Raw genomic sequence first — 72,089 nt, forward strand, 5'->3', positions numbered from 1 at the left:
AACCACTTATGAGTGAGTACATGTGATAATTGTCTTTCTGGGTCTGGATTACCTCACTCAAAATAATGTTTTCTAGCTCCAACCATTTTTCTGCAAAATTCAAGATGTCGTTATTTTTTCTGCTGTGTAGTACTCCATTGTGTAAATGTACCACAGTTTCCTTATCCATTCTTCGATCAAGGGGCATTTAGGTTGTTTCCAGATTCTGGCTATGACAAACAAAGCTGCTATAAACATAGTTGAGCACATGTCCTTGTGGCACAATTGAGCATCCTTTGGATATATACCCAAAAGTGGGATTACTGGGTCTTGAGGAAGGTTGTTTCCTAATTTTCTGAGAAATTGCCACACTGACATCCAAAGGGGTTGTACCAGCTTTCATTCCCACCAGCAATACAGACGTATTCCCTTTTCCCTACAACCTCTCCAGCATAAGTTGTCATCAGTGTTTTTGATCTTGGCCATTCTTACAGGTGTAAGATGGAATCTCAGAGTTGTTTTGATTTGCATTTCTCTGATGACTAAGGATGTTGAACATTTCCTTAAGTGTCTCTCAGCCATTTTAGATTCCTCTGTTGAGAGTTCTCTGCTTAGGTCCGTGCTCCATCTCTTTTAGTTAAGAAATGACGTCTTATCCTTAACTCTGTAGCTGAAATGACAGTGTTTATTTCCCACTATTATTCTAATAAGATCCTACATAGGAAGTTTTTGTAATATAACCTCTTTTTTGAGACAGGTTTATACTTTGTAGCCCTGGCCATCCTATAGCTTGCTGTGTAAGCCAGATGGCCTCTGATCCACAGAGAACACCTGCCTCTGCTTCCTGAGTGCTGAAATTAAAGGTGTGCACCACCACGCTTGGTTTTAAATAATAAATTTTAGGGTCTGTCATTTTCTAGTCAATAAAATCAATGAATTTGCCCTCATTTATGCTCACTGGAGTTTTTTCTATCCTTAGGTAAATCTCTTATCCTTAGGTATGAGGAATGTGTCTGTCTCAGTGGAGTCTAACCTGTTAGCAAGGACTATTCTGCATATGCGGACATGTAGCAACACTGGCCTAGGGGGAAGAGCATAGAGGCTGGCGTCGGGTGTTAGTCTAAGGCCTATAAATGGAACCAACTGATTCATTCTTCACGGAGGAGTCTTATCAGTAACCCCACTTTTCAGGCCAGGACATTAAATGATTTGTAACTGTCTGTAAGTTTGGAAGTAGCACTTTTGTATCTTTAATCAATTCTACAACTGACCAGCTTCCTCAAATAAGTCTCATATTCTCCATATGCAGGCTCTCAAAATGAAATAATAATAAGGCAAAAAATGAGAACTAAATCCTTATTATTGACTATCGAGACTTTCCAATCACCATACTATCCCTTTAGCAAGTGGATGTCATAATATGGAGAATTAATTCTTCTATGGAATTAGAAAAACCAAAGCACCAGACAGTGGTGACACACACGCCTTTAATCCCAGCACTCGGGAGGCAGAGGCTGAGGCCCTTGAGTTCCAGGACAGCCTGGCCTACAAAGCAAGTTCCAGGACAGCCAGGGCTACACAGAGAAACCTCGTCTTGAAAAGCCAAAAAAGAAAAAAAAGCCAAAACCCCTGTAACCTGTAGTTATGAACAATTCAATCTTGAAAGGGAATCCCAATCTGAGTAAAAAACCAAAATAAAAATTAGCCATAACCTCATCATTCAAAAACCACTGTTTAACACATTGGCATATTTCCCTGTTTTCTTCTCTACTTAAAAAAAAAAAAACATATTAAATAGAGTCTGTTTGAAAACTGTTTTTATTTGGACCACTGGCAGGGAGGCAGGGAAGGGACCCTAATGTCTTCCCATTCTCCTGCCATGTACTCCTAGCCTTCAAAGGCAGTCAAATCATTAACAGAGAAACCAAAGGAAGCATTATCCAGCCTCCTGTGGTTTTTAACTGGAAGATACATCCTCTAATCGAAACTGTAGACTAGCAAAGCCCTGCTACACTAGCTCTTGTCCTCTCTGTCCAGTGACTTAACTCTGCTCAGCTACTAGTTCTTCCCAATGTGTTCGCTATGAAGGGGTGGCTCTCGGACTTCCCTAAAGCCCTTCTCTGCATCTCAGTTAAGTCTAGCCTTGGATATTTGTTTAATGATCAAGAGAAGTTTCTGGCCCTGCCACCGAGTTTTTCAGTAGAATAACCAAGTCAATGTTTAACCACATTCTTTAGTTCTGGAATGGCAAAGTAGAAGTTGGAGGGAAGTCTCCATGGAAACTAGCCTCCCAGGAAGTGGCCAGAGACGTTAGTGTCGGGGGACAGAACTGGAAGGATGTCATGAAGGAAACACCTGTTTTGGTAAGCTGAGGTAATCTCCTGAAAATACTGAACTAAATCAAGCTCCATATGGACCCCCAAGCCCACCCCTCATGGTTTTCTTCTGAATATCTTCAAGAGAAATGGGCCTGGGCCACTCCAAGCATCAGCCTCGGGTGATCAAAGTCACACCTTTACAAAGCCAAGAGGCGGAGACTCCCTCAACTGGCCCTGTGTTCTATGCATTAAATCGGAACCCGGAAGAGAAGAACCCATACCCATTCTCGAGACTGCAGCACGAAAATCCAGCTCTGGAAAGACAGCTACCACCTCTCCGAGAAACCTGGTATGGAAGACATCCTGCAGGTACACTAAACCAAACATGACATTTGCATGTCTGGGACTCAGGAGAACTGTGGGTACTCTTACCTGACGGTAGCTGTGACCTCAGAAAGTCTAGATTTTGAGATGCAGAGGAATGCTTTCCAGTGAGGGCTGAATGTTTGTCAGCTGACTGTCTTCTAGTACATTCTAATGCTTGTGTCGATTCTGGATAAGGGACTTTTCACCCCTTTATATAAGAAGGGAAGAAGGGTGGTCTCACTCAGTCTGCAGTGATACCAAAGCTTGTGCCTACCTCCATCAGATCGCTGAGACGGCACAGATGTTATTGGTGGTGGCAATAATGCTCCAGCTGGGTTCTAAATCTGTCCTTGTCTCCAGAGAGATTTAATGCATCGGGCTTTGTGGTTTCGAGAGCAGCACTTCAGGAGTAAGCCTCTCCAATGTGGATTTGAAACCAACCCAAATAGAATCACTTTACTACATGAAGAAAGCAGATGAAGTCACGGTTCCCTAACCCCATGCCCTTCACGAGCGTCACTCGTGAATTAAAGGAATTTTCCCCACTGGGGGGGGGGAGGGGAGTTCTGACCTGAGATGGCTCAAATTGTTCGTGTATTCTTTTCTGAAGGCCATAGTGATAATTAAACAGATTACTAACTTGGGATGAGAAATTCATGCTTATGAGTGTCATCTGGCACACATTCCGTATATTTGAATCATCTTTTCTCTTCTTCACACCCCACATCAGTAACAAAACCGGGCTCTCCTTCCAGGACGACTCTGTCTGAACACCTTGTATGTCTCCAACTGCCAGATCTACCCAGGGTGGTTTCCGTGGTTCCTTTCTGTTCAAGGAAAATACTGAGGAGTTGACTCACACAGCTCCTCTAATGTTCTTCGTTGTGGATGAGAATTTCTTCCTATGGCACTGCTTCATTTCTCTGCTTGCTTTGGTTTTGTGCTTGTCAGTGTCTCACTGTATAGCCGTGGGCTGGCCTTGAACTCTCCATGTAGCCTAGACTGGCTTAGAACTCTGAGTCCTGCCTGCCTTTGCCTCACAAGTTGCTAGGATTAAAGGCATGTGGTTTTATCCTCTTCCGAGTTCTAAGGTTTTGGTAGCTACATGACAAAAGCTGATTTGGGTACATTGGAGTCCCAGCTGAAAAACTGTATTTGAAAAACAAAAGTCACATTCGTTATAAATAATAACAAGTAGAGAACATTCTCTACAAATACTGACTGTACCAAAGGCATTCTGGGTGCTGGTTTTAAGGGCCCATGTTCTAACCCCAGCCCTACTAAATACATCATACAACCTTAGACTAGTTACTTAGCAGTTTTGTTTACTTGTGGTCAGGAGCAGAAGAGCATGTCTGGTACAGCTTTCACCATATGGGACCGTCCAACTAAAACACAAGATATCATCACTCACATCAGAGAAAGGTGATGAGTCCCGAAGTTTCTGGGGGAAATGCTTTCAATAATTTAGATTTTAAAACCCAGTGTGATGGTGGTAATGTTTCTATCCCGCTCAAAGTATGGCTGAATCTGAAAGAAAGAGAAAGAAAGTCAGAGTTTCCATTCTTCAAAGCTGGAGACAGCAAAGCTTTACCGGGGCCGCACAAATGGTTTAAGGATAGGGATCCATAGCTACTTGTCTGTTTTATTTATTTTTTATTTAAAGTGTAGAGCATGAGTACAGGCTACTCTCAACAACAGCCTCCATGTCAGAATGCGTTCTGATTGCTCTAAGAGAAGATCAGTGACTCCATGCAGCTTGGTCATGGCAGCGCTCTTGAGTGGCCCAGTTAATCAAGCCAAACACAGCAAGTGTAGTGTGAATCTCAGCAGAGCAATTCTGTAGCAATTCTGTATCCCTGGCTTACTGTATGGGGAAGGACAGTAACATGTTGTATCCTAGCGTAAACTTGGGGACTGTCCCCTGGTAACTTCCTATTTACTCTGAGAAGGTATTTTCATTTCTTTTAAGTATTTTTTTTCTGATTCCCTTTATTTGGGAGACGGTTTCATGGTATTTAACTAGTGAGCTGGAGACAGAGCTCAAAGATAGAGCATTAATCTCGTATATGTGAGACCCTGGGCTTGATCTCCAGTAGAGGGGGTGTGGGGGAGTCATAAGACTAATCAGTAAGTTTCTATTTTCCAGGCTAAATTATGTGTTTGAGTAACACCTGTGATCAGCAGTGACTTTTCTAACTGCTTTTTTTGTTGTTGTTTTCAATTAACTTGGTGGGAGGGTCAGAAAAAAAGAAAACAGACTAAAGTGTTCACTTGCATTCATGTGAGGACCCTTCTTTGTGTATCCGTTGTGGAATATGGTACACTGTGTGGAAATGAATTGTTGTGATTGGTGTAATAAAAAGCTGAGCAGCCAATAGCCAGGCAGGAGATATGGGCGGAACTTTTGGGCAGAGAGAGAACTCTGGGAAGAAGGCAGAGTCACCAGTCAGACATGGAGAGGAGACAGGAGGTGTAAGATAGAGCAGAGGTAATGCCTAATGGCAGAACATAGCTTTAAACTATGGGCTAATTTAAGGTATAAGAGCTAGTTGAGACAAACCTAAACTAAAGGTCAAGCTTTCATAATTAATAATAAGTCTCTGAATCATTATGTACAGACCGGCAGTCCAAAGACAGTCCAACCAGAAAGCTTGCCACGTGTCTTATTTGTACGTTCACCCAGTGAGACAGGCATGTATAACTGAAGATGCAAAATTGTGTAGATGAGCCGGGCGGTGGTGGCGCACGCCTTTAATCCCAGCACTCGGGAGGCAGAGGCAGGCGGATCTCTGAGTTCGAGGCCAGCCTGGTCTACAAGAGCTAGTTCCAGGACAGGCTCTAGAAACTACAGGGAGACCCTGTCTCGAAAAAACAAAAAAAAAAAAACAAAAAAAAAATTGTGTAGATGAGGACTATTAAGCAGTGATCAGCCTAGATGTTTAGTTTAACAATAAATTGATTTTAATGCTTTATTATTGCCCCCATCCTTCAAGTATCCAGGTCCATGTATCTTGACATCCCACTGAAACATGAAGAATCAAGCATTATCAAAAGACATCCACCCCGAAGAATTCAAGTAAGATGAATTTAAAAGTCCTTCTTAAGGAATATCTTTGCTTTAATGCTAAAATCTCCTTTCATCTATAGTCATCAAAAAACCTTAAATACTTTGTAAATGAAAACGCTGTTACAGAGAATGTTGACAATTGCAAAGACCATAGTATTATAATTTCCTTTAGCAGTGATGTCACTTTTGAGGCTCATAACCCAAAGAAAGTACGCTAACAAGGACTCAGCTAGAGAGTTAAAGGACTCAAGTCTAGCACTTAGTTGAATGAGGAGTCAAAAATCACAGCAACTACCACTTCAATTCAAGGCAAACACCACACCAGTCAACTCGATCTTTGTCATTCATGTAGTCCTTTAGCCCAATATAAAAAAGAAAATGTCATCTTTGTTTTCTACACATAGTTCAGAGTGAAGTAACTTGCCAATAGACACTGGAGCTGTTAGCCAGGCCTCTGATTCTTCCAACCATCAGTGTACGTTATCTCTATTTCCCGTTAATTCCATCCTTTAATCATCCGAGATGCTACAAGCAGCTGTTGAAGTTGGGGAGACTGGAGCCGGATATGGTGGTGCACACCTTTAATCCTGGTACTCAGGAGGCATATGCAAGCAGATTTCTGTGAATTCAAGGCCAGCCAGGGTCGCATCATGAGATCCTGTCTAAAAGAGAAGAAATGGGGAGCAAGGAGGGGGAGAGTGGGAACATCAGAGCAAGAATTTTTTATGCATAGTATAAATTCTAATAAGACATCTCATTCTTATGAAATGAGTGGGAAAGAGGTTAGAGTAGGTTCTTGGGAATGAGCATCAGCTAACAGAAGGCATGGGACTCTCTATGGGCAGAGAAAAAGGAGCCACACAAACCCTACCTGCCCCACAACTCAACTAGATGCCCAGACCAGTTCCAGAGCTAATGGAAATCTCTGTTGAAGATTGTTTCCGTTTTAGTCTGGAAACTTCTCTTCTTTGGAAGCTCAAAATTACTACTTGAATTGATTGTTACCTTTAGTTCCAAAAGAGCATTGCTTCCAAAAATGTTAGAAAATGCAAAAATATTACTTAGCTCAAGAAAAGTAAAGGGTCCATGTAATAAAGCAATGTCTAATATAAAATTGTGAGCACATCTCTAGCTTAGCTGAGCAACCCTAAAGCTGCATTTATTCTTAAACTAAATATTAAATACTCTTTCAAAGGAGTATTTAATATATGCCTCTGTGAGACCCTGACACTAGCTAGCCAGCTCAAAAGAAGAAATCACTACAAGCAGAGAAATATATTCATGCTGTACTCTCTAGTTCACAGAATAATTTTAAGATTTATCAGTCCTAAATAAGTTAAGGTTAGGCTTTGATTTCCCCAAATTCAAAAAGAGGAGCTGGCTATTTCAGAGTCTGGCACTATACCCCACACACCAGCGAAGCTCCCTAAGAATGAAGAATCAAGTTGCAGAATATGATTGCAAAGTCTAGGTAGGCTTTACCTGATCTTACATCTTCAGTCACTGGTGACATGTGCGACACTAAAGTCTAGGAATGAATGAGTGAAGAGAGGCTCCTTCCAGCTGGAGGGAAAGCACGCCAGTGTACAGGTGGCAGTGTGCTTAATTACAGAGATGTTTTGTTGATCCCAAGAGCTGAGATACACTAGACTTAGCAAAGTTCTGAAAGGCAGAGAAGTCTATGCAGCTTACCTGAGCTCTCCTCTATGCTTAATTTCCCCCCAAAGATCTCTGCTCCTCAGGGCCAACCTAAACTTGAATCTTAAATATCCAATCAAACGGACAAGATGGCCTGACCAAGGCTGAGATTCCAGTTCCTGTGGGAAAGATCTTATTGGCTCAGCGTTTCTGATTCTAGCTCTGATCCAATGAGCTGGGAGCAGAAGACTTGCTTGTGCTGTAGAAACGTGGGCAGAGGAGCCGCCCTGTAGGTTCTGGAGTCAGCTACCAGAGAAAAGGGAAATCGCTAGGAACTTGGCAGACAATCCCAAAGATATCATCTATAATTATCTGCACAAATGAGGCTCGGCACATTTTCTACCACAAATGGGTTTTTGAGAGAATAATAAATGCTGGGTTCCCATGACATGCTAATTAATAGCTTGATCTCTGCCAAAGAAAATTCTAAAAGTATTTTTAATTATTAAACCAAGCCTAATTGCATCCTAAGTAATTTGGGTTGCGTACTTGGCGCTCCCCAGTTCCTGAACATCTCCACTCCTCAAGCAGAGAGCACCTCTTCCTGGAGGTCAGAACTGAGCCTCTGCCCAGAGCTCTTCATCAACAGGACTCCCCGACCCCCACTGTGTAGATGAGTTGATCAGCAGCGCCCCCTCTGGCCTGCCCACCTTCCCCTTTCACCCTGCAGTCAAATAGGAATGCCTTCCAACCAACTCCCCACCACACACACACACACACACACTCACGCATACGTGCACACACACGCACGCATGCACACACACACACATGCACACATACACACACGCACACCAGTATTGACCCAAGTAATTCAGCTGGATAATTCTGAGTGCCAGAGAATGTTAAAATTTCAGCATCTCTGTAAGGCTCACGCTGAACAACCTATTAACCACTGAGAACCACCTCAGCAGTCCTGATTCCCTCAGCCCCTCTCTCTATGTGCCCACTATTTTCCTCTAAAGATATTGGGAATCCCTAATTTTAACTTGGGAAATCCAAAATCCAGTTTTATCTAAACAACACTGGCATTACTACAGGAGAAAAATCTTACACCTGATCTCGTGTGCTGGTTTGTTGCCCAAATAGTAGAAACACTACGTAAAATTACCTTCAGCTAGTGCACGTAGCCAACGCATGAAACAAGCTGTATCGAACTTGGGTCCCATTCCCAAGACATCTTATGACACACATGCAAATATCTGAAAACCTAAAATAAAACCCCAAGTTTGAAACACTACTGGTCCCAAGAATTTCAAGTAAGGGATACTTAGCATAGATAACATTTGCAGGAGGATTTTGACAAGTGCTGCCAACGTCCCCAAAGGAAACAGGTGGCACACTGAAATCATAGCAGTTCAGGGACATTTTCTTTGTAACTATCCATGCACAGAAGTTTGGTTAAGAGGAACAGCCAAAGATAAAGCAGTCAGCATTAGAGGTGGCTGAAGGGTAACCAGCTCCAGGCCAAGGCAAGGGGAGAGATTTCTGGAGCCTGAAAGAAAAAGGCCAGATAGAGAAAGCTGTGTTGCAAATAACAGTGACCCTCCACTGAGGGACACAGTCACCCCGTACCACCTTGTGAAGAGTCAGAAGTCCAAAGACCTGACTTCATCATCATCCCCTTCCTATTGGCTACACCCAATAGGAAGCCAGAGGCAAGGAGTTGCTGCATGGGTACAGGCAGAGAACAAGTGGCCAGTGGGTGAGCAGATTTGGAGACCAACGGAACATACCTGGTACCATGGCATTCAATTTCAGGCATTTCCTTCATGCTAAGACTTTCTTACTGCTGAATGTTACATTTTATTGATTTTTGTCCTCATCTATTAAAACAATCACATAAACCCACACACATGATGTGCCGGCCCACACAAAAATAAAAAAAAAGTGGGTTTTCTTTTTGATACAATGTAGTTGATACAGTGTAGATTTTATAATGCTGAACCATGCTTGCATTTCTGTCATTAATCTGACCTGGTCATAAATATCTAAGTGCACGCTTTGCTGAGCTGGATTTCCTAAGGTTTTGTGTATCCGCTTTAATGAGTGAGACAGAGCTATGCTTTTCTAATACACTTTTACACCAGCTTTGCCACCAAGACTTAGTCTTATAAAATGAAGAGACTTCCTATCCCTCTTTCCCAAAGCATTTGTTATAACACAGGAATTCTCTATTCTTCAACCAGTTAGTAGACCTGTCTCCAGTACTCTTCTTAGACTCTTGGACGTGTAAGGGAAGTGATCATTTTTTCCTACCTGCTTGACATCTTTACAATTCTGAGTTGACTTGGGTATTTTATTCTTGCCAATTGTTTCTTGGAAATTATCCAGTTAACACAAAACTTTTGAATTTATTGCCATGAAGTCTTATCTTCTTCATATACTATCTTTTGATAAGTCTTATGAAATGACTCTTCCAGCTTACAGTGTGAAGCCTGTGTGCAGTGAGGTGGAGCGGTGGGCTGTGTCCCACCGCCCAACTTGCTTACACCCTGGCTGGCAGGCTGATTGTTGTCCCAGCCACCCAGCTAGCTTATGCCCAAAATAATCACACGGAGATCTGTATTAATTAAATTGCTGCCTGGACCATTAGCTTTAGCCTCTTATTGGCTAACTCTCACATCTTGATTCAACCCGTTTCTAATAATCTGTATGTCACCACGAGGCCATGGCTTACCGGGAAAGATTCAGCATGTCTGACCTGGCAGCTTCATGGCAGGTGGCTCTCTCTGCCTTCTTCCTCCCAGCAGCCAGTCCTGTTTTCCCTGCCTATCTAAGTTCCGCCCTATCAAAGGGTCAAGGCGGTTTTTTTATTTGACCAATGAAAGCAACACATAGAAAGAAGGTCCTCCTACATCACCTGTGTGTGTGCGTGCACGTGTGTGTACATGTGTGTGTGTACATACATGAGAGTGTGTTTGTGTATGTGTTGACTAGAGATTGAGGTGGGGGTTCTCCTTTAATCACCCTCCACTTTATTTATTGACATGAAGTCTCTCACTGAACCTAGAGTTCACCAATCCAGAGTTCAATTTGTCCTAAGAATCCATTTTCATCTCCCAAGTGCCAGGTCTAACACTCTACTGGTGAGCATTTTATCCTCTGAGCCATCCCCCCAGCCCCAGACACCTTATTTCATTCTTACAGTGCTATGAATTGAACCCATGGCCTCATACATGCTAAAAGAGCATGCCGTACTACTCAGTTCCACCCAGCCCTCCAGCTCTCTCATAATAAGTAACATGGTGGATAACTCAGCCCTGATTTTAAGTTGTGAACCTAGATCTTCTATGGAATGTTTCCTGATCCCCTTTATCTACTATAAATAGCTCACAGACTTCACCTGCCCGTCAGCTCCCCACAAATATTTGCCCTTCTGTTCTGTTTTCTGATCTATGGAAATATTTGACTTGGGCTGAAGCCAAGTCATGTACGTTGACTGTATTGTTTCCTCTTCCATGGACAATTGTTGGAAACAAGGAACGCCACTGACATGTAACTACGTCGCAAGGACTTGATCAGAAATTCTTTCTGGGTCTTAAGTGGTCACCCACATAAAATAAAGCTGTCATAGAACACTTTCTCGACTTCCCAGAATCTGAAGTCACTGTGCCAGACAAATGCTACATTTTCTGTGAGCTGCTCTGACCCTCCTTCCTTTTCTGACTCATAAATGAAAACTAGGCTCTTTCAGGTTAGTGTTTATCACCAAGTGCAGCTATCTGTGCTGTATGGATGCCTTGTTTCCCATTACCAAAGCCCTAGCACATACTCCAGCTGACGATATTCATCACGGTTGTACAGTGAATTAATTCAGACATCTTCAAACAAATAAGATCTTTCCTGGTATTGAAAATGAAAAGTTCCATGCTACCCCTTCTCTGAGCACTTCCTTCCAGCATGTTTCCTCTGCAAGGGACGAAGCCAGGAATCTTCCTTCCCCTGCAGGGCAAGCGATGAGCACGTGAACCCAGGATTCTCAAGCAATGTCACTTGGCTGGCATTTTTAAGTGAAGCCAATTTTCCCAACCATTTTTTTTCTGTACAGTTTCTCAGGCTGAAAAATTCTATGAGGATGGAAATCTGTTTGCAGTGTCTGTCGCTTGCTGCCATCTAGTGGCTTTGCAAAGGGGATGTGTGGTTATGTTCTTTTTTTTTTTCAGAAAGTTGCCCGGAAAGTTCTTAAAGATATCTACCATTTAACCTTTATCCGAAATGTGAATCTAAATAGAAGACCGAGAACAAAGGAGAGGAGCCTGTTGTGACTCAGACATTCATGCTGTCAAATCAAAAATGACTTAAGGATCTTGGCTTCTTCAGACTCGGTGTTCCAACTGCACACAAAAGTCTTCTGTAGTCCACTCTCCACACGTTTCTTTTGTTTATTTGTGACAATGTGGGACCACTCTCAACCCCATCAGAGAGTGTCTCTGGAGGAGTTTTGCAGGCTATCTATTCCCAAGATGGACCCCGAACCTGGGCAGTCTGCAGCTGCAGCGAAAGGCTGCAGGGTTTCACTTCACAGTGTGAGGGCATCTGAGGGTCAAGCATTTGCAGGGCAAACAATAAGGTGAAGGGCCTGGCTTAAAACTGGGTACACATCTGAGATGAATCCTAGTGACGCCACTTCCCAGTTGGGCAAACTTGGACAGGCCTTAGTCTTTCTAAAATGAGGATCCTCGTCATTCAAACACAGGGCTCACCTGAGAATAATGTGCGATGGTCAGTTTATTCATGGCCCTAGTATGGAATAATGGCTACACAGCCATGCAGGCTCACACACAAATCCGGGAGACTCACCCGTGCAGAGGAGACACAGACCCTTCTGTTTTTCCTTTCCCCACGAGTGTCTGGAGGGCTCCCTCTTTTTGGGACTCTCCCTCCAGGATCCTGACACAAACAACTGCTACTCCTAAACTAGCGTCTTCCTGCCCCCAGAAAACTGTGAGCAAGGGGAACAAACAAGCTCCTCTTCCCATCTCACCTGTCATTGCTTCTTTGCTGGACTGAGATACAGGGCCAGACCTCGTGGGAATGATCTCATAGTCACCATTGATCACTGCTGAGGACTCTGAGGGTGCTCCTCTGGTGAGACTGGGCTAGAGAGCCAGCTCTTGCCTCAAACATAGACTGCCCGGATGGGAAGAACTCAGCTGTCTGAGTGAACAGACTCTGCAGGGCGCGCGCACACACACACACACACACACTACAGGTCAATGTGAGGGGACCAGTTTTGTCTCCTATGCTCAGCTTGTAGAGTCCATTGTCCCATCTTCTGAGATGGAGGAAGGCCAGGCAGTGGGCCGTGGCCATGGCTCAGTGGTAAAGCATTTATTGTGTAGGGATGAGGGCCAGACTTTGAGAACCCAACACCCACAAAATAGCTACAACTCCAAGTCTGGAAGTATCCGGTTATGACAGTGCACATCCGAAACCACTGGGATGGGAGGAGCTTCGTGTAAAGACAGATGGTGTCCAGGGGCTTGGTGGCCAGCCACCTAGTGGAAACCATTCACTACACGGGACATCAACCCTTGGTCTCTACATGTACACACATATATGTGCAACAGAGAAAGAGAAAGAGGTAGGTTAGGCAAACCCACGGATATACCTCTGCTCAGTCTTAGTGAGCCTTTTACGCTCCAATAAAATGTCTCCCATGAAGCCTAGCCCTTGCTAGACAAAGGTGACGGCCTTTTGTCAGCACTTCCTGTTAAGTGTGTCTTGTCACCCATGGTTATAGAGGGAGCTTCTCTAGAGACTTCTAAAATATGTCACTTTCTAAGCCCTGGGGCCGTTCAGTTGGTGGTCAAGGGAAGGTCAGGTGTGTCTCCGGTGTCCCCTTCATCTCTGCTAGCCTAAAACCCCAGCTGTTTGGTAGCTCTGAACATGGTCCATCAGTCCAGCAGGAAATCGCTCGATTCTCTGACCACGATTTTGATTAATAACTCACTGGAAACGGTGTGATAGAACAATAAAGAACCCCAGGGGTCAAAAAGCCTTTCTCACAGATAACTCTGATACTGTGAGCATCACCTTCTCTGCGCATGCCCAGGAGGAAGTTCTGCTTCCACAGAGCGCTCAGGGAGTTTAACATCTCTCCTTTTGTGTTTCATCCTCTCGTGCTTGTGGGATGCTGAATACTCTAAACACTGGACCTCTAGAAGCTTGACCCCATTGACCTGCCACAAGTAATTACCTCTGAGCGACTCCTGCGCCAGCGAGAAGCCAGAACAGGACACAAAGCAGAGGTGAGCTGTGGCAGTCGCTGACTGGGGGAAGCGGGTGTGACTGGGGCAACCGCTCTTTTCATGCCTCCCCGTTCACACAGGAGTTGAAAGCCAAGCAGACAGTGCAGTCCTTGTCAGGCAGGATGTTTGAAGCTGTAGCGCTTGCCCATGCCTGCCTCCAACTGGCGAGCGCTCTTCTCTCTTGGATGAGACCAGGCTATGTTTGCTTTGTGGAGGGCTATGCAGATGAAAGGGGGATTCTACATGGAAAGGGGCGATTCTAGAACTTTTAAATCCGCGGTGAGGGAAAGCCAGCAAGGCTCTTCCCTTCACCCCTCCTGAGTGGAAAACTAGCCCTCTATGCCCCCTCCAGGGAAGATCTTATCCAGAAGTCCTTGGCTTCTGGACAACAGCCCTGAGAGGTCTTCTCTCAGCTCTGTCCTGCTGAGAGAAAATGAATGGTGTTAGTAGAAGGGTCACTTTCCTGCCCTGTTCTGACTGACACTGGACCCAGCCAGACCCTGCCGTGGGGCTGGGTAAGAGGCACCTGATTGCCACAGGTCCTCAAAGTCACGCTTAAGGCGCTGACAGCGAGGACAGCCTCCCCCTAGACTTCTGCACCGTTTGACACATTGTCCACAGAGCAGCAGAATCATCAGCTCTCTCATTCACCTCTGGACAACAGCAAGTGACCAATGAAACTGTGTGCGCCTCTGCTTGCCCTCAAGAGCCACCTTCACTGTGCCACTGAATTTCATGACAAACTGAGGGGAGACCACCAGACTTACCAGCAGTCGCTTCAAATCCTCATCAACGGCCATGCTCTCTCGGGTTTCTATTCGAATATGAAAGTATGGTGTAGGGAAATAGGTTCCAACCCAGAGTGTCTCCTCTCATTGCACAGTCAAGCCATCAATGGTAGAGGACATCGGAAGAGAAAGGAAGGCCGCATCAGACCAGGACACTTTTCTAGAGAGCTAGTAAAAGAATCTGTTGGCCAGGAAAACGGTATGCTGTCAAAGTGAGATTATCAAAATGAAATCGTCAAAACCCTCACATTCGAGGCTTGCGAAACCCTGCCAGAACCTTTAAACCAGTCTTAGACGCACAGACCACTGCTACTTAGTTCTGTGACAGCTGGACAAAGGACATGTGAGGGACACAGCGGCAGGACACCTTTATCATGACAGGAGATCGGCTACAGATTATGAAGGATTAGGATCTACTGCTCCAGGAAGGGTTGAAGGCGGTGGAGTTACAATCCCCCATACTAATAAACCCGTCATCTTTCACAGCAGGAACCTGAGAAGAAAATGCAGCTCCCAATGTACACCTCTGGGAAGAGACAGTATTTACATAAGATGCAAATGCTGGAGCGGAACCAGAGAAGGCAGGAGGTAAAGAGAAGATGGTCACCTTTACCAGATTTGGAGGGCATTGTCACTGTCCTGCTGAGCCAGTCAGTTCTCAGCAGCCCAGCAGAAGCCGCCACTGCCTGAGCTGGGAAAAACAGGAAGATGACCTTTTGCTCCCAGTCTTGATGAGTCCTTACTTTTTCTTTTTTTCTTCCTGCAAGGTTAGATGTGTGTTTCAAGCATCCCTTTCCTTTTTTTTTCCTTTTTTTTATTTACTTCTTTATTTCGTGAGGGCAGAGAGCACACTCATGTGCCGTGGAACGCATCTGGAGGACAGCGACTCATTTTTGGTAGTAGGTTTTTTTCCCTCCATCATATGGGTTCTGGTCATCAAACTCAGATTGTCAGGCCTGGCAGCAAGCTCCCTTAGTCACTGAGTCATCTCACTGGTCCCTCAAGTGTCCCTTTCTCTTTTCTCTTTGCTTTGTTTTTGAGAAAGGGTCTCATTCTATAACCCTGGCTGGCCTAGAACTTACTGTGTGGGCCAAGATGGCCTCCTTTCTCCTGAGAGTTGGGGTTAAAGATGTGCAAAAGCCTAGTCTGTGCCTCTTTTAAAAAGCTGCCCTCTTTGCTCTCTTGCTGTAGCCGGGAAATAGGGTAAATCATATTCTTTTCTTGGCTTAGTAAGAGAGGGAATGGAAGTCAGTTGTTATTCTGAGATAGAGGCCTCTCCCTAGAATCCATGCCATATAATTTACTAGTGAGGAGCATCTTCTGCCAGGATGCTTATACCCCATGTTTGGGAGGCTAGAGAGGAGGACTGCCACAGGATCTAGGCCAGTCTGGGTTACACAGAAAGTTTCAGGACAGCCGAGCTATGGAGTGAAACCCTGTTTCCAAAAGAAGAAACAAGCAAGGCTTTTGCCTTGCTCTATTTCTGCTTCTTTAAGACAATACCAAAGACACGGTAATTAATGAAGAGGATGTCTTCGTCAGGGTTTCTATTGCTGTGAAGAGACACCATGACCACGGCAATTTTTATAAAGGAAAACATTTCACTGGAGTGGCTGCTTCCATTTAAGAGGTCCAGTCCATTACCATCCTGGTGGGACATGGCTGCATGCAGGCAGACATGGTGCTGGAGAAGGAGCCAAGTGTCCTACATCTTGACTTACAGGCAACAAAACATCGTCTCAGACACTGGGCGGTATCTTGAGCGTGTATGAGACCTCAAAGCCCAACTCCATAGTGACACACTTCCTCTCACAAGACCACACCCACTCCAACAAGGACACGCCTCCTAACCGCGCCACTCCCATTCGGGGCCATTTTCTTTCAGACCACCACAGATGGTAACTCTATTGAGGTGAGGAAGTCTAAGGCTGAGATACTGGCAGTTGATGCGGCACAGCACAGAGGAGGACATGGCGGGTGACACTGTCAGGGAGAGTGAGGGGTCAGGAGCAACGAGGGCAGCCTTTGTAACCTTCCAGGGAGAGCTGGCCTCCTCCTGTGGTGATAGTTTTACTCTCCACCCAATCATCTCTTAAATTAGCAGAAGAATTGGGGAGGGGTATGTTTCCAACCTGTGAATTTGGGAGGACACACTGGTACATTTTCTGCGGTAAAGCTCTGCAAATGACTTACCCTGAACACCCCCCACACACACACACACACACACTCTAAGGATCTAAGGAACTGGTCTGTAGTTATGTCCGTAATTCCAAAGGACCACCTACAGACAAGGGCTAATAGGCAGGCTCCTTTCATAGATGCACGCCTCTGTGAGCCAGCGAGCATGCTCGCCTTTCTCCAAACAAGCCTGAGAATGAAAGTTGTCACAGAAGGTGATGGGAACAGAAGCATTCTGATGTGGTCATGGGGGACCAGGTCTGTGAAATGTCTACACTTTGATGTTGCCGAATCTGTTCTGGAGAAGACAGTTTGGGAGAATATTAACCACTTCTAGTTTATTATTTCAGGCCCAGATGGAGTTGATGAAGAGCCTTCAGAGTGCAGCAAGACTTGATATGCAAAAGGAGAAAGACCATAATGGCAATAAAATCACCCAAAGCTTGCCAAGGAGCAATAGCTATGACGTTATCACCATACTGCCTGACGAAACCATAAACAGAGACCCAGGTGAGGACTGTCATTCCTTCAGTAGAACATTTCACATTCTGGTTTAGTTTGGTTTGGTTTGGTTTGGTTGTTGTTTTAAGACAGACTTTCATGTAGCTCAGGGTAGCCTCAGACTCACTACGTAGTCAAAGATGACCTTGAACTTCTGATCCTCCTGCAGCCACCTCCCAAGCGCTGCATTGCACCATTATGCCCGGTTTGCTTATGCCATGCTGGATAGCAAGCCCTGGGCAAACACTCCACCAACATAGCTACATGTTTTGCTTTGAGACAGAGTCAAATTTGAACTCATGATCCTCCTGCCTCAGCTTCTTGAGCAGATGCAAACATACATGAAATGTCATCAAATAAATGTCCATTATGGGCAGTGGAAGGAGAGTGAGAAGAAAACCAATAGCTGCCACCGAAGGGAGATTCAGTGTCTCAGAATGAACGGCATGCTGCACTGTGTTTTACCTCTCTTAGAGAAAAAGACAAAAACAGAAAAAAGCACAGAGGTCTCTCTTCTTGTCGATTCTAAGTGCTTTATAGGCACTCCTGAAATCATAAGAGAGGCTCATAGCATCATCTTATGTCAGAGAGGGAGAGGCTCTTATAGATACATGAAGCTGCCTGTGCTTACAGGCCACATGTCTGTCAGCCCCTTATCCCCGGAAGCACCCTTTGTCCTGTAGCTCAGTCTTCTTGGGTACCTAAGAATACCTACAGTGAATCTAGCACCACTACCCTCTCTGCCTGGCTCCTGCTTCATCCAGCATCTCTATGTGGGGGCCCTCATGTCACTTGGGCCAGAGCTGCATCCTCAGCCCCACAAGCTGAAGTTCTAGAAGCATTATGCTGATCCAGAGTAACCTCATAGAAAACAAATCTGGCCATATTATTCTCCTGCTAAGAAAACAATCACCAGGACGGGAGAGCTGGCTCAGGGGTCCAGAGGACCAAGTTTGCTTCTCAGTACCCATGTAGGGTGGCTCAAAACTGTCTGTAACTCCAGTTGCAGGATATCTGGTGCCCTTTTCTAGCCCCCTCCAAAGCCTGCACACGCATGCCACACAAGAACACAAACACCTACTCATGAGCAAAGATAAATCTTAAAAAAAAAAAAAAAGCAGTCAGATTTCTACCAACCTGGGGACAAAAGCTCAGCTCTTTTACAGGGGCCCCAACCCTTCAGAATCCAGCCAATGCCTATGCTCTGATTTCCTCTCCTGCTATGGCCAGCTCCACATACTCACCCAACAGATATCCTCATCCATACCCTGCCTGCTATGCTGCCCCCAATAGAGTCCCCATTGAGTTTTCCCAGTGTGAGGTTCCCAGGAGAAAGCTGCATGCATCCCATATTGTTCCCAAACGGAGGCTGCTGTGCTGCAGGCAAAGCCCCTCATGGGTAGGGCTGACCATGGTGGAGCTTGTGGCCAGTGAGCTCTATGCTGCAAAATCACCTGCTGAGGGGGGATGCTGTCCCCACTCCAAGAGCAGGGATCTCAATAGATTAATTAAACAAAAGGCAGAATAAATGAAAATCAGCTTGAGATATCCATTTAGCCCATGCCCTAGTCTCAGCCAAAACAGGCTTTGTTGTCAAATAAATTTTTGCCACTGAAAAAAGTATTGACAAAACAACTAGACTAAGAAAAAGGGGGCTGAGCTAAAGTTAACTCCGAGCATCACCTGAGAACAACTATGCTGGCTTTGGAGAATGTGCTGGGCTTGGAGGGACCCAGGAGGGACTGAAGACAAGGATTTTCCATTGCTTCCCTGGGCTCTCTAAAGAGGTTTTACTCTATTCCAACTGCAGTGCTCTCTCTCTCTCTCTCTCTCTCTCTCTCTCTCTCTCTCTCTCTCTCTCTCTCTCTCTCTGCCTTTCTCTCTGTCCTTCTCTCTGTCTTTCTGTCTTTGTCTTTCTCTCTCTGTCTCTGTCTCTCCCCTCCCCCCCCTCCCCTAAATTTATAATCCCAGTTCTTGATCACCATGAGTATCTTGAACGGCATAGTGAGTTCCAAGCCAACCTGGACTCCACAGTGAGACCCAATCTTAAAATCAGACAAACCAGTCGGTACTGTAATCTCTCATTCAATTCTCACACAACTAGAAGGTAGACGTGAACCCTCACCTGTACGTAAGATAGCCAGAATTCAAGGTCACATCTTCTTGACCTGCCTGCTGCCACGACCTCCCTCAGATGTTCAGGATTCATAGCTTTGTCTAGGACAACCTTGGACCTATGCGGGCCTAAAGCTCTGAGCCCTCACCCATCTTTGAAGAAACAGAAGCTGAAGAAGGTCACAGATGCTGGCCTTCATAGTCTCCTATTCCAGATCTTTGTAGGATGGGAGCAGAAACAGGAACCCTAGTGGAACACAGCGACTGACCATACAGGGAGGGAGAGCTGTCTCAACAAATGGAGACGGGGCCAGCTGCAGAATCCAGAAGGGTGGGGCAGGGAACATCTTTCCCAGTTCCTATCCTCATTCTACTGAATCAGCATCTCCAGACAGAGGTGGTGGATGAACCCTGCCTTTAATTATCCAATTGACCCTGAAGACCAGCTGACCTTAGCTGGCCTGGATCTCAGAGTGCAATCAACACTTCAGTTGTTTGGGAATCTTTTCTTTGCGGTGACTGGATGTGTGTGTGAATATACCTGCCAAAATGCATCTAGAAAATGCAACCTGCTAGCAGGAAATAAAAATTCGAATTGTTCTCCATTTAAATGAGATCAAAAATGAGGGAGGGATGGCCCTCCCCTCACCCCTTGCCACTGTGGCAGGCAGAACTGGCCCCAGGGCTGTGAGAGTGGAAGAGCTGGTCCTGCCCCTCACTGGGTGCAGCGTGAGAAAGTGGGTCCTGACCTTGCCTGTGCAGCACAGCAGAACTGGCCCTGGTGGCCTGGGTGCAGGTGAGCCAGCCCTGAGGGCATGAGGGAGGGAGAGCTGGCTCTACCCCCTCACCGTCTGTGGCATTGGGTGAGCTAGCTGGGGTAGTGCTGGAAAGCTCACTCTTGTGGTGAGGATGCAGGAGAGCTAGTGGGATATACAACTAACTCAGCTACTGCCCAGGTCCAGACCCAGGGCTGTGAGTTGCCCCACTCAAACATCTACCTATCTGTGAAGTGCTGGAGCATGGGAAGGGGCCACACAGCCACAACAACAGGATATGCAAGAGAAGTCCCAGTGAGGATCCAGTACCGATCCTCACTGTAGCAGAAGCCAGAAGCCTCAAGCCAGACCAATGACTCATTGCAATGAACATTTGCAAGTGATCATGTATGGACTAAAGGGTGTACTGTGTGACTCACTGAGACACACTACAGCTTCCATGACAAGACTTTTTTTTTTTTTAATTTGCGGAGGGGAGTTGCAAGGGCAGAGGATGGCTATGAAGGGACAAGAAGATGAGTGGAATTGGGGTGCGTGATGTGAAATCCACAAAGAACCAATAAAACGTTAAAAAATAGAAAAAATATAAAGTTGAAGGATTTTTTTTTTTTTTTATGAGATCAGAATTAACTAGGATCTCATGGCGGGAGATGTCTGTAGGCAATATCCTCGCCTGCTGCTGAGGTTGCTAGAAATGGCAATCTTTTGCTTCCTTTCCTGGTTGCTGGGACAATATTGCTGACTATAGCTCTGCAGAAGGAAGAGTTTGTTTTGGTTCACAGTTCCAGGATAGTCTGTCGTGGCAGGAAAGGGGTAAGCGCAGGAGTGAGGGGCTGGTCACATTGTGCCTGCCGCCAGGAAGCAGGTAGACACGGATGCCTCCTTCTCTGTCCTTTCTACCCAGTCTGGAAGCCCGGCCTATGGGGTGGGGCCACCCACATTTAGGGTATGTCTTCCCTCCTCAGATAGACCTCTAGAAGCACAGTCGCAGATGCAACCACTGGTGTGTCTCCTAGGTGATCCCAAAGCCATTCAAAGTGACAATGAAAACTGTCACAGGCTGTGACAGAAGTCACACACTTCTGTGATGATGGAGGGAGTGGGTCACATAATGTCTGCCATTCTCCCATTGCTTCTGTTCTTGCTGCACAGCCCCATAGGCAGAAACTTACAGGAATAATAATGGACAGATCTAGGATTAGAAAGTGATTTCAATCACAGTACTGAGTTCTCTATGACTCACAAGAGATCATGATTATTCACCTCAGTTTCACATTATATATATATATATATATATATATATATATAGAGAGAGAGAGAGAGAGAGAGAGAGAGAGAGAGAGAGAGATGAGATGCAGAAAGGACAGATCCATGCATCGGGTCCCAGCCAGATGCTCTCAGGATGCCTAACTCTAAGCTTTCACCATTGATTGTTCCTGCCACAGGTTTTCTTTGCCTGCTTTCCCTGTCTTCTAAAACCATTTCCCTTGGTTTTCCCTGTGAGTGGGATGCAGCCAAGCTCAGACACTGACCTGAGCATCCTGGTAGTCAGGAGCTGGCAACACAGGCACCTGTTCCAGCTTCAGTGATTTAATGGAATAGCCACCGTTTCTCGTTTCCCTCTGGAGGACTGGATGAGAATGTTAGCCTCTTGTGAGACAGAGACAAGCTCTATTTTCTGCTACCTCTTTAAAACAAAACCACCTTTAAATTTTTGGTTTATATATTCACATGATAAATCACAATATAGCCGTATGAAATATGTAGTTAAGTACAACATACATGACATAGCATCACTCCCTGGTGTACAACTCTGTGAGTTTTGCTGTGCTTGTGTGGCCCATGCCCTCTCCAGAGGCATGACTGGGACACAGATGCAGGAAAGGCACAGAAGATGGGATCAAAGTCCTTCACTGAGCCCCAGCAGTGCCCTCTTCCTGAGAGCAGACACATCTTCCTGCTCCTAAGGCAGGGTCTGACAAGCGTAATCCCTCAACCATAGATCCTTCTGCATTGTTTTATTTTTTTTCAAGAGGAAATATAAAAAATTCGTTTCTCTTCTGTGACCCTGTCCTTCCAGATCTGTAAAAGGGGAATAAATACTATCAGTCAATGTAGGACTCATGTCAGGTTAATCTCATATGTATAAAGAAAGAGGCATACAAGGGCTGGGGAGATTGCTCCACTGGGAAAGTGTTTGTCACAGAAGCTTAAGGACCTGAGTTTAGATCTTTAGTACCCATGTAAAAAGCCAAGTCAGGGTAGTATGCATCTGTAATCCCAGTTTTAGAGAGGTAAAGATGGCAGCGGCAGGGGGAGGAGTAGGGGAGCAGGAGATGACCCTCAAGGTTTGCTAGCCAACCAAGCTAGCCAACTCAGTGAGCTCTGGGTTCAGTAAGATGGAAAGCAATAGAAGTGACACTTGTCCTAAACTTCTGGCTTCCACATGCACCTGTGCACACACATTCTTCTTCCCCACATCTGGTGCACACGCATCAACTGTGAAGCTCAGACAAATATATATGAATGTGGATAAAACCGAAGGAAAAAATGGAACTGATATCTGTATCCGTAATTTGTCTCGCCAAAGCTACAAAATACTTGACGGAAGTAACGGGGAAGGGCTTATCCTAGCTCACAGTTCTTAGTGAAGTCCAGCGGGGAAAGTACGGAAGTAACTTAAGGGGGAGGGGCTTATCCTAGCTCACAGTTCTTGGTGAAGTCCAGCTAACTTAAGGGGGAAGGGCTTATCCTAGCTCACAGTTTCTTAGTGAAGTCCAGCGGGGAAAGTACGGTGTCAGGATAGCAGGCAGCCGGCCACTCTTCATCCGGTCGGGAAGCAGAGGGCAATAAATGCTTATACTCAGCTCACTTTCTCTCTATTATTTGGGTCAAGACCCCAGCCTATGGGATGGTACCACATTCAGGGTGGGTCTTCCCACCTAGTCTAGACAACCCCTCCTGGGCATGTCTCTTCAGGGCTTTTAGAACCAGCCAAGATAACAGCCAACCAACATTAACTTCCACAAAGTCTTATAGTAAACAGCCTTTTCGTTCAGGAAAAGCCACCCTAAATCTATAATTCCAGTGTTACCTTCAGAATTCTAATCTTATCTACCCACCTTTACTATTTAACTACTAAACTGCTAGGTGTTTTGGAAAATATATAGCTCCGTCTTTGAACTACTGTAGTGTTAGTTTTATAAAACTGTGGTAATAAATTTTTCTAAAGCACGTATTATAAATATACAGCCGTCAAACATTCTTCATGCCGACTGCTCTACCACTCAGCTCACTCCTCATTCCTTTCACACACATCAACACATATTGCCTCCCCATGAAAACAAAATTAAAGCTTCATCCCAGAGCCTTATACACTGGCTTCTACTCTGCTCACCCAAAACCCATTTAGGTTTCTAAAGATCGCGATTTTGGGCTGGCAAGCACACTGGGACAGGAGGGGCTCGTGGTTTTTATTCTAATGCAGGTAGTGACGGTGTCTTTTCTCCCTTGGCTGGGATCCACACTCACCATCTTTTGAAACTGGCTGGTTTTGAAAGAATTGTAGACAGGAAGTAAAGGGAAGTGGGAAGGGATGGAGCACTAGGTCATTTAGACCAAGAGTACAAAAGGACCTCGGTGTAAATAACAGTTTCACCGGGTTTTGTTGGGGGCAGGGGTAGGAAGATTAAAACATTTGCATAATAGGGACGGGGGGGGGGGGGGGGGACAAAAAGATTTTAATTCCTTGTAGCAAGCAACAGTTTTACTGTGTTTACAGAAAAGGCAAACATTTCATTTTTCTTCCAGTAGTAACCTCAAGTGGGTTATTCTATGATAAGAGCATTTTAAATACTCAGTCTTAAGTAGGCAGTAAAAGAACGTTTGCTCTTTTTCAGGAAGTTCACAGGATGAAGAATTCTTGGACTATCACAGAGAGAATGACTATTGTGTCCGGAAAATTGGCAAAATGGAAGCATGGCTCCGTAAGCAAGACGCCCGAGGACAGTTTTCCTGGAGCAGCTCCAGCTACGACTCAGACGAGCTTGAGGAGGATCCGAAGAGGCCGCAAGCACTCGTGAGGACCAGGACGGAGAGGGTCCCACTTTATGATGAGTTTTATGACCAAGAATGAGAAAGCTACTCACTGCCCAGACAGAGAGGAGTGGTTTGTTCGTTTTCATCAAAATCATTCCTATTTGCATATGAACCACTCAGGGGGAAGTAATTTACATCTGTCTTCTGGAGTCTCCTAGTTCATGGGTTTGTCATGTATGCTCTAGGTCTATGACTTAAAACTGAGGGGCTGAAACAAAGGTCACTTGTTCGTCTTACTTTTCTGTGGGTAGCTGGGCTCAGTGAGGCTGCTGTGTTGGTCTCTTCACATAGCTTATATAATCTGACAGCAGATGGCAGCTCAGACTAGAGCCACATAGAGGCTCAGTTACAACACTTTCTATACAGTCCACACACTGTCTGTGCAGCAAGGTAGCAAATTTTTCCTTTCAACCAGTCCGATGCTTCTAACATCAAATATTCCCGCTGGAGGAAGCTGGAGGACACAGAATTGACGAATGTCTAGTTGTTGAACCCACCCTGAACCACTTCCACCATAACCTATCAGTTAATGCAAGTAAGTCACAGATCAAATGCTAGCAAAATGAAGAGTCCACACAAGGGGACAGGTAGCAAAGGGGGTCCATCCTGGGGACTTTAAACAACACCTTGCTTGTCAAACCTTGGAACTGGTTTTGCCTTTAGAAGCATGGTGGTAGCCGGGCGGTAGTGGTGCACACCTTTAATTCCAGCACTCAGGAGGCAGAGGCAAGTGGATCTCTGTGTGTTTGAGGCCAGCCTGGTCTACAGAGTGAGATCCAGGACAGCCAGGGCTACACAGAGAAAAAAAAAACCAAAACTCTAAATTAGGTCTTATTTACTATTTCATTCAGGCACACAATGAACAATGAAGACCCCAGTCAGTAGTGAGGCACATTTAAAATACATGCTCACAGTTTGTCTGCAATACATGCATTCTATTTTTTAATTTTTTAAAGATTTATTTTTTTATTTTTGAGTATGGGTTTTTCCAGTATATAAGTGCATGTGTGTGCCTGGTGCCTGTGGAGGCCAGAAGGTGCCAAATCCCCTGAAACTGCAATTACAAATGTTTGTGAGCTTCTACCTGGGTGCTGGGAACTGAACCTGGGTCCTCCATAAAAGCAGCAAAGGCTTTTGACTCTGATCCATTTGTCCATCCTACACACTTCCTTTAATCCTGCATTAGACAACGGGTGTGAGCATCCACTCCAGGCCAAGCACTGTGTCACTTTCTGAGATTATAGCTGAAAATACACACAATCCAGTGGGAGCTCGTGAGCAGGCAGCAGAGTGTATGGTGAAATACACCACGATACGGTGGAGGTCGTGAGCAGGCAGCCCAGTGTACGGTGAAATGCACTTCGATACGGTGAGCAGACAACCAAGTGTATGGTGAAATTCCTTATGGTTTAAGCATCGTTAAGAATAAAGCAAAGGAAAAGACCGAGGCTGAGTGCTGAGGGAGAGACTGCGAGTCCCTCACCCAGGACTCAGAAAAGGAAGAGTCCTCAATCACAAAAAGGTGTTAGCCTTGAGAAAACCCACAGACCAGAGGGCAATGTGCAAAGGCCCTGAGATCAAATGGAACATGAGGTATTTAAGGGGAAGCAAGACTAAAAAAGCAAAGCAGCCAGATGGAAGTGTACCAATTCATTCTTCTGTGGCTAGAACAAAATACCTGAGGCCATAGGCTTCATTTTCTTTCTTTTTATTTTATGTATATATGAGTGTTTTACCTGAATATTGTATGTGATTCTGTGAAGGCCAAAAGAGGTTGTAAGACCCTCTGGGGCTGAAGTTACAAACAGTTGTTAGCTGCCAAGTGGGTGGGGGCTGCAAATTGAGCCCAGGTCTTCTGCAAGAGCAGCCATGACTCTTAAGCATTGAGCCATCTCTCCAGCCACACACATGCTTTGCTTTAAAAAGAAGTCTGTTTGGTCCAGGTTTGGGCAGCCCCAACAACCCAGCTTCTAGTGAGGGTTTTCCTGGCTGCATCACTGGGATGGCTGGTATAACACATGCTAAGACACATGCCAGAAAGATTCAGGGGGCAGGCTCAATCTGGTATGCGTGCGTGCGTGCGTGCATGCGTGCGCGTGTGTGCGCGTGTGTGTGTGTGTGTGTGTGTGTGTGTGTGCGTGCGTGTGTGTGTGTGTGTGTGTGTGTGTGTGTGTATGATTTGCATTTGTGTGTACAATATGAACCACTCAGTGTGAAGGTATACACACCACAGTGTGCGTGTGAAGGATGACACTGAGCATCAGTTCTCAACTTCCACCTTAACCAAAACTCAGAATGCACAACACAACCATGAAGCCTTGGTGTAGGAGGTCCTTCTGCTTGTGTGTTGCTTTCATTGGATAATAAATAAAGAAACTGCCTTGGCCTAGTTGATAGGGCAGAACTTAGGTAGGTGGAGATGACAGAACTGAATGCTGGGAGGAAGAAGGAACTGGCAGACAGGGAGATGCCATGGATCTCCTGCCTGAGACGAACGCTGGATAGAATCTTGCCGGTAAACCACAGTCATGTGGCAATACACATATTAATATAAATGGGTTAAATTAAGATGTAAGAATTAGCCAAAAAGAAACTAGAGCTAATGGGCCAGGCAGTGTTTTAATTAATACAGTTTCTGTGTGATTATTTCGGGTGTAAGCTAGCAGGGCAGCCAGGACAACAAGCAGCCCGCTCCTCCTGTTACAAAGCCTAATGAGAACCATGGAAACTGGAGGACAGTGATGTGTCATGAAGCTTCAGGCATAACTGGTGTGCAAAGACATCACTCAGGCAGAGGTTGTGCATTTCTGGGTGCAGGGGTGTCAACAAAATCTGTATCTTATGACGTACTGTGTCACACTACAGCTTCCATGATGAGACTGATTTTTCTCCTTTTTTTCTCTTAAATTTTATTTCATTTTATTTTGAGGGGCAAGGGCAGAAGGCAGATCCAAAGGGACATGGAAATGAATGGGCTCAAGATGCATGATATGAAAGATACAAAGAATAAATAAAAAGAAAGTTAAAAAAAGAAATCTATATCTTCTACACGATGCTGCTGTAAGCTAGTACTGTTCTGGAGTATAAACCGCTTCGGTAACTTTAGCTTACAAAGGTTGCGATACATGTTATCACCCCAGCCTCCTGCCTCTCATACTTCTCTCCTGATCAGGTAGTATTGATAAGCACAGGTCAGTCTGGGAATCTGGCGAAAGCATGGCTGAATGAGGACTACTTAGCAGGATGTGCTTAAGGGAGTTGTTACAACTTCCACGCACAGTAAACTTAGTGCTGAATGAATGATGAAGGAACGGCAGTCATCCATGGGTCACTGAGTCATGGAGACACAGGACAGCAATGTGCAGGAGGGTAAGGAAGTATTCTATGGAGTCCAGTGAGATGACTCTGCAGTGTACAGGCACCAAGTCTGAGACCCACAGCAAAGCTGGAGGTGGGGACAGGGAGATCCATGCTAGGCTTGTCTGCCAGCCTAGTCTATAAACACACACAGACACACAGACACACAGACACACAGACACAGAGACATACAGGCGAGAGACAGAGAGACAGAGACAGAGTCTATAAATTCTCGCCACCACTAAACTAAAAGCCAATAAGACAAAGAAAAATCTAATCATTTTTTAAATCCATAGAAAAAGAAAAAAGTAGAAAAGAGAAAGGCAAATAAAACCCAGAAATTCAAACACTAAGGGCACATATTTTAAGCCCAACTGTGTTGCAAGGAGAGGGCCTGCTTGTTTGTCCTATCCACCTGGCTAGCTTACACCCAAAATAATCACACAGAAATTATATTCATTAAAACACTGCTTGGCCCATTAGCTCTAGTTTCTTTTTGGCGAATTCTTACATCTTAATTTAACCCATTTCTATTAATTTGTGTATCGCCACATGGCTGTGGCTTACCAGCAAGATTCTAACCAGTGTCTGTCTCAGGCAGAGGATCCATGGCTTCCCTGACTCTGCCCTTCTTCCTCCCAGCATTCAGTTGTTTTCCCCCACCTACCTAAGTTCTGCCCTATCAAAAGGCCAAGGCAGTTTCTTTATTCATTAACCACTGAAGGCAACACATAAACAGAAGGATCGTTTGGCCAGCTGGAAGGGGAAAAAAACTCACGATTGAAGCCGATGTTGGTGGCAGAACCACGTACAGGCAGATGTTGAGCATGTGGCCGCAGTCCGTAGGGTCTCCGGTCCTCAGGTTCTCAGATCTCCAGGTTTTCAGCCAGTCCCAGCACGGTCTGGGGGAACCAGGCTGGCGCCTAGCCTGGAGCCCCAGTCCCAAAATCCGGGGGACGCGGCCGTCGGGTTTCGGCACCAATGTTGTTCTTCTTTCTGGCTCGTGTCTACCGCGGAGTCGGAGGAAGAAGGCCCAGGATGCGCGACCACGTGCGTGGGAGGATTGTTTATTAAGGGAAGGGAGTGCTCCACAGTGCGGGAGGGGTGGGCAGAGGGAGGAAGGAAAAAAGGGAAGAGGGGTGGAGAAACATTAATATATAAAGGGGTTCACGCAGGCGTGGTTGTCTGTTGCGGTGTTCCTGGGAAATGCAGTCTTCCGGTCCAGCGGGGTGAAACTGATCCTTCTGGGAGGTGTGGTCCTCATCCCATGAGAATCACACCTCCTATACCACACTGTAGCAATGTAAGATGTAAGCAGTTAATAACATGATGAAAACTAACTGTGGAGGTGGGGAGACTGGAGAGGGAAGCACCTCTACACCAGCTTCAAGAAGCATATTCTAAACAAAGTCACAAATGGCCTGACAGTAAAAGAGTAAAACAACACCAGCATAAAAAACAAAAAGCCCTCTGGCATAATCATACAATCATAGTAGTGTTAGAGAAGAATAGACCTGTAACAGGCACACTCACTAGTAGTAGCTGAAGTATGCAAGCTTTCCATTTCACACCTCACTATTATGAAATCAACCCCCATAAGAAAGCTAACAGTCATGACAGTGTACACCCACCTTTGAGAAGGCGGGTTTGAGCACATGGTGAAGTCACAGGTGTCAGAACAACCAAAGAAGGGTTTCAAAGATTTAACGAGAGTCCATGAGAACAGGTGCACAGCAAGGAACTGGATACCTGACATGCCACATATCCGTAATACACATCAGTAGTGTGGCTCCATCCAAGCCCATTGTGACAATCAAGAGGTTAAAGGGGGTATAAAAGCTCATTGCTTCTAGAAACCACTTAAATTTGCTCCAGAATGTACCAGAGAAAAACTGCAAATTTGGGAGTTCCAGAAATGAAGAAAAAGATGCTGGCATCAAACCCAGGTTCACAGGTAAGGAAGAAGGTGGCTTTTATAGTGTTCTGTTCTTTGCGAGCCTCCCTGAAAGGTCCTCTACTCTTCAGCAGTTCTAGGACAGCAGGTGGAGCTCAATGATAAAATGCTTGCCAAGCATGCGCAAGGCTCTGAGGTGATCCCCACGACCACACTCAAAAAAGTTAGTCCCAGCCACAAAGTCCCATAAAATATAATCCAAATCCACTCACACAGACTTCAGATAAACACAGAGCAGCTGACTAAAAAAAAAGGCCAAGTAACATAAAAAAGCAGATCTATCAGAATTACACCCTACTTCTCAGTGGAAACTCTGAATGCCAGAAGGTCCTGGACAGATGTTCTACAGACACTAAGAGATCACGGATACCCAAACTACTATACCCATCAAGGCTTTTAATAATCCCACACCAGCAAAACCCAAAGAAGGGAAATACACACACAATACCAACAACAACAAAACCAAAAATAACAGGAACTAACAATCACTGGTCATTCATATCTCTTAATATCAATGGACTCAATTCATCTATAAAAAGACACAGCCTAACAGATTGGATACAAAAACAGAAACCATAATTCTTCTGCATACAAGAAACAGCTCAACTGCAAAGTTACCTTAGAGTAAAGGGTTGGGAAAAGATGTTCCAATCAAATGGACCTAATAAACAAGCTGCTGTAACTATCCTAACAAAATAGACTTCAAACTAAAATTAAAGAGATAAAGAAGGACATTGCATATTTGTTATAGGAAAAATCCATCTAGATAAAGTCTAAATCCTGAACATCTGTGCTTCAAATACAATGGCACCCTCATTTGTTAAAAAAAAATTACAAAAGCTTAAAATCACACATTAAACCCCACACACTAATAGTGGGAGACTTCAACACCCCACTCTCACCAATGGACAGGTCTGCCAGACAGAAACTTAATAGAAAAATAAGGGAATTAACAGGTGTTAAGTGTTTAACAGACATCTATAGAGCATTACACCCAAACACAAAAGAATAGACCTTCTTCTCAACACCTCATGGAACCTTCCCTAAAATTGAGCACATACTTGCTCGCAAAGCAAACCTCAACAGGTTTTTTTTAAAAAAATGGAATTACCCTCTGTATCTTATCAAATCGCCATGGCTTAAAGTTAGAATTTAACAACATCCCTAACTGCAGAAAGCCCACAAACTCATGGAAATTAAACAATGCTCAACTGAATCACCCTGGGCCAAGGAAGAAAAAAAGAAAGAAATTAGAGACTTTCTAAATTTCTAAAATAAATGCACAACATATTCAAACTTATGGGACACTTTGAAAACTTTGAAAGCAGTGCTACGTGGAAAGTTCACAGCACTATGTCCCTACACAAAAAACCTGGAGAAATCTCACACTAGCAACTTAACAGCACACCTGAAATCTCTAGAACAAAAAGAAGTAAACTCACCCTGGAGGAGTAGATGCCAGGAAATAATCAAATTGAGGGCTGAAATCAATAAAATAGAAACAAAGAAAATACAAATAGAAATAGAAACAAAAAACAATACAAAGAGTCAACGAGACAAAGAGTTGGTTCTTTAAGAAAATCAAGATGGACAGACATTTATCCAAACTAACCAAAGGCAGAGAGAACATCCACATTAGCAAACTCCGAGATGAAAAGTGGAGCATGACAGCAGATGCAGAGGAATCCAGAGAACGATCAGTTCAAAACCTGTACTCCACAAAATTGGAAAAAATTAAAGGAAATATTGCATACTAAAATTAATTTAATAGCTAGTAAATAAACGACCTATAACCTGTAAGGAAATAGAAGCAGTCATCAAAAGTCTCCCCCTCCCCCAAAAAAAAAAACCACAGAGCCAGATGGTTTCAGTGCAGAATTCTACCAGAATTTCAAAGAAGAACTAATACCAATACTCCTCAAATCGTTCCATACAATAGAAACAGAAGGAACACTGACAAACTCTTTATGAGGCTACCCCAATACCCAAGTCACACAAAGATGAAACTAAGAAAGAGAATTACAGACCAATCTCCCTCATAAACATTGATGTAAAAATACTCAATAAAATACTGACAAACCGAATCCAACAACACATCAAAAAAATCATCCACCATGATCAAGTAGACTTCATCCCAGAGATTCAGGGATGGCTCAACATACACAAATTTGTCAATGAAATCCATCACATAAACAAACCGAAAGAAAAAGGCCCACATGATCAGCTCATTGGATGCTGAAAAAGCCTTCAACAAAATCCAACAACCCTTCATGATAAAGGTCTTGGAGAGAGCAGGGATACAAGGATCATACCTAAACATAATAAAGGCAATATACAGCAAGACAAAAGCCAACACCAAACTAGAGATAAACTAAAAACAATTCCACTAAAATCAAGAACAAGACAAAGCTGTCCAATCTCTCCATATCTATTCAATATAGTACTCAAATTTCTAGCTAGAACAATAAGACAATGAAGGAGACCAAGGGGATACAAATTAGAAAGGAAGAAGGTAAACCTTCCTATTTGCAGATGATATGATAGTATACATAAGTGACCTGAAAATTTCTACCAGGGAACTACTATAGCTGATAAACGCCTTAATGTGGTAGGATGAAAGATTAACTAAAAAAAAAAAAATCAGTAATCTTCCTATATACAGATGATAAACAGGTTGAGAAAGAAATCAGAGAAACATCACCCTTCACAATAGTCACAAAAAATATAAAATATCTTGTGGTGGCTCTAACCAAACAAGTGAAAGATCTGTATAAGAACTTTAAGTCTTTGAAGAAAGAAACTGAAGATGTCAGAAAATGGAAAGATCTCCCAGGCTCTTGGATAAGTAGGACCAACATAGTAAAAATGGCAGTTTTACCAAAAGCAATTTGCAGATTCAAAGCAATCCCCATCAAAATTCCCAGTTCAGTTCTTCACAGAGCTTAAAAGAACGGTACTCAATTTCATATGGAAAAGCAAAAAACCCAAGATAGCCAAAACAATGCTGTACAATAAAGGAACTTGCAAAAGCGTCACAATCTCTGACTTCAAACTCTACTACAGAGCTACAGTAATAAAAAAAATTGGTAATGGCATAAAAAACATACAGGAGGACCAGTGGAATCGAATCAATGATCCTGATATTAATTCACACACCTATGAACACCTGATTTTTGACAAAGAAGCTAAAATTATACAATAGAAAAAAAGAAAATATCTTCAACAAATGGTGCTAGCATAACTGGATATCAGCATGTAGAAGAATGCAAATAGATCCATATCTATCCCCATGCACAAAACTCAAGTCCAAATGAATCAAAGACCTCAACATAAAGCCAGCCACTAAACCTCACAGAAGAGAAAGCGGGAAGTAGCCTTGAACGCATTGGCACAGGAGAACATTTCCTATGTAGTGATGAGGTGAACAGGCCTGCTTTTCGTCCCACCTGGTTCCCAGCTGCCTGGCTAACTTATGCCCCGAAATAACAACACACAAATTGTATTCATTTAAATACTGCCTGGCCCATTAGTTTCAGCCTCTTACTCACATCTTGACTAACCCATATCTAAAAATCTGTGTAACACCACGAGTGGTGTCTTACCAGGAAAGATTCAGCATGTCTGACATGGGGGCTGGCTCCATTGCATCTGTCCCAGAAAGGAGAGGCATGGCGATTGCCCGAGGCATCTGCCTCACTCCCAGCATCCTGTTCTGTCTACTCCACCCACCTATGTTCTAACCTATCAGGCCAAGCAGTTTCTTTATTAATTAACCAATGAAACAGCAGATAGATAGAAACACTCCTATATTCCTAAATATAACCCCAGTAGGTTTCTCAGTAGACACTGAGATTGACAATTAATAAATGGGACCTCCTAAAACTGAGAAGCTTCTGTAAAACTAAGGACGTGGTCAACAAGACAAAATGGTAGCCTACAGAATGGGAAAAGTACTTCACCAACCCCACATCTGACAGAGGGCTGATCTCTAAAATATACAAAGAACTCAAATACCAGACATCAAAATATCAAATAATCCAATTTTAAAAATGGGATACAAACCTAAACAGAGATCAACAGAGAAATTCTCAACAGAGGAATCTCAAAAGGAATTGCTCAGCATCCTTAGCCATTAAGGAAATGCAAATCAAAACAACTCTGAAATACCATTTTACACCTGTCAGAATGGCTAAGATCAAAAACACTAATGACAGCCGGGCGGTGGTGGCGCACGCCTTTAATACCAGCACTCGGGAGGCAGAGGCAGGCGGATCTCTGTGAGTTCGAGACCAGCCTGGTCTACAAGAGCTAGTTCCAGGACAGGCTCCAAAGCCACAGAGAAACCCTGTCTCGAAAAACCAAAAAAAAAAAAAAAAAACAAAAAAAACAAAAAAAACAAAAAAAACACTAATGACAGCTCACAGCTTATGCTGGAGAGGATGTGGGATTGCTGGTGGGAGTACAAACTTGTACAGCTGCTTTGGAATTCAGTACAGCAGTTTCTCAGAAAATTGAGACTCAACCTCCCTCAAGATCCAGCAACACCAACCACTCTTGGGTGTGTACCCAAAGGATGGATACTCATACCAAAGACATTTGTTCAGTTATCTTCATAGTAGCATTATTTATAATAGCCAGAACCTGGAAACAACCTAGATGCCCCTCAACTGAAGAATATAGATAAAGAAGACGTGGTACATTTACACAATGAGTACTACTCAGCGGTATAAAAATAATGACATCTTGAAATTTGCAGGCAAAGGATGAAACTAGAAAAAAAACAACCTGAGTGATGTAACCCAGACCCAAAAAGACAAACATGGTATGTACTCACTCATAATTATTATTATATTAGACATATATTATTATATTAGACATAAAGCAAAGAATAACCAGCCTATAGTCCACAACCCCAGGGAAGTCAGGAAACAAGGAGGACCCTAAGAGAGACATCCATGGATCCTGCTGGGAAGGGGAATTAGACAAGATCTCCTGAATAAAATGGGAGTATGGGAGGGAGGGTGGAGGGTGGAAGGGGAGTGGGAAGGGGAGAAGGGGAGCAGGAAGGAGAACACAAGGGATTGGGAAGGCCAAGTTGGGGGAAGGACAGAGGGGGAGAGCAAGAAAAGAGCTATCTTGATAGAGGGAGGCATTATGGGGCTAGCAAGAAACCTGGCACTAAGGAAATTCCCAGGAATCCACAAAGATGACCCCAGCTAAGAATCTAAGCAATAGTGGAGAGGGTGTTTTAGCTGTCCTTCCCTGTAAGCAGATTGACAACTGCCTTAATTGTTATCAAAGAACCTTCACCCAGTAACTGATGGAAGCAGATGCAGAGATCCATGGCTAATCACTGGGCCGAGCTCCTGGAAGTCAGTCATAAAGAGGGAGGAGCAAAGAAATCATGATGGGGATACCCACAGAAACAGGTGACCTGAGCTAGTGGGAGCTCACCAATTCCAGACTGACAGCTGGGGAACCTGCATAGGTCTGAACTAGGTCCTATGAATATGAGTGACAATTGTGTGGCTTGGGCAGTTTGTGGGGTCACTGGCCATGGAACCACCACTTATCCCTGTTCTTTTGGAGCCCATTCCCCATGGAGGGATACTTTGCTCAGCCTAGATATATGGAGGAGGGCCTTAGTCCTGCCTCAAGTGATGTGCCAGACTTTGTTGACTCCTCATGGGAGGCCTCATCCTCTCTGAGGAATGGATGGGGTGTCGGGGTAGAGTGGAAGGTTGCGGGGAGGAGGAAGAAGGAACTGGGATTGGTACGTAAAATAAAAAGATTGTTTCAAAAAATAAAATAAAACAAATTTTTAAAAAATGGAGCAGCTAACTCCGGATTCCCAGAAGAAAGTTTAAGAACCTGGTAGTACACCCTCTGTTCCAACATGGGAGGGGTAGGGATCCCACAGCCCTCAGATGTGACCAGTTTCATTCATGTTGATTCAGTTTATTGGGAAATTCATTAAGTCCTTGAAAAGGGAGGAGGGTGGAGAGATGGCTCAATAGTTAAAAGGCACTCGCTGCTCTAGCACAGGACCTGGCTCTGGTCCCCCAAATCCACACTGATCAGTTCACAGCCACCTGTGACTCTAGTTCTGACAGCCCCTTCTGGACTCTAAAAATGCATGCACGAACATGGTGCACATACGTACATGATGGAGGAGAGTTATCTGTCTATGTTTTTTTTATTGGTTAATTAATAAAGAAAACTGCCTTGGCCCTTTAAGAGACAGAAAATTAGGTAGGTGGAGCAGACAGAACAGAATTGTGGGAACAAGGAAGTAGAGTTGGGGAGACGCTTCAGGCAGTCTCCATAGGGAGTCTCCATGCTTCTCCTCTCCGAGATGGACGCAGGTTAAGATCTCTCCTGGTAAGCCACACCTCGTGGTGCTACCCAGATTACTAAATATGGGTTAAAGGAAGATGTGAGAATTAACCAATAAGAGGCTGAAACTATGGGCCAGGCAGTGTTTAAAAGAATACAGTTTCCGTGTAATTATTTCGGGTGTAAAGCTAGCCGTTGGCCGGGTGGCGGGATGCAGCCCCGCTGCTTCACACTACAGATTGGCGCTCCAACGTGGTGACTAAATCCACTTAAAAACCTGAGAGGGCTTTAAATAAAAATTTGCATTGGTATAGATTTTAAGGACAATTTTGTTATATGTATATGTATTTCTGATCTTGATTAAGCTATTGTGATTGTAGTTCATTTTAAAAACTGTAATGTATAATTAGGAAATATAGGTTGTTAATGGATAATCATTGATAATAGTTAAGCTTGTAGTCATGTTATTAGATTTTCTAGATATGTAGAGATATATTTCAGTTAGATAGACATTTTTCATATCTTTCAAAGACTGCAGAATATGGCATTTAATGTTTTAGTAACTTAGGGTTTTTCATGACAATGAGACACGTCTGCTCCTGGCAGCACCAATCTACTTCAAGAGGAAGATGGGCATCGAAGAGGCTACTTATGGAGTTTGTTAGCCATTTGGGCAAGAAACTGCTCTTGGCTGGACTGTTCCATAAACTGGACACAAAGAACCCACAGAGAGAGGACTGCTGAACTTGCCTAAAGGTGAGATGGTCTTTCGGGGTTCCTGATTCATGAAAGAGTCTGCGAGACGTTCTGCAGGACACAGCAGAAAGTGACTGAACTGTCTTTGGAATTTCCTGCTTCATGGAAATGTCTGCTGGATACTTATGGGCCTGTAGGCTGAAGATGGATGCCCCAACGGTACAGAGGAACTTTGGGTGACTGTCCAGGCAGCGAGTTGTCTCTGTCATTTCTACAGTTTGAAAGTTGCATATGACTTGTTTACTTAGGTAATATTATATCCTTCTGGAGTCTTTGATGGAGTTGAAGAATAAATAGGTAGTTATAGTTTTCCTTAGTTATGATAAGATAAAATAGATATATTGTAACTGTAATTCTTGCTTGATAACTCTTGTTACATGTAATTTTACTATGTTAAAGTTAAAGCCTTTCTTTTTTGTTTAAACAGAAAAAGGGGAAATGATGGAGGAGAGTTATCTGTCTATGTTTCTTTCATTGGTTAATTAATAAAGAAAACTGCCTTGGCCCTTTAAGAGACAGAAAATTAGGTAGGTGGAGTAGACAGAACAGAATTGTGGGAACAAGGAAGTAGAGTTGGGGAGACGCTTCAGGCAGTCTCCATAGGGAGTCTCCATGCTTCTCCTCTCCGAGATGGATGCAGGTTAAGATCTCTCCTGGTAAGCCACACCTCGTGGTGCTACCCAGATTACTAAATATGGGTTAAAAAAAGATGTAAAAATTAACCAATAAGAGGCTGAAACTATGGGTCAGGCAGTGTTTAAAAGAATACAGTTTCCGTGTAATTATTTCGGGTGTAAAGCTAGCCGTTGGCCGGGTGGCGGGATGCAGCCCCGCCGCTTCACACTACACATACATGCAGGTAAGACATTCACACATTTATTCATTATGGGAAATAATAATAAAAACTATTCAGAAAGGGACTTCCCTTCTGTAGTAAGTGTATTTCCAACATGTCCCACATGTGCATGCACACACCATCCACCCCCAACTTCAAAAACGAAGAAGCAGGAACCTCAATACTGCCTACAACTGGCTCCAGGAAGTAACCTGTGGGCTGGAAACATTTGCCACCACTGGCCTGTTGCTGAGGCCCCTGGTTCCCTGGGAAGACCAATGCTGTGTCTGTACTGAGGCCCCTGGTTCTCTGGGAAGGTCAATGCTGTGTCTGTACTGAGGCCCCTGGTTCTCTGGGAAGGTCAATGCTGTGTCTGTACTGAGGCACCTGGTTCCCTGGGAAGGTCAATGCTGTGTCTGTACTGAGGCACCTGGTTCTCTGGGAAGGTCAATGCTGTGTCTGTACTGAGGCACCTGGTTCCCTGGGAAGGTCAATGCTGTGTCTGTACTGAGGCACCTGGTTCCCTGGGAAGGTCAATGCTGTGTCTGTACTGAGGCACCTGGTTCTCTGGGAAGGTCAATGCTGTGACGTGTGCTGAGGCTTTACTCTTTTGCAATTATTGACCAGTTCATTTTGTTTTTCCTTTTTAATGAGTTCAATAAGGAGAACTCAGTGCTTAGACACCACATGAATATTTAAGAGCAGTCAAGTTCCTTTGAGAGCCCTCTGCTGGCTATTTCATGACAAACATTTAATTTTTTAAAAAAAAAAATGGTCACACACACACAAAAATTGGAAACAGCAAAGATTTCCGAATAACATCCTGCTCTGACCCCACCACCTCACCCGCTTCTCTCTGGAACTGCTTGCTGCCCTGGGTCTGAACTGCTGCCAGGCAAACTCCCATCGCTGATTTTTGAAAAGCAGCCAGGCAGATCTCACTCTGATCTGTCTTGATCTAAGTTGCTTCCACGTATTTCATTATTATTTGCAAACTTTCTATTATCTAGCTTATGACTTCTTTCCTGGATTAATATTTTGGAGGTAGTTCTAAATATAGGCTAACAAAGGTATACCAAGTCTTTAAAATAAGATGTGATTTCCAGGGGAGTGATTAGAGGCAGGCGTATGGAGCCATGCCCAGTTATTACAAAGTGCTTCCCCAACCGAGTAAGCTATGAACCTGTCAGGACAAGATGCATTGCCCACAGAGTTCTAAAGGCAGAATCCAACCCCGCAACTTTCTCTCTCTCCCTCCCTCCCTCAGTTCCACTTTTAATCTTTTTAGTGTTCCAATTTACTCTGCAGGATCAGTTAAGGCTACTCTGTACCTTTCCCTGTAGGCTCTAATCCTCTATGGAATCTTGGAAAATATGCCCACATGTCAAGTACGATATAGTACAGAAAGGCTGGGGCGGGCGAGGGTGAGAATTCTGGGTTTCTGACATCCCTTATTCTCCTCTTATTTTATGGTGATAAGTCAGCCTACGATAGAGCTGACTGCGAACAGTAGCAGAGACAGGTGAGCTTGTAGGGCTGCTGGCACCTGGAAACAAGGCAACAGCGGTTGGTCTGTAAGAAACAACATGCGTTGAGGAGTATGGTTCTCTAACAAAATGTCATCAGTGGGAAGACATGAAATGTCCAAGCTTGGGAAGAGCAACACACAGCAGATACAGTCAATAAAGAGCAGAAATGTTTGAATTTAAAGTGACTGCCTCTACCAGTGTCTCAGCCTAGCAGGTAAGACGGGAAAGATCCTTGCTGTGACATAGTCACACAAAATCCTGAGCAAACCTCATCAAACAGAAGTGCCTGGTAGTGAGAAAGCAGGCAGGGTCAGTGGTGAGACAACGAGAATGATGTGGTTTCATTTGCACTTGGCCCAAAGTTGACTGATCCTCAGTCACTTTTGATCTTCAATCCAGGGTCCCGGCCTCAGGACCAGGTAAACAGGAATGGACACAGGAAGGAGAGCCAGTTCTCTACCTTGACACCCTCTCTGACTCCTGATCTCTCAGTTGTGGTTTCTCAGATCACCCCCAAACCTAGCCCTGCGAGCCTCGCTGGAGGTCAGGGAACTCAAGGACCTGAGGGAGAATGAAAATATGAGAAGGTGTGTCTTAGCCATGCCTTTTTGTTCTTCAGCTCTATGTTTAAAGAACAACAAAAAATTTTGAAGACCCCATCATAAAAGTAAGACAAGAAAAATTAAAATGTATTTGTGAAGCGAAACATGAAAAACAAAGCTAAGCAGGCCTAGTGTTGTAGGTCCGAGACTTGAAGCCAAGGTTTGTCGTGTGTGGGTGTGTAATGATCCTCGGAGCCTACAAAGGGACCAGAAGTGTTCGTCACTTCTCTCGCTGCTGTCAGGGAGAAGACCTAACAGAGCAACTCAACGGAAGAAATGGCTATTTGGGGTCATGGTTGGAAAATAGAGGCCATCATAATGGTGGCAAGAGCATGAAGCAGCTGTCCCCACTGTGTCCACAGTCAGCAAACAGAGAAGATGAATTCCTGGTCTTCTTTGTATTCATTCCTGAACCCCACGGAACAATGCTGCCTACATTTAGGGTGTTCATCCCACCTCAGTTAACTCAATCTAGTGGTTTGTTTCCTAAAAAATCCTAGAGTCTATCAAGTTGACAATATTAACCATCAGAGCTTCACCGCTCATTCCCATGCCAGTGTGAATGGAGGAGAATTTCACAAGGTCCCTGCTAAGAGAGGGTGAATCCGTTTACAGTGATAGATCCCATCCTAAATGCACAGCCCTAAACATGTGCAAATAATATCACCACGAATTAGACACAGTAGGTTGCATAGATATACACATATGTGTATGATATATATGTACACACATACAAAAATATTTATATTTACAATTATAGAAGGAGAGATTATGATTTTGGGGGGTGGTTAGTGGGGCATGGGAGAGATTGGGAGGAAGAGAGAGAAGTGCAAATGATGTACACATAGTATATTCACATATGAAATCTACAATAAATAACATATAAAAACAGGTTACATACTTCCAGTATACAATGGCACATGATAAACATACATCTCAGCAGGGAAGATGGAGCATAGCAAGGAAAGACTGGATCACAGTAAAACCAAAACCCAGAAGACAAACACTAAGTTCTTCTGCTCCATGTCTAGCATCTGGAGCTCATGATAGAATCATCTGGGTTTCAGAAGGCTTGAAGAGCCAGACCCTTCTAGCAGAAAGCATAGCCCTTTCATGGGCCAGTTCCACTCCACACTTGCAGCTTTCCCTGGTGATTATTCCACGGCCCTAGTATCTCCAATATCCTATGGTCCCAATGCACCTTAGCCTTCATCTTCACAGATCTATGAAATGCCATGTCAGAGCCTCTTTGCAGGACCTCTACCCCTGAACTTAGTGACAGAGTGCTTATCTAGCACGAACAAAGGCTTTGCTTGACTCTCCAGCACCCAAAACCAAAACCAACCAAGCAAACAAAAGACAGAAAAAAAAATGAGCAATTAGACGAGCTGTTACATCCTTCACAATTGACTCAAGTAGAATCTAGACTTTAAATGTATGTGCAAAAAAATACCTACAAGATGCCTACAAGACAGCAGGAATAAACTGGCGATTTTAATATGACAATGACTTTTTAGCTATAACAGCAGAGGCACAAGCCATGATAGAAATAATTGGAACTTTAGACTTAGATTAACATTTTTGGATCTGTGAAAAACTCTGAAAGAAAATACTACAAAGGATACATATGATAAAAGTACTTTTTTAAACTTGAAACCACTGTGTAATATGATTAAACTACAGGCAAAGATCTTAGCAGGCACTGCAACGAAGAAGAAGGAAAGTTGGTAACAGTGGTTCACACCTGTAATCCCAGCACTTGGGAGACTGAAAGAGGAAGATCATGTCTGGTTAGAGCCCAGCCTGGACAGCACAGTGAATTCCCAAACAGCTCGAGGATACAGTCAGGCTTTTTCTAAAAGGAAACAAACAAATGAAATAAGAAAGCTAAGTGTCTGGGAAAGGTAAATCTTCAAAAACAATGAAAAAGAAAAGTAGTTGCCAAAGATGGGGGCAGGTAATAAATAGAGCACAAAGATTGCTTAGGACCGTAAAACTGTCAAACCTGTAGAATTTATACAGCTCAAAGTGAACACTAATATCAACTTAAGATCTGGGTGATGATAGTTGTAATACATACCACTGTGGTACGGATAGTAACAGTACCATGCATGGGTTAGGACAAAGGGAACTATTTCCTTTCTTTTTTTTTCCCCTTTTACTAAAAATAGATTCCTTCCTCATACAATATATCCTGATTATCATTTCCCCTCCCTCTACTTCTCCCAGATCTTTCCCACCTCCCCTTCCCTCTGGATCTGCTCCTTTTCTATATTTCGTTAGAAAAGAACTGGCTTCTAAAAGATAAGTACAACACACGGCAAAATAAATACAAGATGAAGCCGAAGCTATCATATCAAAGTTGGACACAGCAACTCAACTGGAGGAAAAGAGTCTCAAGAGTAGGCTCCACTCGTTTTTACAGTCAGGAGTCCCCGCCCCCCCCCAAACCCTAAACTAAAAGCTGTAATATATACACAGAGCACCTGGTTGGCCCTGTGCTTGCCGCTTTAGTCTCTGTGAGCTCGTCTGTACCTTACTTAGCTGATTCAGAGGGCTTTGTTCTGGTGTCCTCCATCCCTTCTGGCTCCTGTGTTCTCCACTGAGCTCTGAGGGGAGGGATTTTTAATCTCCCACTTTTATTCTATGTCTGCATAATGTCTGACTGTGGGTTTCTACATTTGTTGCCAGAGGACGCCTTCTCTGATGATTCAAGTTGAAATGCAGAGCTGGAGTAATAAAAACTGCACAGTATTGGCATAAAAACAGACGTGTTGACCAATGGAATCAAACTGAAGACCTGGACATAAACTGGCACACATACGGACACCTGATTTTTGATAAAGCCAGAAACATACCCTGGAAAAAATACAGCACCTTTAATAAATGGTGTTGACCAAACTGGATGGTTGGGTGTAGAGGAGTCCAAACAGATCCATAATTATCACCCTGCATATAACTCAAGTCCAAGTGGATCAAACACTTCAACTAAAACCAGATACACTGATTCCGACAGAAGAGAAATGCATTGACACAGAAGGTAAGTTTCTGGACAGAGCACCAACAGCACAGGCACTAAGATTAACAATTAATAAGTAGGACCTCATGAAACTGAAAAGATTCTGTAAGGCAAAGGTCACAATCATTTGGACAAAGCAGTAACCTACAGAATAGGAAAAGATGTTCACCAACTCCACATCTGATAGAGAACTAATATCTAAAATAAAAAATTCAAACTAGATATCAAAAACCAAGTAATTTTTAAAATTGGGTACTAATCTAATCAGAGAATTTTCAATAGAGAAATGGCTGAGAAATACTTAAAGAAATGTTCAACATCCTTAGCCATCGGGGTAATGCAAATCAAAACAACCCTGAGATTCCATCTTACACCTCTCAGACTGTTTAAGGTCAATAACACAAGTGACAACTCATGCTAGCAGAGATGTGGAGCAAGGAGAATGCTCCTCCATTGCTGGAGGGAGTGCAAATTTGTACAGCCACTAAAGAAACCAATATGGCAGTGACTAAGAAAATCAAGACTCAATCTACCTCAAGACACTGCTTTACCACTCTTGGATATATAATCAAAGGACACTCCATCTTACCACAAGGACACTTGCTCAACTATGTTCATAGTGGCTTTATTCATAATAGCCAGAAACTTGAAGCAACCTAGATGTCCCTCAAGAGAAGGATGGCTAAACAAAATGTGGTATGTATACACAATGGAATATTACTCAGCTGTTAAAAAAAATGACATCATAAAGTTTGCAAGCAAATGAATAAAACTAGAAAAAAAATCCTAAGTGAGATAACCCAGTCCCAGAAAGACAAACATAGTATGTATTCACTCCTGAACAGATATTAGCCATTAAGTAAATGATAACCAAACTACATATAATATATAGACCTAGAGAGGCTAGGTAAAGATGAGGGGTTTGGAGGAGGCACATAGATCTCCCTGGAAGGGAGAAATAGAAAAGACTTTATGGCAGACCAGGAGTATGTGGGGACAGAAGTTGAACATCAGGGTGGGACAGAAGAGAAGGGGAAGAGTGCAGACAGACACAACTGGAATTGGTGGGCTTTGGTGGGGGGGGGGGTAGTATGGAAACCTAATGCCAGGGAAACTGCCTGCAATCTATGAAGGTGTTCCTAATGAAGACTCCTACCAATGGGGGATATGGAGTCTCAACTGGCCATCTCGTGTTGCCATGAACTCTGTATTTTCTACTCTGTTTTCTTGGGGGAAACCTAAAATTATTCAGAAATAAATTTTATTTTTAAAAGTTGGTTACTATTATGTATAAAGAGCTCAATTATCAAATTGGAAACATAATCACAGAATACATTTATGGACTTTTTTTTTTTGAAGCAGTGTGCCATGTAATACAGGATGGCCTTAGCTTCACTATATAGCAGGGATAAACCTGGAAATCTCAAACCTCCCACCCCCCTCTTCTACCTCCCAAGTGCTGAGATCACAGGCATGTGCCACCACACTCAGCTTAAAGTAACTCTTTTAAAACAAGACTGTATTGTTTTAGTGATGCATACATGTGGGGATATGTGGGGAGGCTATGTGCATATTAAATCCAGGTGCAGAGTACGGAAGATGGCATCAGATCCCATGGAGCAGAACCATCCACTGCGGTGCTGGGAACGAACCTCAGGTCCTCTACGGAAGCATGAACTCCTGCCTGCTGAGTCATCTCTCCAGCGCTGCTGGTAAGGTAGCTCTTATCGTAGGACTTTGCTTTTATTCATAGGAGAGAAAGTTCTAGGCCGATGAGATAGGGTTGATACATGTACACTCTGTGGGACTGTTTTCTAACTAACATAGGACAAAGGCGGTCTGTTGTCCATAGCAACAGCAATCGCCAGAGAACCATCATTACGCTCTGGCTCCCTGAACTCTAGTTCCAGCAGAGCAACATAAAGAGCTCATAGTGAGCTGTATTTGAGGGGGAAAACACTAAAATCATGGAATTCTAATGTTTATGGGTAAGCTTGTCTGCCCTTTGCTCCAGATAGGAGACACTGACTTGTCTTCCAAAATTGTTGGTTATGCAACCCTCTTTGAGAAGATATGGCAAGCAGAGTGCAGGTTTGCTTGCAGCATATAAACTCAAGAGCCTTGTGGAAGACTGCGGTGAATATATGAACTACCCTGATCTAATCTGCACGCGCTGCACACATGGGTTGGAGCGTCACACTGAACATGGGCTACTGCTATGAGTCTTACTGCTTTAATAAAAGGATGACGACAAGCCAAACCTAGAATTCTGGCAGAAGACTGTATGAGATAAATGATCCAGCTTATACAAAAATAGCAATTTAAAAGGTAGGTAAAAGAACCATTATCGTCTAAAAAGACTTGGGGAAATAATGTAGCGTAAAGTATGTTTGATCCTGAACAAGACTATTTTAGGATAATTTTAACAAAGAATGTTTAAGCATGGGTAGAAATAGCAACTGAAATAATTATTTTATAGGTTATGATAGCACAGGACCCTTTTTTAAAATTCTTACATGCTGAGTTAGTTACCTGACTATTTATGACATGTGTGCTCTAATTAATATAAACATCAATGTCAAAAACTGATGAAGAAAAATGAAACCAGCTTGACAAATGATACTAATTTTTAAAACTGGATAGTGAACAAATATTAACACTATTTTATGTAATCTTGAAGTTCTCTATTTAGTTTCATAACTGAATAAAACTATGGTTTTTTTTTTTTTTTTTTTTTTTTAGTGTCAGGAAAAAGAAATTCATTGCAGAATAACAGTGCTAAGGGAACCCAACAGCCGCTTTCAGACTCCAGCGAAGCATCTCAGAGCTTGTGAAGTCTCTTCCAACAAACTGGCCTGCATTTCCTTGTTAATGTAATGGCTCAGACCCTCGCCTATTGAGAGCTCTCAGTGGAGTAAAGGTAGGGAAGGATGGGTAGAAAAGCAAGGGAAAAGGGAGGAGAAAGTGGAGAGAGAGAGATGAGGGGGAGGGACTGGTGAGCAAACCCACCAAAACCAAGGTTTGTTTGATTTGGGTTCTTCTCAAGGTCCCACTCTGAGACAAAATTTGGCCAGTTTTCTTCCTGTGTCCTCTTCAGTTACTCTTTCAACAAATTCCTTCATTCGGGCACTGAGCAAAGAGCAGGAGAAAGTGAATAAAGAAAATGCCTTCTCTCCTCCTGTGGCTTTTCTGGTAGTGAGGAGTCTTCCAATAGTCCATAGCTACACAGATGAGGGTGTGTGCTTACCAACCAGACCAAATGCTGTTACGTAAAAAATGCATTTCTGTATGAGCAAACAATACAATTCCGGGAAGCAATGATAACACTCTTAAGTAAATGACCTTGTTGATTCTTAGGTCTAAAATTTAAGTAGGTCTGCTGGCTTCACACTTTCATGTGTGTCAGTGTCTGCTTTCCTCAGTAACATCCTCCCCGGAGGGAAAATAAAGTCAGGATAGAAGCTGCTGCCCCACACAATGGTTTATTGCACAGACACTGAATTTCAGACAAAACCTGAGCGTCCACGCCCACTTGCTACCTGGGTAATCATACACAAGAATCCCTCTCCCCTCCTCTTCCTTCCACGCCCACTTGCTACCTGGATAACCACACACATGTCACTCTCCCCTCCTCTTCCTTAGCTATGGAACATGCTAATAAGGCCATTTATCATCAGGTGACTTCTGAAGACTGAATGCAGTAATTAGCTGTGACAGCATTCCACGTGACTGATGAAGTATCTTTCTGACCATTTGTTTTCTTCCTGACAAGTTGCACAGCTTATTCAGTCATCTGACCTTGTTCCATGAGAAAAACGGAAGGGAACAGACTTTAGCCATCAAATCCCTGCCTAGAGGCCTGGTATGTCAGTGGCATCTGGAACGCAGTTTGCTGCTTTGTCTGGTCTTGCAAGGTTCCAGTTTTAGTCTCACTCTTTTACCCTTTGGGCACCAAATTACCTTGACACAGTGTTGACAAACTGATACATAATATAGGTGACTTCAAGCATCAAGACACTAACAAAGCCTTGAGAGATTGTAATAGCCAACTCAATATTGCATGCCAATATTGCATACCAGGAATGAATGACCACAGGTTAAGGACTCTTCTAGACTCAAGTAAAAAACATGCCAATCCAGTGTTTTTGTTGTTGTTGTTTGTGCAGCTACTCAGACTACCTACTCCTGAATTTTCTGGGATCTTATTAAATGGTAGACATTCCCCAGACCTGCTAAATCAGCATCTACTGTGGGATGACCCAGGGTCAGCAGTGGTAACAAGGACAGTCGATAGTGAGGACTCAGCAGGCAGATTATCTGTTCTTCAATCTTGATAAACCTTCCAAGAAGTATATGATTACTAACATTTTCAGCAAGAATATTTGAATAGATTTCTAAGGATTGGTTACGATATTTTAAAAAATGAGTGCATCATGAGAAACTGAGTAAACTAAGTGGTTAAAGGATATTCAAAATTTCTATTTAAATTCTTCAGCTTTCTGCCACTTTAATCAAGAATTTGGGCTTCACTAAAATGAGCGTGCCTGTGCTCTGTGCAATAAAATGGCTGGGTTCAGTAGGGTATTACATCAGTTTCTGATAAGATTAAGCTCAATAGATAATCACTTGCCAAGTCAAACACTAGGTAAAATAATTGAATGTGAACCTCTCACTTTTTACTTTCTGTCTTGAAGTCAGAATTGGAATTAAGTAGTTACATTGTACAGAACTTCTACTTTAAGCCTACACAAACACACACACACACACACACACACACACACACATCTCCCACTTCCATTCTTAGAGTTAAGGCCATGAATTTGGAAGCTGTAACTGGAGCAAAGTAGTCCCAACACAATTACAGACAGGATTACTAGCCACATAACTCAAAATACTGAGGCAAAATGGAGCCTGATCTTTTATTAGCAGTCAAGGCAGTTACATATAGGTAGAAGTGAGAATAAAACCTGTGTTGTAACTGTAATTGAGGGGATAAGTATAGACTAATGGTTTTTAGCTGAGCAGGGGGTGAGTCTAGAGGCAGGCAGATAGATTTGTCTATGTGTACATGTGTGTATATATGTGTGTGCCTATATAAACGTATTTCTTGGCCTTCCAAGAAAGCCTAAAATTATCAATGACATCCAATGAGTACAAAGATCATGGTTTGCAAATAACATGCTCCACCAAAATGAGGCAAAGTGCTGTTAAGAACTGGCTGATTGCCAGGTTGTGCCAAGGATGCACTGGTGATCCTTGTATTAGAAAGTTAACTCCTCAAAGATTGATGGGAAAATATCAAGAAGGAAAAACCTATCCAAATGACAGAGTTCTTAATACCTTTTATTTTGCAAATTTTCCATCAACTGAAAATTACTTCAAAATAATTTTTGAAACAATCATATACTGCCCTCATAAATGAGAAATTAAAAAATTGCCACTCATTTGCTGTGTTGAAGAAGTTCCAACTTCTTTAATAACAAAGGGTAGATATAAAAGGAAAGATTTAACTTCTATAAGTAAGTAGTCAGCATTCAACTTGGAAAAGAGAGCTGTAAGAATATCAGTAACTCAATCTAGGTTGAGCAATAGTATTATCTAGAAATCTCTAAAGCTCTTGGGTTCAAGAAGGCAGCTCCTCCTACCAGACAACAGATCTCAGGCTGAATGTGTGGGGTGACCATGTGACCTGAGGGTCTGCTGACAGCTTGCTAAGTGTCTTAGGATTTCTATTGCTGTGATAAAACACCATGACCAAAGTAACTTGGAGAGGAAAGAGTTTATTTGGCTTACACTTCCAAATCATGTTCAACCTTAAAGGAAGTAAGGACAGGAACTCAAGCAGGGAAGGAACCTGGAGGCAGGAGCTGATGCAGACACCATGGAGCACTGCTGCTTACTAGCTTGCTCCTCCTAGCTTGTTCAGCCTGCTTTCTTACGGACCTAGGATCATCAACTCAGGAGTGGAACCATCCCTCAATGGGTTGTGCCCTCCCCATCAACCATTAATATAGAAAATGCTCTACAGGTTTGCCTACAACCTGGTGATCATATTTATGGAGGCATTTTCTTAAATGAGGTTCCCTTCTCTCAGATGACTTCAACTTGGATCAAACTGACACAAAACTAGCCAGCACTTAGGTATAAGCTATTACAAACATGACCCCAATGTCCAATTCATATTATCAACTTAAAATGACAAGTGTTTGTCTTGTGAAATACTAACACTTTCCAATAATGAAATCTGAGTGACTGAGTGCTTGCCTGACATGCAAGAGGCCTAGTCTAAAGCTAACACTAAATGCTCTGGACCAGGCTCTCTCCTAAATGTTACTTGCACTATTTTTAATTATCTTCACTTCTTTATGAAGTTAGAATTCCTGGCATTTCAGTGCTATTGTCCATTGAATTAACCATTATATAGGTTCTATGCCATGCTTCAATATTTTATGGCTCCCTCTATATTCTGGTAATGGTAATAATTCAGGGGTAAAACCCTATCTTAGTCCTCTAAAAAATATATGGAGATGCCCAATTGCAAAACAACTTAAAGTAGCTATATAAATACAAAATAAAGAAAACCTGCTCTCAAGCGAGATGCCTTGGGTCATCTGGCATTACACCAATGCCCTCAGATGCCCACTGCTGGGGTAAACTGGTGCTTTGATGTTTTGATTAAGGGGAAGGTGGGAGGGGTTGCTTAGAAAGTCTAAAAAGCAACTCATTTAAACTATTTCTTTTACGCTCTTAAGACTCAGCTATATTTTGTCCTCAGTTGAACTTTTAAAAGTGACAAATATAGGACTCGAAAGATAATCCAGTAGTTGAGGGCACTTATTTTCTGTTGTTTATGAGTCAGGGTCTCCTACACAGCCCTGGCTGGCCTCTGCTGCCCCTTCCCTTCTCCTCCTTTCCCTCCCAGTGCTGCACCACACCTGGCACAGGAGCACTTGTTTGTGTAAAGGACCCAGGTTCTGCTGACAATTTCCCACAGGGACACCCAGAACCTCTGAGGAAACCAGGCATGTACATGGTACACATATATGCAAGTAAAACATCCATACACAAGAAAGTCTTTTTAAAAACTATTATCCACTAGCTACTCCTGAATAAGGTCTGCAAAATTAAACAGGATTGTCCAAGGGCCAAATGAATCATAATCTCAAACTCCAAGTCCAGATCAGGAGCTCCCAGGCTATCTTGTATGGGTGCACAATGGACAATCGTGGACCAGCATGCCCTCTCACACACTCTCTGAAGGATCTGCTGGAACTGCATTCTCCTCTTCTCCACAAAGCAAACACTATCTGTGACATTATTATAGGCATGCTATTGACTTCAAATTATGAAAAAGATTTTAGCAATTTTCATAACTCTTATATTAATGTCACAAGTGATTATGTATTTGTGTATGTCCCAAGTTAAATTTAAATGTACTTTTTAATTTTTATTATGTATACAACATCCCTTCCACGTATGCTTACATGCCAGAAGAGGGCACCAGATCTCATTACAGATGGCTGTGAGCCACCATGTGGTTGCTGGGAATCGAACTCAGGACCTCTGGAGGAACAGTCCGTGGTCTTAAGCTCTGAGCCATCTCTCCAGCACCCCAAGTTAAATTTGATTGGCACTTCAAGGTTTTTGCCATTCCCCTTGCCCCCTTCTTAAAGTTTTATCTTTTTGTATTTTACCTAGATCCATACCACAGAAAATTTGAGACACGGGTAGTGGAGGCAAAGCATTCGGTAGAAATCACTCCTGTTCAAGAAATGATACTTACAAAGTCTGGGTCCCTTCCTCCTCCGCTGTTGATGCCTAGTCTACAGAACAGCTGTGGTTGCCAGTTTTGAAGACCTTGAGTGAGTCCAGGACAGATAGGGCTTCAGGCTACATAGTAAGGAATCACCCCCCCCAAAAAAAAACAACAAAACAAACAACAACAACAAAAAAAACCTGTTCACTGACCTCTTATGTCTAGTTACTGTATGCAGATTTTGACTTACCAGTAAGCTTTCATCCTAGATTGGATTGTAACTGTAAAAAAAGATACTCTTGAAGCTCCCACTGAATCAAATAGCAAGTACTGAGAATCCTGAAGGTGTAATATGTTTACAGGTCATGGGAGAAAGACAAGGCCACTGAAATACAAGTCTGGTTCATCTCTTCTGCATAATGACAAACTCTTGTTTTGAAATTCTTCGTAATTGAGAACAAGGACAGAATTCCCATGTCTCATGCTACTAAATGTCCCCCAATGTCTGCTGCCTCTCCTCCCTGTGGTTTAGAGCTCAGGCTGATGCAGAACACCACCTTTTCCACACATCACACGAAGGCTAAAGGCCACCAGGCAGGAATAGGGTGTCGAGAGCTTGTGTGAGTCCTCAGTCCCATCTGCTGGCCCTGGCCCAGGCCTAGGCCCAGAAGAACCTGCCCTGCAGTGGGAGTGCACCCCAGACCTGTGTGCACTTCGAGCGGGACCACTCACTCTCCAGTGCCTCAGGGTCAGGTGTGCTGGGGAGAGGTCACGAACAACTACACATGGAAAAACTTCCTGGAACTTTTATTCACTTGGAAGCAGGACAAAGAATTAAAACTATTTAAATGGCAACTATGATATACAGAGAATCCAAACTCAGAAGTGGTAGCTGTTTAGTATACTAGACAGATACGGATACCTGCTGTAGTTTCATTTCCTATCCTCTGTGGATCATGAGCCCATCCTAACAGAAGTCTGAGAAGCACAGGATGTTTTGTGGAAATCAGGGAGCCCTTCACCTTCAATCCATAACTGCTCTCAGCTCTCCTGACATGCTTTCCTGAAGTCTCCTCAGTCTCTAATATGAACAGACTGTAATCCTCTGACCATCCCCCAGATTTACTGGACAGAATTCAAGCTGTAGCTCTCTGTGTACTCACTACACTCTCAATATAACATTCACTCTACCAAGCCCTGCTCTTGCTCAAGACACCAACAGAAAACTAGCTCTTCAACTCAGAAGCAGGCCTCCTTCCCACGCATAAGATCTCTTAGCAGGTGTGGAACACTACCATCCAGACGACCTGAAAGGCAAAGATAACAGAGCACTCATCCACTCTCATGACAGCTACCATGTATTCTCTTTGCTTGGGATCTGCCCTTGTGTTATCCACAACTAATGCAATGCACAGGTTGGTGTCATTTCCAAGCTGTCTGGTTCCTGTGATTGGGCACTAAGTGAACCAGAATTAAGCAGCAAGAATGCTAAACTTGAGCACGTAACCACATCACAGCAACTGCTATTACCACAGGACATGAAATGACTTGTAACTTACCTAGTCAGGCATGATTTTAATCTAAAGTCAACTCAAGTAACGCTTTTAACCCTAACATAAACTTTCCATAGGGCTGGACCCTTCCACTGCCCATCCCCTAAGCCTAGACTGCAGTGGCTGAGTTTCTTGCCACAGTCCTTCTATATCTCATCGTTCCAGAGTGAAGAAATACCAAACTGTCTGTTATCAAAGCTATCTATTAAGACCTTTGCCTCTGATCACCTCTGGCCCTCCTAGGCATACCGTGTTCCCACAGCGGTTCTTTGGGAAACAAGTTCTGAGATGGAGATCAGCACTCTGGAAGCTGATTAAGAAATATTCTTAGGTAGCTAGAAGAGGGAAGTGGAGGTAAGATGTAGTGCCAATGAAGATTCGGCCAATCCATGAGGATTTCTGGTCCTACCAGATTGGGGGAAGTGCAGCTGAGCCTTTACACCCAACCTTTACATACCAACCAGGCCTTGGATCTGGGCTGCTCTGAGAACAGATGCAACACTGTGCAAACCAGTTCTTGGGGAAAGCTAAAGAAGCAGATTGCTAAAGAGTGTGCCAGCAGCACTCCCAGCTCGGGGTAGCATTAAAGAGACATTCCAGAAGAGGAGCTCAATTCTTAACATACCATCTTTGTTTTGCTGTTTGTGTGAGCTTCTGTCCCTAACATAAGAACACATGCAGAGTATAAAAGCTTTAGCATGCACGTGCACACACACACACACACACACACACACACACATTTTATTTAAAATCTAGTTCAAATGGAGCTTTAACACTCACTGTAAAGGTGCTACCACTCAGCTCCTATGCATTAGGTGACTAGGCATGTCAAGGTTACCAGTAAACATCATACCACTTATTCTGTACAACCTTATCAGTTTTCAGCAAAAGGTCAAAAACGTTAAGAAATTTGCTAGAAGCCGGGCGGTGGTGGCGCACGCCTTTAATCCCAGCACTCGGGAGGCAGAGGCAGGCGGATCTCTGTGAGTTCGAGAACAGCCTGGTCTACAAGAGCTAGTTCCAGGACAGGCTCCAAAGCCACAGAGAAACCCTGTCTCGAAAAAACAAAAAAAAAAAAAAAAAAAAAAAAAAAGAAATTTGCTAGAATCATAAAGATGAAGCACTTTCAATATTTACTTTTAATTAATATTTACTTTTAATTAAAATTTCTAACTGCATTCACAGTAAAAGCAGGTATTCCTGATGCAGTCATGGGTTACAGCCAGTCGGCAGAGAGCAACATCTAAAGGCAGCAGGCTTAAATTTAAGGCATAGGTTCAGCTCCCTTAAAAATGATCAATAAACATTAACAATCACAGGAAACCTGCCCCTAAAGATGACAGTGATCAATTCCTTACACATTAGGGCACTGAATTTTAAGTATAAACAAACTTTAGCAACTCCATTATATTTTAAGTCAACTTTGGGTTTCATGCATCTGTGGAACCTAAGGCAACAGTTCCCTTAAGCTGTAAATATATTCCTTAATGCACTTAATGGACTGCTAGAAAAACATGCCACTTCTCACTTTATTAAATTATATCTCAATTAGATATTGAGATAAAATTGAAATTAAATCTCAAGGAATAAGACTTATGACTGCCTATCTGAAGGGGAAATTTGGGGACCTGTGGGGGCTTTAGGGGTATTTATATAAAACGGTGTGTTTCTATGACATGAAAGTATCAAATACATACAAACTTAGTAGTTCACCTAATTATAAGTGAGAAATAAGGCTATACATTTCACAGAATGCAAATTTTACTAAAGTTGCATTTACTAAATACCCTCAGTCAAGTCTTTAAAAGATTAAGAAGCTTGAAGCTGATTCACTACGTGTATTATCCAGTACATCTCTAGACAACTTCGAGAGGATCCTTCCCCTGGACAAGTTATTTACAAAAAAATGTCTATTCTCAGGAGACTGAGGTATCAAAAATTAAAATGCATTTGTACAGCAAAGGGAGTATTCATGAAAATCCACCATAACTAAAACTACGCTTATTTTTTAAATCAATACAACTTTAAGGCTCAGTGGTGGTGGCACACGCCTTTAATCCCAGCACTCAGGAAGCAGAGACAGGCAGATCTCTGTGAGTTCAAGGCCAGCCTGGTCTACAGATGGAACTCCAAGACAGGTTCCAAAGCTTCAGAGAAGCCCTGTCAAAAAAAACAAAACAAAACCACTTTAAATAGCTGGTGAGTGGTGGCACACACCTTTAATCCCAGCACTTGGGAGGCAGAGGCAAGCAGATCTGAGTTCAAGGAAAGCCGATCTCTGAGTTCAAGACCAGCCTGGTCTACAAAGCAAGTTCCAGGAGAGCCAGAACTACCCAGAGAGAAACCATGTCTTGAAAAAAAGCAAAACAACTTTAAATATACTGATTTCACCATAACCCCTATACTGTATCAATTTTTAAGGTAGTAGAAAATACATCTTGGTGCTTCTATTTTTGTCACACAGAAACTAAACACCAAGTTGCTATCAACACAACAGACTGAAAGCTCATCAAAGGCTGTACCAGCCCAGTACTCTTCTGTGGTGTCGTCTCCACTGTTGCCTTTTATTGGACAGCCAAGATGAAGTGATACTCCACAAAAACAGATACAAAGTAACCTGTTAGAATTAAGAACATTTGCCTTTAGTCTCATCTGCTTTAAAGAAATGTATAAATAGGACATACCTCCACACTCCAATATGACCACTGGTAAAATGAGATCCATTTAATTTAGAAGGGTAATTATTTCAAATTAATCTAAAATAAACTGTTGGGCGAATACTACAGGTTTTAAAGCTTGAAACGTGTTAAGAGTCTCAGAAAGCGGTTTCGGCACTGGAGTCTACAGTCACTGTGGCAGGAAGAGGCAAGCACCGCTTTCTCACAGTGTCACTGGGGGGGGGGGGAGCATGAGGCAGGAACGTGACTCAAGTGTCAACGAGCAAGCAGTTTAGTTAGTGCTTTTGCTCAGAGGCAATTTTAAATCATCCATCAATTTCACACTTCAATAAGCTTTCCTCGGCCATATGTTGTCTAAAGCTCTGCAATCCATAAAGGCGCCAATGGCCACATATAATTAATTTCAAATAAGTAAAATTAAAAAATTTACAGGAGAAAGTTCCCTGTCCTTGTGGTACTGTGACTCAGTAGTGAAGAGTGACTGTAGCTCCCGTCCTGAGAGTGCGACTGTGGCAGCCCGGCTCAAGACACTGCAGCCGTACTACGTGCTGACTTCTATTTTAAACCCTGTTTTTAAAGGGTGTGTGTGTGTGTGTGTGTGTGTGTGTGTACTTTTTTTTAAACCCAAGATCTGGACACCAATGGTCACCCATTTGTGGTCCTCATTTACACTGAGTTTATGAGGCATTCAGATCCAAGAACAACAGACACTTCACACTGCTACAAAGAACAAAATACTCAGCAAGGGTGATAAAACTTAGCAGTCACAGTTAAAACATATCTCATGCTCCAACAGCTATTCAGTACTTCAAATATAAAAGCATACGCAACTACCAATTTAAGTTTCTCACAAGAATGGGTCAAAAAGTCCATTAGATCCTGCTCTACTTTAATGTTTAGCAAAAGGAAAAAAATACTGCTTATCCAAGGAGGCACAGTACAAATAGTAAAAATAAAAACTGTCCTAGGAGTCAGCTGCTAAGAACAAGGACAGTAAACTACTTTCAGTTAATGAGTGCTTAAAAATGTCCTCCCTTGTACCACTATCTCAGTTGACTTTGAGTACATTTAGCAATCAAGTTTGTAATTTCATTTTTAGATTTACTTTGTCAGAACACAACATAGAGCGATAAACTGTATCATTCCTTCCAAATAACTCTTGATGGAGGGCAGTGAGAAATAGAACAGGATGCTTTTTGATTATCTAATACCAAATTACAGAATGCACACAGCTGTATCTTAAAGAAAAATGCAAACACAACTTAACCATACTTTATTTGACTGCATGTTATTCACACAGCTTGCACATTTCAAATCCCATGAAGTCTCTCTCCAAAAGGACAGGTCAATAGGAGAAATCTATGCAGCAACACCCCAGTCATGAAACAGCAGTCCAATATTCTTGAGATACACGTGATATTTCATAGATACTCAACTCATATGTGACGTCAATATAACTTATGGTTATGGTTTTACAAACCTGAAAGCCCTGGGATATTATAGCACTCATCCTAGTCACGTCGAGGTGTACTGAAAAGTAACTGGTGTACTACCAATCTGGTTCCCTCTATGCTCCTGGAAAGTGATGAACCTCATAATTTTTAGACACCATAATAAATATACACACATCCAGTCTTATACATGGCAGCCAATATCATAACACAGGACATGGAAGAGTTAAAACTTGAGTTAAAACTCCTTTACACAGATTTGTTTCATGTGTGTAGAGGGTAATTTGGAGAGGCAAAAAAGTTAAAAATCAAATTTTAATATTAATTTTTTATCTTATTTTGCTGGTTTCGACATCAAGTACTAATGTGGACTTTGATTATTCCAGAGTTAAGTTTCATCCCAATGTAAGGGAAATTATAATCAGTCCACACATCAAGACTGGTAGCATACCCGTTAGCTTTCTTCAATACTAACATATATAGCTTCATGGTAGCATGTATTAAATGTTCAGCAGTATCAACCGCCAAACCAGTGTCAGTGGATAGTACAGTCAGTCTTAAAGAGGCAGCACCCCACTAAAAGAAAGTTGCACCAATTTTGCTCAGTTTTAGCCAAGTGAACCCACTGTCAATTATAAATGGGACTACTTTTTAAGTTGATATAAGAAAAATGAAAGTCTAAATATCAAATTCATGTTTGAAGTTATTTCAACTTGGAAAGTTTTAATTTTGTAACTAGGTTAAATTTTAGGTTAAAAAAAACTGGTCAAGTAATTAAAAACATCAAAGTATACACTGATATTCATCATGTATCCATCCATTGAGCAGCATCGTAATGACCTGATACATTAGCCACATAGTTCAGGTCACGTTTACAGATCATCACACGGTTAATTCAGCAATTCTGAAGTTAGGGGGAGTTGTGACAGTTTCATTGACAGCCTAGCAAGAACAAAACTTTTGAATTGAAAAATCTAGCATGTATCTACTTTACAACTATTCCCATTAGAGCAAGTCAAGAAAATGTATGTTCATTAACAATTCATTATAGACTGGCAAATCAAAATAAAATTTGACAATGTCCAGTATACTGTTTAGCTACTTTCCTCTACACTGAAACAGAAAACAGAATCATCATGATGACTGGCAGTCTTCTAAATACTGGAGTCCAAATGAAGTTTGACCAAAATCACTCAATGTGGTACGCAGAAAAGCTGAGTACTACATGGTCATCACACTTTTAATATTACCAGTATTCTGCATTAAACTTTAAAGAGCAATATAAAATGGAAAGACACATTTTCTTAAAAATAAGGACTATAAATGATCCCACCAGCAGGAAGTTTTTATTTTCAAATATAAAGTGTGCATCTTTATTTTAAAAGTACTTGTTACCATGTTCACTTTCAAAATATTATACTGAGCAAAGAGCAGCTTTCCTTGAAAAAAAAAAAGAAAAAAGCAACAAACTTTCCTGAAAAGGGGCCTTTACCAACTGTTAATGGAGGTAGGGTTTTAAAAAATACAGTAATTACAGCCATAAAATAAAATTCAAACCAAGTACTAGAGCAGAAGTATAATCAAATGAAATGAAAAGAACAGCACGAATGCCAGATTCCTATAGAGCATTTGTCAGAGAATCAATCTTGTTCCTTATGAGTGCTTAGGGTTTCTAGTTAAATAAATTATCCATCACAGGTTTACTTGACTGAACTCAAAACAATTCGCTAAAATTTGTTACCATTACACTGATTAGCCAAAATACATTGTAACTAATAAACACCTTGGCTGCTCAGAAAACCCAAAAAACTCATTTAAAAAATTTCCAACCCTCCCCTTTTTCTGGAGGAACAAAGCAAAGGTCCTTCAAGAATCTGCTCATGAGTGAAAAGAAAATAAATGCAGCTTAAAACGGATACAATGCTCCTTGGAATTTATTTCTAAGACAAAGAACCAAAAGTGAAGTGTTGTCAAAAATGGAAGCGATGTGAACTCAAATCAAGTAAAAAACAAAACAAAAACCCAGCTACATTATAGAAGCTGTTCTTCACAGCTTAACAATCATTTTGATTAAATAAAATCATACCAATTTACATTAATTTTCTATTCCTGTCCAAAAATTCCCCATTCTCAAAAAACAAAAGCAAAAACAAAAAAAAGTGCATCCAGAACCCAGCAATTCCCAGCTTCATCCCTTTAAGTCATTTCTGTTTCCCAAGTAGATTCAATTTCTTACTGTAAGGAAAAAAAGGACTTCTAAATCAAATCACTGTCACTCACCTGGAAAAACTGTCCAAATTATAAAAATCTGAAATAATTTATTATCAAATTTAGAATTTAAATAAAAACAAGTTTGCTTGCAAAGGCATTAAAGAAAAAGAAAAGACAGCATGCACTCAAAAACTAGAGATGAAGACAAGAATACTTATCTACACAGGCACTGGCAGACGCAGTTCAATTGTCATCTTTACTCAATGCGAGACAAATCCCACCCTACACTTTTCATCCACTAATCACTGAGGTACCAATATTCAAGAATGGAAAATGTAATATTGAAAAAAATAAAACCTAAACTGAAGCTTCTCCCTCAGCCCCTTCAGAAAACTATGGCAGGTTTGTGTGAAATGTTAGTATACTTAAGAGACTTACTACATTGGCTTCTTTAAGGAACAAAAATTATGTCCCACTTACTGGTTCTGTGATAAAATGATCACTATGTAAATAGCACTGTCAGCAAACTTTGCAAATGAACAAGTCTTGGCTAGTAACTGGCACATCCTGTTGGTACCAAAAGAACCCTTGAAGTTTAAAACAATCTCATTTAATTCAGAACAAATGCGCCATGCCAAAGTGCAACAAATATTGTGCGACACTCATGGACACTGACAGGTAACAGCTGCATGGGAATTACTAAATCCACCTGCAAAGCAATTCTGCACAAATTGCATTGCATGCAAAAGTCGCTTCCGTGTGGGTGGAGCCGTCCCTTGCGTCAGCCTCAGCGCAGCCACAGTTTAAGTCGCAGTGCGTCAACTCCATTTAAATAGTATCTGAACAGCCTCTTATCGCGGACAAAACCAAGGTTTTCATAAAGTTTCAAAGCAGACTTATTTGTTATTTCTGTTTCCAAAACAACCTTCAAAAAAGAAAAAAACCTGAAGTTATAATTTCATAATTAAAAATTGACAAAATATATAATCAAATATTTTTTTAAATTACGTTGATTTGTTTAAAAATGACAATAAAACAATACTGGTGTACAGAAAAAAAATCATCAAAATGCTAATTATTTCTGAGTGGAGACAGGGGTGGAATCATTGAGAACTTTTCTCCTGGTTTTTGTGATGTTTCCACGTTTAGGACTTGACTACATGTTTATAATAAAACAAAGATAACTATTTTCCTGTGGAGAAAATAAGGTGACATATAAGGTGATATAAAAAGAAAAAGAAAGGTCAACAATTAAAGTTTTGACAGCAGGACTTTAAGAAGTTCTTTAGTCTGACTTCTGACTCCTGTTTCTATTAACTGTCACTGTTTATCTATTATTGGTTCCTCAGCCTTCCTAATGCTGCGGCCCCTTAATACAGTTCTTCATGTTGTGGTAACTCCAGCCATAAAATTATTCCCATTGCTACTTCATAACTGTGACTTTGCTACTGTTACGAATCATAAACATATAATAAGCAGATGGTCTCAGGTGAACCTGTGGCACTACCCCCCAACACACAAAGTCCCAAAAGGGTCGCAAGCTACAGGTTGAGAACCACTGGTCTAGAGTCTAGACCAGTCTGCAAACTTCAAGAATTGAACCAAATATCCTAATGCTGTCAGTTTCCACATATAAAATTTTCCTGGTGGGCTGGAAACATAGTTCAGTGGCAGAGTACTTTTCTAACACGTATTAGGTTTTGGATTCAATCTTCAGCAAAGCATCAAAAGGGGGAAGGGGGGAAGGAAGAATAGGAGGGAGGGAGAGAAAGAAAAAAGGTAACTTCTATTGGAAAGTGGCTATGCCCATTTGTACACATGCCAATGGCGCCTTTCTTGACACAGAACAGAGTTAAGCAGCTCTCACGAAGACCCATGGTTTGTAAAGCTTAAAATATTTAGCATCTGTCCTTTTGTAGAAAGTTTACTGAACCTAAACCAAGGGAATAAAACATTAGGGTCCATCAGTCACCTGGAGGGATGGTTAGAGTAAGATTGCTCAGGGGCATCAGGTGTGAGGCTGGGGAGAGACAAACAGATCTATAAATGTCACTGGCTAGTCTACAAATCAGCAAGCTGCAGGTTAGAGGAAGAGACCCTGGGTCAAAAATGAGGGATGGTGATGGCTAAGCAGGTGAAGGTATTTACAGAGCAAACCTGGCAACCTGAACTTGAGAGTAAGTAGGAAGCCCATATAATGGTGTAAGAAGAGAGAACTCTACACATCACAAATATATACACAGTAATAATTAAGAAAACTAACGTGGGGGGAAATGAGACAGAAAATTGAAAATACCATTGTTGATCTCATACACACACACACACACACACACACACAAGAGACTTTGCATTTTAAAGAAATTACAAGGTGAGATTGATGTTACTGAGAATCAGTGGTCTAAATATTATTCAGACCAAAACTTAACAGAGGATCGGAGAGTATTAGATTCCATTTGAGTCTTCTGGAATATCGCTGAACTGGTGGCCGTGACAACATAGAGCTGATACTTTTGAAAACTATGGGCTCTTCGAATTTCTACTTCCCTCTACCTAAACACTCTCTCCTTTCCCAGCTTTTATATATGTTGCTCTATTTACCTTTTCTATTTATTCTCACCTGTGTTGCTTAAAATTAGCAACACAGCAACCCACAGTCCAGAGGTGTAATAACCTTTGGGCATTTAGAGCGAGGGAACATGGCAAAAGCACAACTCAACATAGACACAGCAAACCATCTATAAAGTACAACTCAACATAGACACAGCAAACCATCTATAAAGTACAACTCAACAGAGACACAGCAAACCATCTATAAAGTACAACTCAACATAGACACAGCAAACCATCTATAAAGTACAACTCAACAGAGACACAGCAAACCATCTATAAAGTACAACTCAACAGAGACACAGCACAGCATCTATAAAGCACATGAGGCCCTTGCTGCTCTATCTTCTAAAAGAATCAAGAGACAGAGAGAAGAGGTAGCACCTCAGTTTTCTACATCCAAAACCACTAAGGACCTGCACACTTCTGCATCATGGTGAAGGAGGCTTTCCATCCCACCACCCAGCTTCTCAGCTGGAACCCCAGGTGTCTTAAACTCTCTTCTCGCCATTCTCCTGCATCCATCAATTCTCCCTCTGAAACTTTCTCTCAAGTAGTCCTCATTTTTATCCCACACTGACAGCACCTTAAACTGTCACCAGCCAAGAGCCTCCCATTTTCTACATGTGATCCTCTCATTAATTTCTTAACTAAAATAAGTTATTAGCTCTTTGTCCTTAAACTTAATGATCTAAAAATTACCTGAAGAGGCTTAAAAGGCCTCTCGACATACGGTTTCCATGTACAAGCCCAGCTTCACTCTAAGTCTCCCTCTTCCTCCTCTTCATGTTCAACATCAAACTGTCCGTCTCTGCAACCAACTATGATCTACTTCACCTTCTGTAGGTGCAGAAGCTTTTAACAATGTAACATGACATCAGTTACAGACCTGTTGGCCTAAATTCACAGCTATTCTGAAAGACATGGCCCATGCACAAGTTGGATACACACCTTCAATCATAGCAGAGGCAAGAGACCTCTATGACCACTGAGCTACCCAAAGCTACATAGTGAAAATCTGCCATGAACAAACAAAAATTCAAGTTTTAATATTGAATGCTACACTAGAACACCTGGGTACAAGTTTTCAGATCTGAATAATTCGGGAAACTCTTAAAATTCTGTTATTAGGTCAACATGTAATTACAACTAAACTGTTAAAGGCAATTTGAGAAAAACTAATGTTACCACAACTCTAAATTACTAACTTACTTCATAGTAATAAAACGTGAAAAATATTAAAAGGATAGTTATATTTAGACACCAACCTCAAGAAACGGACATGGCTATCTCTACCAGTGGTTCTAAACCTATGGGTCATGACCCTTTGACAACCCTCTACCTCCAAAAATACTTTATGATTCATTACAGTAGTGGTTGGGGCCACCACAACATGAAGAACTGTATTAAAGGGTTACAGCATTAGGAAGGTTGAGAATCACCGGTTACACTTTACAAATGAATGAAACTCAAGAAAATCAGTAAACGGGCTGAAGAGATGGCTCAGTGGCTAAGAGCACTGGCTACTCTTCCAAAGGTCCCAAATTCAATTCCCAGCACCCACATAATGGCTCACAACCATCTTTAACTGCAATCTCATGGGATCCTACATGAAGGATGCCCTCTTCAGGTGTGCAGACATACATGAAAACAAAACACCTACATACATACATAAATATAAAATACATAAATAGATCGTTGACAAAGAAAATCAGTAAACAAGGGCAAACAGTTGGAGTCCAAATAAAAGCTAGACCTCCATACTAACCACACTTCAGACCTCTCCACCATTTCCCAGAGAAATCTAATCAACTTGGGTAAGGGGATCTAAGTTCACTTTCATAATAATTAGCAACCTAAACTATTCTAAACCAGTGGTTCTCAACCTTCTTAGTGCTGTGCCTCTTTAATATAGTTCTTCATGTTGTGGTGATCGCCCCCCTCAACATAAAATTGTTTTCCTTGCTACTTCATAACTGTAATTTTGCTACTGTTATGAATCATAATGTAAATATCTGTGTTTTCTGAAGGTATTGGTGACCCCCTGTGAAAGGGTCATTCAACCCCCAAGGGGTGGTGAGAATCACTGTTCTAAATGTATATAAGGATAACTACAGCTCCACATTACAACTGAAGTGTGGTTAAGACATGCAGTCTAGCCCTGGGGAGATGGTTCAGTGGTTAAGAGCACTTGCTACTCCTGCAGAGGACCCGAGTCCCTCTTTTGGCTTCCTCATACATACACGACATACCCACTTACATATACATAAATAAAAATAAAATAAAATCTTCAAAAATATATTTGAATTCTGGCTTGTTACCATCCTAATAAATTAATTAAGCCTAACTATACAGAAAAAAATTACATAAGTGGCTACTCTAATCAAAATGTAAAGATGGCCTTAGTACATTGAATATTTCCTAAGAGATCCTGTATTACTCAATAGAGTAGAATATGCTAAGAAAAACGTTAACTATTTTTCAACATTTTATCACTTCAACTCTTATAAACATTTCTTAAATCAAGGGTTATACTGGAAATTTACTGCAAAGCTTCTCTTTTACTTCACATAGAGATATGAAAAAAGAAATCAAAAGATAATTGTTGTGGAATATTAGTTTAAGATGTGCTACATTTGTTTATGCTGTGAAACATTTTGCTTAATGATGCAAAGATGTGCTGCATTCTTTTAAGCTGCATTTGTTTAGCTCTATGAAGCTGTGTTACTCTGCTGTGTAAACACCTGATTAGTCTAATAAAAAACTGAACGACCAATAGCAAGGCAGGAGAAAGGACAGGCGGAGCTGGCAGGTAGAGAGAATAAATAGAGAAAAGGAGACGGAAGGAGCAGGAAAGGAGAGGAAGAACACAAGGTGCCAGACACCCAGCTAGCCATGGAGTAAGAAGTAATGAAAGATATACAGAAATAGAGAAAGATAAAAGCCCAGAGGCAAAAGGTAGACAAGACAATTTAAGAAAACCTGGTTAGAAATAAGCCAAGCTAAGGTTGGGCATTTATAAGTAATAATAAGCCTCTGTGTGTGTGAATTCTTTGGGAGCTTGGGGGCAGGCCCCCTAAATGAATAAAGAGCCCCAAGAGTAAAAAACAGCCAACAACAGATAATTCTGGATTTTGGGGGGGTGGGGTCCTATAAACAGTTAAGAGGGATGGCTCAGTGGTTAGTAAGTGCATGTACTGCTCTTGCAGGAGTCTAATTCAGTTTCCAGCACCCAAACAAGACAGCTCACAGCTATGAGCTACCCTAAGGGGCACACTCTTTTGGCCTTCTTGAATACCTACAGACAGGCGACCAGCAAACACAGACACAATTTTTTTTCAAAAGAAGCTTAATATGTTTGAGTGTTTGATTCTCTTTAACAGAGAAATACATTGCAGTGATGGTCCACCAGCTCTCCATCAAGGAAACATGAGGATAAGTCAAACTGGCAGTTTAGACAGCATTTTTAACAGTGGAGGCTGAAGTTGCTGGAGAGAGGCTGTGCCTACTGTTATCTGGCTCCCAACAGACCTTGATGGATATCTGCTGAATAAACAAGTAAGTAACTATTGTTCTTCACAACAGAAGTTAAAAGCACATTAACATAACTTCACACAAAATGACAGAGCAGGCAAAGTTAAATGATTTGCCCTCAATTATACAACTTATATACTTAGGAGTCCAAGTCACAGAAGATGGGTAAGAAATCAAGGTGTCTCATACTGAGTCCTTTACATAAGTCAAACCATTCACTCAAGATACTTATGGTATGAGGCCATGAGAGCTTAGCGAGTAAAGTGCTACCAAGTCCAGCTGAGCTGATAAGGTCTAGGTTTAATACAACCTATCTCAAAAATTAGGGTAAAAAGTGATCAAAATTAAGACAACCAATGTCAACCTCTGGCCTCTACACGCACACATGCATACACTGACACACACATGATAAATAAATGCAGAAGAAAGTAACACCATTCAATTCTAAAACACACAATAAAATTAAGATTTAACCATATACTAACACAATATTCTCAAAATCTCTTAGTAGCTTTGATGAAAAGCTAGTATTATTCAACAGTTATCAGTAAGTACACATCTTGCCTCATAGGCAATGACTAATATAACTCATGAAAGACAAAGTAGTTCCTGGCCCGAAGCATCCCTGTTCACAAGAAATAATTCTCAGTAGCATAAAATCAAAACATAAGTCTATCAACTCAAAGATTTCTCCAAACAGCTAAGCAACTTCTGTGAAGCCTGAAGAGTTATTACATCTATATGAAAATATGCTTAGAAAATGTGAAGACAGACAACCAGATTTCAGTAGAAAGGACATAGTTGAGAACAAGACAGTAGGAAGAATTTTGTAAACACACACAAATTAACTTTAGCAAGGTACATTTCTATTATTCTGGTACTCTGGAGGCTAAGGCAGGAAAATGGCAAGTTTAAGGGCAGCCTGGACTACCTAGTAAACTCTCTAGACCAGACTGAGATAGAGACCCTGTCTCATACAACAAAATAAAACAAAACCCCTCCATTTTAAAAAGTTATCAAAGCACTTATTAAGGTCAAAGAAAGGAACCACCTAATCACATGTATTGAATAACTTTGCCAAGACACATCTGTGCTCTCACAGTAAAGACGTGCTGAGCACAGTGGTGCATACTAATCCCAACATTTAAGAAGTTGAGATAAGCACCAGCTTGGTCAACAGTGAGTGCCAGGCCAGCCGGGGTTACATAGTGAGACTCTGTCTCAAAATAAACCAAAAGTGACTTTTCCCTAAGGATAACCATCATTTGTGTTGCTCATAAAGTACAATAACTTTTATTTCTTAGGTGTCACTACTATAAAAGGCATTCATTCTGTAGTGTAACACCATTCCCACCTCCATTACTGTACAATGTTAGCACCCCCGTAATCACCAATATTTACTAAGCATATGTGAAGCACAGTACTATAGGAATAAAGGGAAGTACAGATGGCAAAAGCCCTACAGACAAGCTGAAAAGATGTCCCCTTATGGTAATATGCAAATCAGTTGTTCATTATTTAATACTTAAGAAACATTTTCCTTGAGTAAAATGCCCTCCATACAGGTTGAGAGTTTTCCCGTGTTTTTTTAAAAAAGGAAGTTAAATAGGACAAAAGGTAAGCAAAAAAGAAACAACTTACTTAAATGACTCAGCTGATAGACAACAAAGCTTTTAAATATTAACTATTTACTGAATGTTTAGATTTCACTCTGTATTCTAAAGAAATTCAACTTATCTTAAAATGTATTTTGCATCACAACTGTTATTTCTTAACAAAATAGCATTTTCTCCACAATCTGACTTGTGTAGAAGACCTGCAATGAAACTCCCAGCACTGGCACCAGCAGCTACTGTAGAACCCATGCAGCAGACGCCTGCCGGGACGCCTGAGTGACTCACCTCATCACAGTCTCCCTCCACCATGGCATATATGGCTTTCTTTACCAGGTTAGTACCTAGAACACAGATCTGAGTGTTAATGAAGGGAAAGTATAATTAGTTTCTTAAAGAATCTAAAGTATGGTAATCATAAGTACACAGGAATCAAATATTAGGCTTTATCTTGAATGCAGATACACTGGTCATCCCTAAGTAAAAAATAAACCAGGAGGAGTCCAGGGAAATTCCACAGAGAAGTGAGCCTGCCTTGGAAAGATCGCTTTCTGATAGATTCCTTCTCCTCAGCTCTCATTAGCCTCAAGCATGAGCCTGTTTTATTGTTACAAGATATTAGGAAAGATAAAAATAAAAAGGGAAAATATAACATAAAGTGTAGTCCGGAAGCCTGTGAGCTAGCAAAGATACTGAATGACTGAGCTATTTTGCCAAATGTCATCCAAATCTCTAGACACAAGGCACAAGACCATCTAAGAAGAACTGCTTAGCCCACTGGGGCCTAGACAAAACCAGTTGCTGTAAAACGTGCTGAGCCTGGCACAACCAAGTCTGCCAGTGTTGTGTCTGCAAATATCTAGGAAAGTATAATTAATCAGTGTCACACAGATCTGATGCTATAAGAAATAACTGCCAAATCTCATTTTAAGAAAAACAAATTTTTCCAGGTGTAACTGTACACACCTTTAATCCCAGCACTTGGGAGGGAAGGTAGATGAACCTCTGAGTTCAAGGCCAATTTAGTCTACGTGAAGTTCTAGGCCAGCCAAGGTTACATAGTGAGACCCCCATATCAAAAAAGATATAAATTTTATTTTTATTTTAAAATGTTTCCAAACTGGAAAATCAAACTGTTTTTTTCTGAGTCCTTAGCTCTTTCCAAACTTATCTATAAAACAAACCAAATTCATTACAAATTTTAGTAGAATTTACTGTTAACACTATCCAAAAAGAAAGTCCTTTACCCTTTAAACTGGCTCAGTACAGTGGCACCTGACTGTAATCCCAACTACTTGGAAAACTGAGACAGGAATTTAAGCCCAATGTCAAATAAATAAATAAACTCCGAACATATTTATAGGGATTTCCCAGGACACTACCTTGACTTTGAAAGTCTTAAATATAAGTATTAGACAGCAACACCCATATTCTTTTATAGCTACAAATAACAAAACTACTAACAGCAATAACAGCACATCAAATACTTTATAACACTGACTTAGCTTAAAATACATCCCAACAAGCACTTCTCCATCTGAGCATCCGCTGCTGCTCATGGAAAGAAGAGCAGCAGGTACTGGGCACTACGACAGAAGTTCTAATTAGGCTTACAAAACAGTCAACAGGGAAAGCTTGAGCCAGACCAGCTGAATGAGATTCTCAAGGAGAGTCTAACCATCTGCTTTTAAACCATGCAGATGATTCTAGTAACAGTTAAAAAACAAACACACGTGTTGACCCAGAGATGGGTCAGCGGGGATCAGATCCCTAAGACCCACATTATAGAAGAGACTCTCAAAAATTGTTCTCTAGCCGGGCGGTGGTGGCGCACGCCTTTAATCCCAGCACTAGGGAGGCAGAGGCAGGCGGATCTCTGTGAGTTCGAGGCCAGCCTGGTCTATAAGAGCTAGTTCCAGGACAGGCTCTAAAAAAGCTGCAGAGAAACCCTGTCTCGAAAAACCAAAAAAAAAAAAAAAAAAAAAATTGTTCTCTAACCTGTACACATGCAGTGTCTCTGTCTGTCTGTCTCTCTCTCTCTCTCTCTCTCTCTCTCTTACACACACACACACACACACACACAATTAAAAAAAAACTAAGGAATGCAACCTTAAAAAAAGACTAGGAACATGAATCTCAGAATAATAATTACCTTCTTTTGGACTTTCAAATTACAACAGGTTTGATGATTAGCATGAAGTAACAGAAGAATTACTCCATAATTTTAGCTCGGTTAGCATCCATTGAACTTGAGAATAGTACCTGGTATAAAATGTTCTCATAACTCTATAAAAAATAGAAACACTTTCTCCAATACTTAATATAATATAAAGCATTCTGGATCAATTTTTAAAAAAATTCTAAAGACAAAAACTGATCATCTGGTACTTTTATTAAAAAGATTATCTCTCATCAAGTGGTGGTAGCCCATGCTTTTAATCCCAGCACTCAGGAGGCAGAGGCAGGCAGATCTCTGGGAGTTCAGGGCCAGCCTGGCCTACAAGAGCTAGTTTTGGGAGAGGCACCAAAGCTACAGAGAAACCCTGTCTTAAAACACACATACACACACACACACACACACAGAAAGATAGACAGACATAGATGAAAGATAATCTCAAAAACATTAAAAAAAAACTACTTTAAGAATGTTTCAAAAATATGTTGAAAAGAAAACCCATCATCTTACCGTCTTAAGGATAGTGAAATGACCAAGTAGGTTAAAAAAATCCCTCAGAACCCACGTGAAAGGAGATCTGACTCCCCAAAGCTGTCCTCGGATGCCTGTAGCAATGTGCGTACACAGACACACAGTTATTTATCTAAAAAATACCTCTTTCCCTTACCTTGAAGTTTATTCCTACATACTGACATTTAAATCTTTTGTTTCAATACACAAAAATGAAAGTAATTTATCCACCCTTTGTGAAATAACATTTTCCTTACCAATGCCATTTCTCCTGTACTTGGAGTCCACGGCTAACATGGCTATATAACCTCTGCGGAACATCTTTTTGTGCATATCCAGCTTGCAAACGATGGCACCTACACACTCCTCCCCTACCATGGCCTTGAAAATAAAGAAACAGTTAAGAAGAACACAATGCCATCAGGTACTGCAAAATTATCAAGGGAAAACAGCAACTGACCCTTGGTCAGCATTTTTGAGAGGAAATCAGGAGAACTCCAGAGCAAAACAGCAATCACAGAAAGTGTCGGAAACTGAATCTCAAAATTCTTCAAATATTGTTGTTTCTAAAACTCAAACTTTCTTCAGATCATGATTTTTTTATGCTTATTAAAACCCTAAGGGAGAGGGAGACAAGATTTCTACAAGGCAAACACTCAAGAACTTTTACAGACTCCATATCAAGTGCTTATATTTCAACTAATTTGAGATAAAGACCTGTTTACATTTGGAAGAGGGAGCAAGTGAACAAATTATTTCTTTAAAAAGTCTACTTATTAAAATACAATAAAATATTGTACAATTTACCCATAAGCAGAGTATTACAAGTTTTTATAATAAAGATTTAATGAAAGATAAACATAACTAGAAATTACATCTGGTTAATTTTGATCAAGAAAAAAGTACTATGACTTTTTCAGAAAAAGCACCGTTTAGAAGTATTAAATCACACCCAAAAGGCACTTTAGCACTAAATACATGATGGTCCGTTTTCAGGATTTTCCGGACAGTATGAGTCATTATCATAAAGCTCCCAGAAATTCAATAGCCTGCACTCAGTAGGCTAAGGTGGAAGGATCTGAGTCAGAAGGATCTTAAGTTCAAGGCCAGCTTGCTCTACACAGCAAAATCCTGTTTCCAAAATATATATAGATCATATATGTGTGATATTTTAAGACATATACATATAAATATCTTAAATTTCAGTCTTTTTAATCAGTGTAATTAGAATACTATGACTTCTATTTTAATAAAATTATCAGGTTATCAAAGTGTTAAAGGCTAAATGTTAAACAATGCTGATAACTCATTTTGATATTCCAGTGTTGTTAATGCAAATGCTTATCAAGTATTTCAAAACTGTTAAAAGTTCTAATAGTGTATACTGAGAAATATAAATAGGGCAATCCCTCAGCAAGCAGTATTTCTGTTTTGTAAACTAACTTTCCAGAAACAACTATTTCAACAACACCATAAATTAGTCAAAAGATTAGTAAGCAAAATCTAACATATACTTAATATCTATTTTAACTTTGATTTTGTTGTAACATTTTGTGATCTAGTATTTAATACATTTCCTAAAACTCCTTTTTAAATAAACTGTGGGAAAAAAATCTTTGTAAGCAAGATAATTTTAATCCATTTAGAAAATCCTTTTGAAGGGATATTAAAGTCAATAACTGATAACAGTTCATTCCCATTGTATCACATTTTCCATAATTCTTCTGGGTCAAAAAAACCTTACAATTATTATTTCCATAACATACCAATTTAATGCACAACAAATCAATTTAATTTCTTTTTGTATTAAGATCTGAAACAGAGATAAAAGTTATCTAAATGAACAACTTTGACGGCCTTTTTAGTGCTAAGGATTGAACCCAATAACATGCATGTACTCATCACTGAGCCACACGACCAGCCCTACTAATAGTTTCTGATCCGATTGTCAGTATACATGTATGTATGTATGTATGTATGTATGTGTGTGTATGTATATACGTGTGTGTATATTCAATATATACATATATATATGCACATGTGCTCACACATATAATTATCACAGACCAAATCATATAACAGGCAAAAAAAAAAAAAAAAGAATTTCCCTGACCTAGTAAGCTAGGCTCGTGTAAAAAGGAAATATCACCAAAAACTTAAATAAGACCATAGAAAAGCTATATCCTACAGTTAATAAAGTCATTCAAAAAGAAAACTTAAAGCCACTACAACAGCTAGGTAATACTTTCAAACTGTACCAGAATTTCAAACAAATATTTGTCCTCTGACCATGTAAGTAAAAAGCAAACAAAATATTATGTTAGTTTTTCTTGAGACTACATTACTTCCCTAGTTAAAAACAGAGAAATATAGATCAAGTTGTACATACCATCTAAAAATAAAAATCTGACATGGATATATGACTTGCTCAGTATAAAAACCAATACTGCAATCCTAATAAAATACTTATTAAACAATCACTAAATTACTTGTTTTTTTCCAAAACAAAAGCTGCTGCACACACTTTGAAGCATATTATTAAATGTGTTTCCTGAAGTACAGTAAGTAGTAAATCTATCTTTTACCTTCACAGGGCTTTTTAAAAGCCTATCAAGTCTACAGAACTATGAAAAACGTGTATCTGCAAAACTGATTCCCAAACTCTCCAAATCATTACAAAAAGAACACTGGTGGACACCAGAAAGTTAAAATTAGAACAGATAAAAGGAAATACTATACTACATTGCTAGTCGTAAATTTAAGAACTTCTAAAAACCGGAAAGTGAAAATACTGTGAACTATAGGCTAAAGTTTATGGTAACTGGCAGTGATTCATCTGGACTAGTTTCTATTTTCCAAAGTGCTACAAATATTAGGAAGGATTTTAAGAAACTTGTGATAAGTCAACCAAGTACAGGCAATTTTTAAGGTTTACTGCATGTTCTCCCTGGAACCTGGAGGCACTTCGGAGGTTCTAATCCCGAGACTGACGCTTATAAGGACAACTTCCATGATGATACAACAGTTCTTCATCTTATTTGCCATCACGAGAGCTAAAGACCTCTCTGCTCCTATAACAGCTACAAGTTTGAACATTATCCATAATCACGGTTTTTATTCCCACTGAAAGAGAAGAAGGTGGGTCTAGATTATCTCTAGGGTGGTCCTTTCAGATGTAAGTTGAAAGACATAATTCAGACATTATTTATAAAAATGACTTCTAATGGAAAATTCAATTTGAAAAGCACACAAAAGACCTAGTTTTACACTGTTGCTGTTGTGTAACTAGTTTTATTGTTCGCTATCTCCAGACTCATATTCCATACTTAATGAGAAACCTTAGAGGTCAACTACTTGTACACCTTTCAAATTCTAGATATTCATAACTTAATGTTAAACTTTGGCTAGTAAAGGCTAAAGTAAAAACTTAACTGGCCAATTAGGAAGAGTGTACATGAAATGAAGTTTACCATA

General features: G+C 41.7%; 2 protein-coding genes across 7 annotated transcripts in view; one reads left to right on the plus strand and one right to left on the minus strand.

Annotated features, from left to right (window-relative positions):
- Window positions 1–2,279: 2,279 nt before the first annotated feature.
- On the plus strand, window positions 2,280–24,850 carry Ccdc198 (coiled-coil domain containing 198). Of its 6 annotated transcripts, none has more exons than XM_038310213.1 (7): window positions 2,280–2,342; window positions 2,440–2,666; window positions 5,660–5,742; window positions 13,596–13,682; window positions 14,957–15,058; window positions 16,999–17,158; window positions 23,940–24,850. In XM_038310213.1, exons 2-7 carry the CDS (start codon window positions 2,444–2,446, stop codon window positions 24,173–24,175), a joined length of 891 nt encoding a protein of 296 aa, XP_038166141.1. In that variant the 5' UTR covers window positions 2,280–2,342; window positions 2,440–2,443; the 3' UTR covers window positions 24,176–24,850. The 6 variants fall into 6 exon arrangements, with proteins under 6 accessions (XP_038166141.1, XP_038166142.1, XP_038166140.1 ...); XM_038310214.1 differs by having other exon boundaries at window positions 2,284–2,352; XM_038310212.1 differs by having other exon boundaries at window positions 2,286–2,342; window positions 5,667–5,742.
- A 30,902-nt stretch (window positions 24,851–55,752) lies between these two features.
- Window positions 55,753–72,089, minus strand: part of Naa30 (N-alpha-acetyltransferase 30, NatC catalytic subunit) — an 18,810-nt gene continuing 2,473 nt past the window's right edge. The window contains exons 2-4 of the mRNA XM_038310362.2: window positions 68,873–68,996; window positions 66,218–66,273; window positions 55,753–59,100 (exon numbers count right to left, since the gene is read on the minus strand). Coding sequence (XP_038166290.1) covers window positions 58,963–59,100; window positions 66,218–66,273; window positions 68,873–68,996 — 318 coding nt within the window. The 3' untranslated portion in view covers window positions 55,753–58,962. The remainder of the gene's footprint in view (window positions 59,101–66,217; window positions 66,274–68,872; window positions 68,997–72,089) is intronic.

The sequence above is a fragment of the Arvicola amphibius genome, chromosome 13 (assembly GCF_903992535.2).
Source record: "Arvicola amphibius chromosome 13, mArvAmp1.2, whole genome shotgun sequence".
NCBI classification, from domain to species: Eukaryota; Metazoa; Chordata; class Mammalia; order Rodentia; family Cricetidae; genus Arvicola; species Arvicola amphibius.

Bases quoted from the DNA above. Each gene is read 5' to 3' on its own strand.
- Ccdc198 (XM_038310212.1), top strand. From the start codon at position 2,322: ATGAAGGAAACACCTGTTTTG. The intron at 5,743-13,595 runs GTAAGATGAATT...CTGGACCTCTAG, and splicing joins ATCCACCCCGAAGAATTCAA to AAGCTTGACCCCATTGACCT. The intron at 17,159-23,939 runs GTGAGGACTGTC...GCTCTTTTTCAG, and splicing joins AACCATAAACAGAGACCCAG to GAAGTTCACAGGATGAAGAA.